The sequence below is a fragment of the Carya illinoinensis genome, chromosome 5, assembly GCF_018687715.1.
Source record: "Carya illinoinensis cultivar Pawnee chromosome 5, C.illinoinensisPawnee_v1, whole genome shotgun sequence".
NCBI classification, from domain to species: Eukaryota; Viridiplantae; Streptophyta; class Magnoliopsida; order Fagales; family Juglandaceae; genus Carya; species Carya illinoinensis.
In genome coordinates, this window is record NC_056756.1 from 7,578,782 (window position 1) to 7,650,870 (window position 72,089).

Consider the following 72,089-nt stretch of genomic DNA (forward strand, 5'->3'; position numbering starts at 1 on the left):
ACAGTATATAAAATTTTTGTTAAGTTATTAGTCACCTTTAATTTGGTCACGTAAGGATAAATTACTGTAAAAAAGAAGAAGGATGAATTACTGTAAAATAACTCAATTTGAATGAAAAAACAGTTTACATTTATTATTGTGTTAAATACGCGTCTCTTATTTAATGGGTTATAATAATCATAAATAGTTATTAAGGGTAATGTAACACTTTGATATTAATCATGAGGGTTGAGGTCGAAATCTCATTATTGCAATCCCATTATTCAAAAGTTACATTTATTTTTTTCCTTGTTCGAATATGCATGCCATTCTCTAGAGAACTTGAATAAGGCATGAAGTTAGGCGCAAATGGACCCGTGATGGCAATTGGTTGTTGGCATCATGTGTATCCTGAAGTTAACAGGAGATCAGAAAAGAATATCTACAAAATTTTATCAAATCTCTGATTTTTTTTTTTTTTTTTGAAAAAGGTCGAGAATCATACCTCAATTATTCAATCATTGGAATAATGCTTGAGCACGAAGGATTACTGTTCCTTTATTTATTTATTTATTTTTATTTTATTTTATTTTTTTAAAATTTTTTACGTCCTTCATTTAATGCCCAATTTCTAAATGCAGACTCGAAGACTTGACTGTAGCTCGTTCATCTTTCATCATGCAGACATCTTGAAGACGACAAAAATTCAAATTGCATACACAAAATTATAAATCACTACAACAAAAAATATTTTTTAGGACAAAATTTTTCGTCTCAAAATATATAAATTTCGTTCTGAAAGATTTTTTGAAACAAAAAAATTTCATCCTAAGGTCGTCCCAACATCACTGTCCCAGAAGATATATTGGGACGAAAATCACAATTTTGTCCCAAAATATATCTTTTAGAACGATTTTGAAATTGACTGTTCGATACCGTTCGAACGATGACATTTTTTGTTACGGTTAAAATTTGTTCCAGAATAGCGTTCGAATGCTTCTCAGTTACCGTTCGAACGTTAATGTATCTTTTGAACAGTTATCAAGATACGTTTAAACGATCAATAGAATTACGTTCGAATGTTAAAGGAACAGATTGGACGGTAGAAGAGATCGAACGGTGCTGATCAATGTTCAAACGCTATGGTAATGACCTGCGTTTGAACGTTTTTTTAAGCATTTGGTATCGTTCGAACGATTTGGTTATTAATGTTTGAACGGTACATTATCGTTTGAACGGTCTACCCATTAATATTCGAACGTGACACGGTCGTTCGAACGGATATTATTTTTATTAAAACCAATAATTATAAAAAAACTAAATAGACATCCATAATATTTGAAAAACATAAATTAGGAACTGTTTAATTACTCAAAAAAGTTTTATAATAAGTGCGAAGAAATAAATAACCATGATACTAGCATTGTTCATACATAATTAGATAATGTCATAAGCTAGACGTAAAAAACCATAAGTTGGTTGGAGGCCTGTACTGTTGCATAAGCTGTTGCATTTGGAGTTGCATATCTCTCCTGAACTCTGCTTGTTCTTCTTCATGTTGGCGTGCTTCTTCACTATTCTCAAACTTATTATAATGCTCATAACACCTCACCTTATACTTGCGGAATGCATTACTCATAAGTTCTTCCACAGTTTTACGCTCCTCTCTCGGATCAAAATTTAATTCGAAATCATCCTTACAGAAAAAAATTTAGACAAAGATATTATCATTTATAATATTCTAACTTTAAAGTAAAATAAAATCATTTACCAATTAAATTTCGTTTATTAAACATTACCAAACAACATCACCGAAACTGCATATCCGGAGAACAATGGATAAATCTGCCAAAATCTTAATGCTGGACGTATAACAGATATAGATCGATAGTTTGCGAGAATGATCTTACAATTCCAAACCGTCCACTCTGAACAATTCAAGAGTTATCAATCTTTCAATTAAGGCGGATTGATAACTCTTGAACGGGTCTAAGGCTAATTTTGATGAACAAGCAATATAAGACATGCCAATATTTAACATGTATCAAACAAATAATGCAAGATATATTAATTAAGTATTTATATTATTAAATAATTAGATAGTTGTTTTATATCTTTCAAAATATTTTATTAATTATAACTATTTGTATTTTAATTAACATTTTAGTTCATTTTAATTAACATTCTAGTTAATAATTATAACTATTTGTATTTTAATTAACATTCTAGTTAATAATTATAACTATTTGTATTGTAATTAACATTCATTTTATTAATTATAATTCTGAATTTATATTTTAATTCAAATTCATTTGATTACTTTTAACTTTTAAGTATTATTAAATCTAGATTATTTGTATTTTATTTAAAATTCATTTTATTAATTCAAAGATTAAGTATTTTTGTGTATTAACCTATAGTTGAATAATTCAACTATTAAATATTTAAGTATTATTAAATCTTAGATGATTTGTAATTTAATTCATTCTCATTTGATTACTTTAATCTTTTAAGTATTTAAGTATTATTAAATGTAGATTATAAATAATTAATTTTTAATTCAATTCCTGCATTTAAAGTATTAATTATTTTAACACTGACCAACATAACGTTCAAACGGTGCTAGTCACCGTTCGATTTAAGGACATACGTTCGAACGACACACGAATACCTTTCGAACGGATTAATTCTAGATTACAGTCGTCTTCAACCTCCGAAAACCTCAACATTTACAGTCCAAATTACATCAAAAGACACAAACTATATGACAAACTCATTATAGCAAACGGAAACACTTATATAAAATCTAAAATGAGAATACATTTAAGGAGAATACCTGATTTGGAGAGATAAACCGGAAAATCCACTCGTACCCAATGCCCAAAACTTAAATACTCTTCATCAAACGGTAAAAACAACCTCTTAATCTGAAAATATAAGAGATTGATAGAAATTAGTAATATTTGAGGGCTGGATTGAAGAATAATGGCATTGGTTGGAAGAAAATGAGCGTGGAAGCGACTGGAAGTCGACTGGAACGAATGCGAGATTGTGAAGTTCTGTCGTGTAAATGTAGAACATTGACGTTCGAACGGTTATTTAATGAACGTTCGAACGTCAAATAGATTAGCGGGAAAATTTTCCCCCTCTAATTAAACATTCAAACGTGAAAATGGCCGTTCGAACGTTTTCTTATACGTTTGAACGGTTATTTCAAACCGTTCAAACGTCCAATTAAAATGTTGCTTATTGTATTTTTTTTACACTATACCTTTAAATATAATAACTTGTAAATATACTATAGTTTAGAGACATAGTAATATAACTATATAATATATAATCAAACATATATTATATAGTTTAGTAACATATATAGTATAAAATATCATATTACATCTAGTATTATAGTCAAGTACATATATTAACCTATTATATATAACATATATATGGTGTTATAGCATAGGGTTATATGTATCACATGCATATATATATAGCGTTTATTATATTATATTATTATTATAATATTATTTAATAATAGGATATCTACTATTATATATAGTATCATCTATACTACTAGCAATTAGAGTGTATTATAATGATATAAAAGCTAAAATTGAGTATATATAGTATCATTTATAGTGCTAGAATAGAGAGTGTCATCTAATTAGCCTATAACTGCAATATAATATGAAAAATATACTAAACAAGTCATGTAATACATATACTATTAAATATATATATATTAGTTAATATCACATATAATATATATGTTATATAAATACATGAACATAGTTTCATGTATACAGTAGTCTATATTATATTAATTATACTATATAATATAACTTATACTATATACTATATAATATTCAATAGTATAATATATTTTAATTAAATATAATATAATATATACTATATATAAAAAATTATAAATATAATATATAGTGTTTAATAATATATAAGTGCATTAAATATATTGCATTTAATATATTTAACAGTTAAAATATATTATAATTGAATTAATTATTATATTTAATATAATTAATACCGAATATTATATTTAAATAATATTTATTATCATGAAATTTGGATTAATTAGGGAAGGGTATTAATTTTCAGTTAATACGTTCGAACGGTATTAACTTACCGTTCGAACGGTACTACGTTCGAACTCTTCAAATAACATTTGAACAGTGAATATGCATCATTTGAAAGTTTATAATTTACCGTTCGAACGGTTTGTCAATTTCTCTCCAAAATAATTTTGCCTATCGTGCCAATATTACGTTCAAACAGTAACAATTAAACGTTCAAATGGTTAATCATTAATGGTCGAACGGTTAACTTATTTAGAACAAAAAATTTCATCCCTAAGAATAGCGTTCGAACGCGTTCGAATGGTCTGACATTTCGTCGTTATTTTAGAATGAAATTCAAATTTCGTTCTAAAATCTTACTTTTTGGGACGATTTTCAATTCGTTCTAAAGTAATTTGGTCTAAAAAAATAATTTTTATTGTAGTGAATGCTAATTGTCCAATTAAACGGACATAGCTTCCCACCATTTCGATCTCTCTCAAAAAGGGTACGAAGATGTGTTTTTTTATAATGACAAAGAAGAGAGGAACATTGACCTGAATTCTAGTATTTTCGAACCAATTGAATACCTGCACATTGCACTTAGGACGTAATAATTCGTTTAAGTAGCACGGTGTGCCCATGTAAATTTATCGTAGATGGTTCAAATTAAACAAAAAGATTAATGGTTGGTTTGGTTCCATAAAATTAAATTATTTTATTTTATTATTATAATTTTTTTAAATTTTTATATAAAATATAATAAATAATTATATTTTTTTAAATTTTAAAATAAAATTAATATTAAAAAATTATATTATAATATTTTATTTAATTTTTAATAAAATATTTTATCTTTTCTCATATGAACTGTTTAATCAAACGAGATAAAAAAAAATTGATTGAAAAAAAAAAAGTGCATTTTTATTAAATATTGAACGGATGAAAATCCTCCAACCCCTTCCTTATATCCATGGTGATGGTGGTGTCAATGGTCCCTTTCAATCTTTTTTGCGTAGAGTGGGGATTCCTCTCTTATTCACAGTCGTAGATCAGCGGAGTATCCTCCAGCTCTGTCCATGTTTACATTAACCCTCTCATTTCTTGAGTTCTCTCTTTCCTTTTTAAACTATTTATCTAATTATTAGTTTCATGACTTTATTTATTTGGATTAAATTGTCTTTTACATATATTTCTCTCTTTAAAAAAAAAGAAAAAAGAAAAAAGAAAAAACAAGTTGCCAGCGTCATAAGACAAAGACACGCTAGCTTGATGCTCAAACGAAGGCATGCACTTGCCGAATAAGACAATGTTATTACTTATATGATATTGACATGACGTGAATGGTGGTGTTAATTCTTTTTAAAGATGTTTTTGCTTTTTTATTTATTTATTTATTTATAGCTTTTTAAAAAAAAAAGCAAGGAAAAAAGTTCTAAACAATGTGCTCATCGAGGTAAAGAAAGGCAGTAGATTTTGATTATAATATTAATTCCAAAAGAAATATGTTATATAAACTGCATTTATAGCACAATACCTCCATCATTTATACCAAAGAACAATGCAGATGAAACCAACAAACTTGCCTTTTTTCTTTAATGATTTGATTGCATGCTGGAAAAGGGAGTGATCATAAGAGAGAGCATGAGCTTATCCTTTGCACTTGATTGAGGAATGGGGTCTCCTAATTCATGATTTTGCTATTGATCCTTGTAGTCTTTGTTGCTTCTTGGAAACTGTATGGTTTATCTCCAATAACATAATTGAAAGTTAAATACGTACAAGCTTCCTCATTGATCAGCAAAACAGCCATCTTTTGTATGGTTTTGAACTGTTTACGTCATTCACTTCCTTTTATTCATACGCATGAGATGTGTAGTGTGTGCGCTTGATAAAAGTATAATAAAGAACAAAAACTGCAGCAGTTTTTAAAACTTTCACTACATCAATATTTTTATCCTCAAATGCGTAATGCGTAATGCGTGCTAGAAGCTTATTGGTTGAACGATGCTAATGGTGATCTTAAAGTGCAATCCATATGTATAAGTACATACCCATCAGAGAGAGTCTTTTCTACAAGGGGAAGAGATTCTCTTCTTTTGCTAAACTATAGTTCTGCACCAGACTGAGACTTTGGTTTGGAAGAATTTATGCCATGAAATCTCTCATCCAATTGGTGCTATATAAAGGATAGAAGAGAGAGAAAAGCTAGCTGAATAAATATACACCACCCAACCCCAATAATATATATTATATAGGGGAAAAGAAGTGATAATATTGTTCTTTCTGGTTCATTGGCTTAGTGCTACCTACCTATCAATTGATAAGAGCTTCACGCTTTCTTGGTACTGATCTGGGAATTTATGGCATTGGTAGAAAGGAACAAAGAATTATATTTATATGCGATTACTTTTGTGTATAATTTGATGCTGCTTCTTGTTCTTTTCCTTGATCTTCTAATCGACAAGAAGACTGAAATAATCCCTACTTTTGTTTGGTCATGATCTTTGCAGATGCATGTTTAGGATCAATTATCATAGATTGTTTTGTATATGCATTGAACCAAGACTTCAAAGGCATCATGTAAACAGAGAAATGGGGTATAGAACCTATACGGATAAAACTAAAGAATAATCCACGAATCTGGTTGTATTAAGGTAAGGATGCTGTAAAAGCAGATTTCAGCAGACTTTAGAGACTGGTTTGCGGTGCATTTGCCATTTAGTTTCTTTTAAAATGATTTCTTTATAGAATTATAGTTTTGAGTAATTTATCGATCATCCTGTTTTTGAATATTGGAAAAATCGTGCAGAAGTTCATATGCTGAATTCATGTCAGATTCCAACATGGTAACGAGATTTTTTTGTAAGCACGGATAACCCCACCTGTCGCATGATCCTTTATGGCTTGGTTTGTACATCACTGTAACAGCAACTCTTACACACAAAGCTTAGGCCCAACCTATTTAAAAATAAATAAATAAATAAAATCTTAAGCTCAGCCCACTTTCCAGAACGGAATGAGAAGGGCTACTACCCATTTCTTAGCTGCGGGTTTCGGATGGAAGCTCTTCAGAACAAGTTGACCACTGAAAAGAGTATGGGCCTAAGACTCAACTCCGAAGCCTGAAAGCGGGTGTGATATACATAGAAAAGGATAACCTTACTCATTGCCTGTTCAATGCTTTGCATTTTTAACAATTCGGTTGGTCCAAGAAGAAACCTCAAGTCATTGCCTTCTCATACGCGGTGTGCGTTACCAACGCACAACTCTGTTGGACTAGGTCCTCTAACTCTTAAGACCGGTTTATAAAGGCCGAAAATTTGTACAAGTATGATATAAGATTAGTTTAGCCGTTTTTAAACAGCCTTCAACGTGGAAGTGACAAATGGATAGATGTTGCTTATAAATTCATCGTTACAGTAAGAGAGATGATTTTTACAAGTTCTAAATAGACAAATTTCGTTAGAGCATCCTCATCCGGATCTTCATCCCCATCCCTATAATTTAACTCAAAATCACCTTTCCTCAAATTTATTCCTAAATTTTATTCATCTTCTAAAAACCTCCCACATCCCATTCCCCATCTCTATCTCTATTCTATTAAATAATATTTCTCTATTCTTTTTTTATTACTTTTTTCTCTCTCTTCTATTTACAATTTTAACTACTAACTCTTTCGTCTTATTATCTTTTTTTTCAAATATCAATTTCTATAAAATTTTTTTGGACTGCTCGTGGTTCTTCCATTGCTTCTCGCTCTTGAACTTTTTTTTTTTTTTTTAAGTTACAAAGACCTTCCATTTGATGAGATTTCCGATGATCAAGTTCGGATGTAGACCAAATCTATTACACGAATTACAAGCAACGAAGACTTCTCTCCCTTAAAAACATTGGGAAGGAAATACAAGTTTTCATCTGAATACCAGCCGTATGAGGATACAAAGAACATCGAGCTTTTATCGAACAGAAACTCCAAGTTATGAATAAAATCCATAGGGGAGAGAAGGCAAACCTAGCAAAAGTTCCAAAATATATTACCATCTTTTTCTGGTTTTCAGAGTTAGAACTTAGACACATCCAAAGAACTGTTCCAAGGATGGGGTGCTGAATACATTTGGAGCAGTCCGTTCGGGGCTGTTAGGAGATATGTGAAGATGATATTTGATGAATCTAGATAACTGAGAAATGATTTCAGGATTTGAGTCAATATGCCAGTCGGTTCCAACCAGGATTTGAATTGGTATTGGCACCCGAACTACTGGGTGTACCAGCTTGCCGTTTGGGTTGCCTTCTTTGAGGTTGACTAGGTGATCTCAAAAGCCTCCAAGTGAAGACTATTGCAACAGCAAGCCCCGCAATGGCCCCAACAGATCGTGAATCCAGGTTTTGGAGGGAGATCGGGAGGAGCTTGGAAATCTTGATGGTGAGATAAGCCCCGAAGCGCTTGATCAGCTGGACCACCTCTTGTTTGGAGGAATCTGGCTCCACGTAATCCCTAAGCTTCTCCAATCTCTCCCTCTCCAACGCTCTCTTCCTCTCCCTCTCTTCCTCCTTCTTCCTCACCGTGGAAAACCCTAGCCAATAGTTGTAGAACGCAGTCACTTGCGCGTACGGACTCTCCAGATCCCCCATGACAGGAGCTTCGCGGACCGAGTCCAGCCCCAAACCCAATTTTCTGGCGAAATCGATCTCGTTGGCATAGACTTTACCAAAAAGATCCGAGTAGACCTTGTAGAACCCACGACCGGAGTTGGAGTAGCCGGAGAAGGCAGTGCTGGAGAAGAAGGAGAATAGGTCGGGGACGGCGGAGTTGGTGGTCGAACTGGGATCGGAGAAGAGAATCTGGGAGCGGTGGGAATCGTACCAGGCACGCTCTTTGGGGTCGGAGAGGACCTCGTAGGCGTGGGCCAGCTCTTGGAACCGAGCGGTGGCTTCGGCCTGGGAGAAGCCGGACTGGACGAGCTTGTCCGGGTGGAGCTGGAGAGCCAGCTTCCTGTATGCGTTGCGAGGGAGGGGGGGAGAAGAAGACGCGGGCTGGAAGGGGCAACCGTTGGGGCGAGAGAGCGATGCGGATGTACAGTAGGTCCTCAAATATGGGGACCTCCTGTAGCACCCCTAATTTTCATCCCCATTTTGGGAAACCGGATGGAGGAGGGTTTTTGATCAAACCCTAAAAATATCCCTAAAATATGAGGATGCGGAAAAGATGGGGAGCCGGATGCGAGTGCTCTTAGGGGTGAAAACTGACTATATCGATACGGTTTCAATTTTGACATGTTTTTTAAAGGATTATATCGACCGAAACCGGCTGATGAAGGGTGGTAAAACAGGCCAATGTAGTTTTGGCCGGTTACCCTCGGTTCATCGATATCCCCATCGGTTTCATTGTCGTAAAAAAATTTCACAAATCTGAGATCTCACAACAAATAATCAAATATCACAACAACAAATAGAAAAAATGAATTGGAGAGGCAGGTAGCCCTTCATCGGCCTTCAGTGCGTGATTGTGTGTGTTGTCTGTCCTATTAGAGCTAAGAGGGAGATGAGAGAGCTGCGATGGAGATTGCATTGGAGAGATCTAGAGAGAGAGCTGATAGGGAGATGAGAGATCCGAGAGGGAGATAAGAGAGCTGAGAGCCTGAGATGGAGATGAGAGGGATTGGAGATTGCATCGGAGAGAGAGAAAGAGCTAAGACTTGTGGAAGATGAGAGATCTGAGAGAGTGAGAGTGAGATGTTGAAGCAAATAGCGTAGTGAAAATGAGGGGGGAAAGGGGGCTGGGGGCTAGGGCTGAAGCTCTAATTCAAAATGGCTCTGTTTAGTGTATTAAATCAAGCGACATCGTTTCATATATATATTATATATAATCGGTAGGTTTTAAATCGGAACCGAATCAATCGACGTTGGTTGTAGCATATTTCTAAAGCCAGCCGACCGGTTCTTTATCGATTTTGGTCTGTTTCGTACTCCAATGGCCGTTCCACGTCGGTGTCGGCCAGTTTTAACGGTTTCTGTACACCACTAGTAAATATTGTGGAGTAAGCAAGGAGATGTTTAAATATTAATATTATCTGAGAAATGGAACGTGAAATGGAATGTGGATTGCTATATTCCATTTCTATATTCTACAGATTGGATGTTTAAGTAGACTTTTCTGAAACAAAAAGGATAAGGACTGAATAGTAAGAAAGAAATGTGAAACTTGATTGGTTGCTTTAAAGAAAGTTCAAAAAAGAAAAGTCGTAGCACAGCCGGCCGTGGAACTGGAACTTTCACTTTTTGGCAATGTTTCATGCTTCCCGAATGAATATTTTAGCCTTCCTTTGGTTTATAGCTCTCACTTTTTGCCCATCCGCTTGCGTTGAACCTGGATGCAGCAAAGAACAGAACAGAGCTCTGTTGGAGATCAGAAACTCTACACATGGTCTAGCATTCGACGATTTTGACGGGAGTCATTGTTGTCATTCACGTCATAGTATCCGGTGTGACAAAGATCATGGGAAAGTTACCAGTATCGTTCTAAGCATGGACCACATGAAGGTGCCGTCAATCACATGGTATCCGAATGTGACTTTGTTCACTTTATTCAATGAACTGGAGGAACTTGATCTTGGCAGCATGAACATCGGAGGAGAGCTACAAGGTGAGAACCCTAACTCGATTATGTCCGTCCATCATTTACTTCGTCATGATTATATATATAGATCCTGTTTCGAGTCTTATCTCATGTGGCTTTAGTCAAATATGAGTTTTTATTAAAATATTAACTAAACAGTGGGGAGACTTTCTTGAAACTGGTTTATCTCCAAAAACTTCATTGAAAGTGAAATACGAGCTTTCTCATTCATCGAAACAGCCCTCTTTTGTATGGTTTTGAACTGTTTACGTCATTCACTACTTTTTATACACACCAATCGATTCAAATTGGTCGGGAAAAAATTGTTTTAAGAAAAGTTGTATCATTAGTAGCCTATGAAGTAAAGATCCAAATTTGCTGTAAACGTTGCGCAGATCTACTTCTCATCCTCTTTAGAACAATATAGATTAAAAACTATGAAAAGGTTAGAATAAATCATGAAGCATTGAAGATGGGGCGGGATGTTGTTTCTGGGTACGTAGATCGGCCTCCCATTTACCGAGGAGGGGTGGAAGAGAGGGGTTGGAGCTCTCCCTTCATTTGGAGCAGGTTGATTGAAAGAAGGGACAGGAGGATTCTGGTTAGCTTAGAGCGAAATGAAAAGTCTCGCATTCTATTAAAAAAAAAAAAAAAAAAAAAAAAAAAAAAAAAAAGGTGATGATACACTTACTACTTTTTTATCACTATTTTATCACTTGTAGTGTATTTATTTTTTTATCATTTTCTTTTAAGTATTTTTTTAACATCCTTAGCCATTAAGAAAAAATTTTAAAAATATATAATTTTAGTGATAATCACTTGCTTAATCATTAAGTAAAAAAAATGATAAAAGAGTGGTAAAATAGTGATAAACCTATCATTATTCTTAAAAAAATAGCTAAAAAATTTCGAGTAAAAAATTTCTCGATTGATAAAAGAATGACAAAAACAAAATTTTATAACATGAGTGATATGTCTAGCTTAAAAAAAAAATATTAAAACTAATGTATCACGTTAAATTATGTAAATTTTTTAGTTGTATTTTTGGGCTTAACATTCCTCGTGTGAATAAGGTGGCTGCTTGTTATAGGTCTTCGGTTTTTTTTTTTTTTTTTTTTCGACTTGATTTTCTATTTCTTAGTCAAGAATTTTTATTTGGGATACCTTGCAACATTTGTCAAAATCATTAATTATTCTAAATTGCTTGGAAAAAATATTTACTCGTTATTTAGTCCTATATGTTATTTATTTATTTATTTTTCTGTTTCGAAGCATATTGCGAAGATCACTACTAGACTCACTTGTCAAACTAACTTCGCTGCAGCTTTTTGTGAACTAAAGCAATTAAAATATCTAAGGAAGTTGTACCTTGGAATAATACATTGGAAGGCAATATTTCCTCCTGTCTTGAGAGGTTTGAAAGCCTTGAAGTGCTTGATCTATCGCTTAATTGCTTGCACGGCAATCTACCTTCATCGATTTTTTCTAATCAGAGCACAATTACAAAATTTAAGGTCTCTGATAATCGATTGGAAGGAGAGTTATCATTTTCAATATTTGCCAACACTTCTAGTCCTTATGACCTCGATCTTTCAAACAACATGTTGGAAGTTGAAACAGAGTCTCCCTCCTGGGTGCCCACCTTTCCGCTAAGATTTCTGAACTTGGCAAGCTGCAGCCTCAACAAGAAGAATGGTCACATTGTTCCAACCTTCATATCCACCCAATATTTATTGTCTTTGCTAGACTTGTCCTACAACTCAATAGAGGGAAGTGTACCTTGTCAACTACTTTTCAACATGAATATCACAAATTTGTACTTGAGTGGCAACAAAATTGATGGTTCTTTCCTTGACTGCTCTACTAATGGAACTTCACTACTTGAGTCGTTGGACATATTTGATAATCATGTCAAAGGCGCTCTACCAAAAAATATTGGATATATTCTTCCAAGATTAATACGCGTTGACATGTCCTCAAATGCATTAGAAGGCAGCATTCCTTGGTCCTTTGGTTATCCGCCTCTCCATGGTGTAGACCTTTCTCATAACATGCTTTCAGGAACAATACCACAGAGTTTGACTAGAACTGGCACACGACTCATATTGCTAGATTTATCTAACAACAAATTGCAAGGACAAATGCTCCCAAAGGATGCGAACATGACAATGTTGAGGATCTTACATCTAAGTAGCAATCACTTTGGAGGAGTAATCTCCCCCGCCATATTAAATAGTGCATATTTGCTAATCCTAGATGTTCGAGATAATAACTTATCTGGTAATATTCCAGAGTGGTTGTATGATCATTCTAGCTTGGTAGCACTTATTTTAGGATTTGAAGGTCACCTACCTCGAAGACTGTGTCAAATGAAAACATTGCAAGGTTTGGACGTCTCTCACAATCGTCTTTCAGGAGATATTCCCTCCTGCTTGGATAATATTACTTTCTGGAATAAGAGTTCTCCAAGCCTTACTTATTGGAATCACTATATCGATAAACTCGTTCTACAGTATCCCTACTTGTTTAAAGATGATTATATTCGGTCTTTCATACCATCAGAAACTCAAGTGTCTTTCTTCATGAAAAATAGGTTATATACTTTAAAAGGTCTCCCTCTCTTGATGATGACCGCAATTGACCTGTCATCTAACCAGTTGACAGGTAGGATTCCTTCTGAAATGGGAGAATTATCACAGCTTCGTTTCTTGAACTTGTCGAATAACTCTCTAACAGGTTCAATTCCAATCTCTTTTCAAAACTTGAGAAGCATGGAGTGTTTGAATCTTTCTCACAACAAGTTGAGGGGGAAAATCCCTTCTAAATTGGTTGGACTTACTTCTCTATCGATATTTAGTGTTGCCTACAACAATCTGTCAGGAAGAATCCCATTTGAGTGCCAATTCTCAACTTTCACAAGCTAATGCTATGAGGGTAATTCGGAACTTTGTGGAGACCCCCAGCCAAGAAAATGCTTAACCGCAAACCAATCAGAACCTGAAGAAAAAGATAGAATTAGAATGATTGATCACCCTTTCTTCTTCTACGCATTTGTAACTGTGTCGTATGCACTTGGGTTTTGGGCTTTTTTTGGGATCCTAATCATTAAAAAGAACTAGAGGCACAAATATTTTAGAGCTGTGGATGGATATATTGAGTCTTTGTTTGAACTGCTCTCTAAGTATAGGTGATTAGCAGATCAATTATGTATGCAGTGTGGGCAATTTTTCAAGTGGGCAAAGATTGAGTTCCAACTTTGAAAAAGAAACAATAAATTGTTTAGGAAGGAGAAAGAGCTCGAGAAGATACTAGTCGATGTGGAAAAGACGATTTCAAAGATCGGTTTGCTGTGCATTTGCCATTTGGTTCCTTTTAAAATTAATTCTTTATAGAATTACAGTTTTGAGTAATTTATCAATCATCCTGTTTTTGAATCTTGGAAAAATCATGCAGAAGTTCACATGCTGTCTTCCTTCTCTCTCTTTTTTTTTTCTTTTTTATTTATTTATTTATTTTTTTATTGAACGTCTCATCTCTGCATCTATGATATTGCTTAGTATAATCTTAAGTGAATTCATGTCAGATTCCAACATGGTACGAGATTTTTTTTGTAAGCACGATAACCCCATCTGTCGCATGATCCTTTATGGCTTGGTTTCTACATCACTGTAGCAGAAACTCTTACACACAAAGCTTAAGCCCAACCTATTTAAAAAAAAAAAAATCTTCAACCCAGCCCAGTTTCCATAGAACAGAATGAGAAGGGCTACTACCCATTTCTTAGCTGTGGGTTTCAGATGCAAGCTCTTCGGAACAAGTAGACCACTGAAAAGAGTATGGGCCTATGACTCAACTCCGAAGCCTGAAAACGGGTGTGATATAGGAAAACCCTACTCATTGCCTGTTCAATTCTTTGCGTTTCCAATAATTCGGTTGATCCGAGAAGAAACCTCGACTCCTTGGCTTCTCATGCGCGTTGGGCGTTGGTAACGCACAACTCGGTTGGTCTAGGTCCTCCACTCTAAGAGCGGTTTATAAAGGCTGAAACTTTGTACAAGTATGATATAAGATCAATTTAACTAGGTTGTAAATCGTTCCGGTCTAGTCTGGGGCGGTAATGGTCCTGTCCATTATTGTTTTGGGATCAAACTGGACTGAACATCCATAGAGACTAGACTGTAGTCCATTCGGTCCGGTTTAATTATTTTTTTAAAATTTTTTTCTTCTTTGTTTCAAAAAAATTAATAAACAAATTTATTTAAATTACTAAATTAAAATTAAGTGAATTATTAATATAGATTATGTGACTAACTCATTAAAAAAATATTTTATATGATCGATGCTAATAAATTAGATAAAAATTATATCATTAACTTATATAATTACTATATAAAAATAATATAATAAATTATTAAAAATAATTTAAAAATATTTATAAGAGTTTGGTCCGGTCCGGTCCAAAATGTGTAGACCCCGGGACCGAACCGAATAGTTTCGATTCACAATTTATAGGACCGAGATTGACCGGTCTAGAGTTCGGTCTGATTCAGTTTGGTCTAAATGGGTCAATTTGGTTAGTTTTTTCTGTTCGGACCAACCGACTTACATCCCTAAATTTAGCCCTTTTTAAATAGTCTTCGATGTGGAAGTGACGAATGGATAGATGCTGCTTATAAACACGACTCTACAATCCATTTGTAATAAAGTGGACCACACTCCAAAAAAGTATAAAAAAAAATATTATATTTTAATGGGATCTATGTTTTTACAATAAACTTGCTTGAACTTGTCTATTTTAAATTTGTATATAACATTCTTTTTTTCTTACCCATTTAGTACGTGGATGTTGAGCGATATGTCCCCCCCTTTTTTCCATGAGTAGAATGTTATGATCGTTGTTGATATCTAGCATGCTCCTTGTATTAAACTAAATCATGTTATAATCTTAACATTATTAAATAATTAATTATTAAAATGACTTAAGAAATTGTATAAGGCTTTTTCCTTTTTTTTTTTCTTTTTTTTTTAATTTTTTTATTTAAAAAAAAAAAGACCAGAAAGCTGGATGCCATTAAAAACTAGAAAAATCGTGCACTGTGTTGATTTTGATTTGACGGTTCAAAGTATCCAACAGTATTAAATCAACTTTTAAAAAAGTGATAATTGAAATTAGTTTTTGTTCGTGGCTCTTGAGTCTATATTCGAGTAAAGATTTTACGTGTTACGCACCTATCCCGGTTTAAAATGTACTAAAAGAGAATTGGTTTTTTGAGATAAAAAAATTTGTCTCAAAAAATTAGAATTTCGTCCTTAAAAGTTTTTAGAGATGAAAATTTTTTTATCTCTATTTTGTCTCAGAAGGTTTTCAAAGACAAAAATTGAATTTCATCTCCAAAAAGTACTTTTAGGGACGAAATTAGGCGGAACTAATCGAAACCGTTCGAACGGGAAATTTCGTCTCAGAATAAAGTTCAAATGAAAAAATTACTGTTCGAACAACAGGAAATGCTAATTCGAACCAAGAACCATCTCTGACCGAATCCGTTCGAACAACACATTTTGAAGTGACTTTTGTTCGAAGAAAAATTTTAACTGTTAGAACAGATAATATATTTACGGAAATCTTTTGTTCGAACGAAGTTTTGAAAAATATCGTTATTCGAATGAGTATTTAATTGTTCGAACAAAGGCACTGATTGTATTTCCTGATACGTTCGAATGGGTTTTTCATGTTCGAATGGATATGTTTTTGTTCGAATGTATGCATAAATGGTAATTTACCATTCGAATGGATTATTTAAAGTTCGAACGGTATTGATCAAACAGAATAAAATTTAATTAAAAAGAACATATTTATACAAATTGTAATCTATATACATCAATTGTTCAAATGTTTACAAACATCATAAATAAAGGTAATTAAAAAAATTAATGAACTATGATTGTGGTGGTACTGGTGGCATAGGGTTTTGAGACATCATTGACTGGAATTGTTCCAACATTTTTTGGTTATTTAATTGTAGTCTCTCTTCTAATCTTGCCTCTAAATTTGCTACTTGATCTAATCGGGTTAGCAACTTTTTTTCCTTTGACCTCAATCGTTCTATCTCAAGTGTAGCTTCTTCTAACCTCTTAGTCTGGTCGTCATTTGATCTGGCTTTAGAAGAGGATGACGATGTTGAGGATGACTTTACACAACGTCCTAAGCCCCTCAAATATCCAGAACGTGATCCAAGAACTTGAGAAAAGATTTGAGCATCGTTGACAGATGATTCATCAGATGGATCTGCAGTAGTGTCTTTAAGAGATTTCATCTTGTCCTATAAAATGAAAAACATTAAAATTAGTATAGGTAACAAAAATATATTTAGACAATGAAATTAAATAAACTTAAACTTACATAATTTACCTTTGCTTCAGGATTGCTCCAAACATCATCACGATTTTTATGTACTTTAGCATACAATTGGGTCAGATCATAATCAGCAGGATTTTCTTCTTGCTACAAAATGAAAATTAATATCAGAATTTAAACCAAAAAAGTTTATGTATTAATATTTAATGGAGACTAAAATAACTAACCATTTTTTTGACAAGCGATGAAAAGATCGAGAACTCGCATGATGGTGTATCGTTAAATTTGATCTATTTGCTTTGTTCATCGTACTTCATTGCTAAAAAAAAGTATTATAATTTTATATTTAATACATCTATAATATTAAAAAAAGACAGCAGTGAAATTACCTGATAAGCAGAATCTTCAAAAAGATCACAAACTTTCTCCCATTCGTTTGCTGGCATTACTTGGAATGGATTTTGACGCGCCTCTGTCGTAGTACTGAATTTCCAATAGTGTGCATGGCATCGACCTTTGTACCTCCAGAATGCATTCGACATCAGCTCCTCAATCGTTAGTCGATCCTCTCATCGGCCAAAATTTAATTCAAACTCATTATTCAAAAAATTAGAAGCAATTAGTATAATTTCAAAAGTTATTTAAATAAAAATGTTCTCTAGTGTAACTTATTACCAGTCAACGATTTTTGATGTGATCTTTCACATCTTGGAAAACTTTAGCCTAGGAGGATGTAGCCATCGGTGAATACATGCGAGTAAGTGTACCAACATAAGAAGCAAGCCAAGCTGCTGAATCCCCAGAGCCACTGGTGCGATTATCAGGTATATCAACTTTAATTTTACCAACTTTTCTTACTTTCTCTATGCCGATACCCCTCGTAATGCCTCTAACTCAACACTAATTTACAATAGCTATATATACAAAAATAAAATCATATATTTTAATTAAATTAATCATATACTTTAAAAGACATACAATAATAAAATACCTTATTCTGGTTCTGGTGTTGTTGGTCCACTATTGTTGACAGGTGAATCACACGGGCAGTTAGTAGGTGGTGGGGATGGCTCACGTGTTCTTTTGCATTTAGGAGGCATATCTGTTTGAAATTATAATAAATTATTATTCAAACAAATGGGAGAATCTTTTTATAAGAATTATACCTACACAAATATTTGTTTGAAAATCATTCGGTATCAGTTTTGTTGGACCAGTTGCTCTCATCATCAGTAGACACTTCAGTTGATTCATGTTCTTCCGATATGTCACCTTCAATTACTTCGAGTTGAACATCTTTTCTATGCAATGGGACCATGTCATATTGGCTTAGATCAACAAATAGATTGATGCCTAATTCATTTTCTTGATATGCTTCTTCATGGTCTGGACTATCAACTTCTTCATGTGGTTTGTCTGCTTTTGGAATATAATCATATACATTTCTTAGTGCAAACTTCTCGACTACCCGCCATGGATTTCCGAACTCCGGATCATCTAAATAAAAAACTTGATTTGCTTGGTTTGCGAGAACGAAAGGATCATCCTCATACCATTTGCGAGAGGTATTGACACTTACAAAATATTCGTCTTTACGCACTCCCAACCTAGGATTTGAGACATCCCACCAATTACATTTAAATAACCAGACCATATATTCCCCTACATACTTTAACGCTATGATATCTTCCACAATTTCGTAAAAGTCGATATTATCATCCCCATGGCTTCCTTCGACTACGACCCCACAATTTTGAGTTTTCCTATATCGTTCTCTATTTGCTGTGTGAAATCTATATCCACGCACTAAACATCCTGAATATTGGATAGCCCGCTTAGACAGACCACATGCCAAAGCATATACTTGTGGTGAGATTTCACCTGAATGTTTACTATATTTCGATGCAACCTACATAAATAAATTTTATTCTACTCATATCAATATCATATATAAATATCAATACCATATACAAAATGTATAAAATTTAAAATAATTGTGCATATTTATTTTTAGTAATACCGTATGTTCAAAACACAAGGTAAATTCTTCTCCGTGCGTCTTTTCTACGTCAGTCACATCATTCGTGCGAAGTAGTTATATATGTTCGCTGCGTATGTTAATGTGAGCTATTAATTGGTATCAATATATACTATATTATTATAAATACACTTAAAAATACTATTAAATTAGATGATCATCACTAACCTCAAATAATGTTCAATCTCTTCACAGTTATTCAAGACATACCAGCGAGCTCTTTCAAACTCTCGCACACATAGGTCATAGCCCCCTTGTGCACCAATAGGACGTACTTTCTGGGAAAACACAGTAAATGCTGACGAAACTCCCATTTGTCCACCTTCATAATTTCAATCCGGTCTTGTAAATCTAGTATCAACCCCACGACAATACATTGAACAAAATGTATGCCACTCATTATGAATATATGACTCTGCGATCGATCCTTTTGGACGAGCCTTATTCCCTACAGATCGCTTAAGTTTTCCCAAAAACCATTCAATAGGATACATCCATCTATACTGAACAAGGCCAGCAACTAAAGTCTCACGAGGTAGATGCACAGCCAAATGAACCATTATATCAAAGAATGAAGGTGAGTACAAACTCTCCAACTTGCACAATATCAATGCAATGTCAGCTTCCATTTTTAATAAGGCATCAACCTTCAACGTTCTACTGCAAATACTCCTAAAAAATCATCCTAATTCTGTCAGAGCTGCACAAACATCTCGAGTAAGCTTTCCGTGCACACCAACTGGCAACAATTGCTGTAGAAATTTGTGACTTTTGAGACCAGTTATCTTCCAATCATGAGCTCGGATACATCTTAACATGTTTGAAGCATAACCATTGAGTAATTTGATTGTCATGAACCAGTCACAGAATTTCTTTCTCTGATCACTCGAAAGTATATACCATCCAAGGGACATATAAGCTGACGACCCAGTATCTTGCAAATGCAACTCCGATCTTATTCCCAACTCTTTCAAATCTTTACGAGAGTAGACTATATCTTTTGTCTTCCCTTGTATTGACATCAGGGTACTCAAAATATTCTCGCATATATTTTTTTCAATGTGCATAATGTCTAGATTGTGACGTAGTGTCAAGGTAGACCAATATGGAAACTCAAAAAAAAAATATTTTTTTTTGTCCAATTCAATTCCACTGCTTGTCTTTTCCTTTTTCGACATCTTGCATTTTTCCCACATCTATTGTCTGGAACATCTTCCAATTGAGTGAGAATATCAATACCAGAATACTCTGGTGGTGATGACCTACGCTCAACCCTTCCATCAAATAATGCTCTATTTGAACGCCATCTATGATCATGAGGTAGATATCGACGGTGTCCCATGAAACATAATTTCCGACCATTCGTTAACCACTGAGACTGTGTATCTTTGTTACAAACAGGACAAGCCATCTTTCCTTTCGTGCTCCACCCAGACAAATTACCGTATGCCGGGAAATAATTTATTGTCCAAAGTACTGCAGCATGCATCTTGAATTCTCCCAACATGGTCATATCATATGTATTGACACCCTGCTCCCACAACTCTTTCAACTTTGCTATCATTGGCTGCAAATATACGTCTATTTCACTTCCTGGTGACCTTGGCCCTGTGATTAATAGAGTCATCATAAAATAGGGTTCTTTCATACACTTCCATGGTAGAAAATTATAATGCATTACTATGACAGACCATATGTTATGAGAAGTGCTCATGTTGCCAAATAGATTAAAGCCATCAGTTGCTAACCCAAGACGTACATTGCGAGGTTCTCTGGCAAACCATGGATACTCGTTATCAAATTTTTTCCATTGTAAGGAATCTGCAGGATGCGTGAGGAATTGATCATTTTGAACTCTCCCTGTGTGATGCCAAGTCATATCTGTCGCAGTCATCCGGGAAGTAAACAATCTCTGAAGTCGAGGAATAAGAGGAAAATGTCTTAGCACTTTATGGGGTACATTACGCTTATCTGATGTCCATCTTGACTCATGACACACCGGACATGAATCAAATTCTACATATTGCTTCCAGAAGAGAATACAATCATTTTTATATGCGTGGATGATATTATAATCAAATCCTAAACCTCGCTTCAATTTCTTTGCTTCATAAAAATTTCGAGGTATTACGTTATCCTGTGGGAGAGCCTCTTTAAATAATTCAAGCAACATATCGATGGCCTTTGCAGAAATACGACAAATAGATTTAATATGGAGTAGCCTGACAGTGAATGACAACTTGCTATGACGGGTGCACCCTGGGTACAATTCTCGTTGTGCATCCTCCCATAGTAAACCAAATTCTTCATTTCCCTCAAATGATTGTGCAGATGTTTCTTCTCCTTCCCTAGCACCAAATATGCCTGCGCCAAGATCCCCTAACATTTCAGTCATATCTTCTCCATTATCATAACTATCATCAGAAACATTATCATTTATGTCGTCCGTGCCGATCTCATTACATTCATCCATCTGATTGAGATTACTGCCAAATCGAACTCCCTTAGGAAATGGTTTGCCATGTAAAACCCAATGTGAATATTTTGGATCAAACCCATTTACGAATAAATGATCCTCCATAGCCATCATATTATATGAACTAAGGTTTTTGCACTTCTTGCATGGGCATCTTATAAATTCTCGACTACCAACACTCCCACAAGCAAATTCTAAGAAAGACTTCACTCCTTGTGCATATTGCTTATAGTCTCGATCAAGTCTATCTCCCAACAACATCTAACTCTTATCCATCTATAAAAAACCCAATTCATGGGATAAGTACTATCAATAAACTATTACAATAAACGTCTCTGGGTACCATCTATTTTTAAGGTAGTTGGTCCTATCCCATTCAAGAGACTATCATTTATATCACATATATACTCAGTCTAAAACTTGTATGTTAGTAAAAATTTCGGTAGCATTTCTGTACAATTCTTCAAGTGTGCTAGTCACGATAAGTCATCGACCCTATTCATGGGCCGAGAAACTTACGAACTACATACTTGAAGATTGTAAGAAAATGCTAAACCAAAATTTTAATTGACTAACACATGAGTTTTAACTGAATATATATGCCATATAGATGATAGAATCTCAAACTGTCCACTTTGGACAATTCAAGAGTTGTACCTAAACATTCTTTACGAGAATATTTGGCCACAACTCTTGAACGGGTCTAAGGTTTAACTGCATGTAAAATAATTAGAAAATCCAACCCCTCAATAATAAACATAACAAGTATACGCCTCAAATAGATTACAAGATTACATTACAAGTATACATGATGGGCCCTTAAATATATTTAAGTACTTATAATTCTTTACTTAAAGATTCCATCATGTTAATCATCTTAATTAGAGTACTTAAATATTTTCAAATATTTAATTATAATTTTTTATAACTTATATTTTATAATTATAATTTAAGTATTAATCTATTTAATTAGAAATTATAAATAGAATTAATTATGCATTATAATTCTTTAATTAAGTACAATAAGAATATTTAGAGTATTAATCATCTTAATTAGAGTACTTAAATAATTCTGCATATTTAATTATAATTTTTTATAACTTATATTTTATAATTATAATTTAAGTATTAATCTATTAATTAGAGTACTTAAATAGAATTAATTATACATTATAATTCTTTAATTAAGTACAATAAGAATATTTAGAGTATTAATCATCTTAATTAGAGTACTTAAATATTTTCAAATATTTAATTATAATTTTTTATAACTAATATTTTATGGTTTTTTTTTAGTATTAATCTATTAAATAATTTCACTAATACATTAAACTTCACTTCTTTTATTAAATATTTTATAATTATATTTTAAGTTTTCGAATATTACAATACAGTACTTAAATATTTACAATTATACATTATAATTACATTTTATAATTACATTATAACATCATCTAATTGATACTGTTCGAACAAACACTCAATATGTTTGAATAGAATAAAGCCATCATTTGATTCCGTTCGAACTGAGTACATTCAATTCGAACGGTATTCAGAATGTTCGAATGAGACAAAGCCAAAAACCAGTCACGAAAAAGAGCAAAAAACTGAATCGCAAAATACAATTTTCACATACATGATGACATATTTCAATACAATACATTGGAAACTATATGATTATCCCTAAATATGATTATTAAATAACTTAGAAAACTATAAAAACTTATCTCTAATTTTTGTAATCCAATAAAAATATCAATCCACAATACCTATATATGCATAAAACACATTAAACAGCTGTTCTATCCCAACAAATAAATGCAACAAATGAAATTGTACTTGTAAACGAAAATCGGAATGAAAAATAACAAAAAAACCATTTACTTCTTGTCCTTCTTTCTTCTCTCTCAAGAATCTCTTCTCTCTCACTTCTTTGAAGCTCTCTCTCTCTCTCTCTCTCTCTCTCTCTCTCTCTCTCTCTCTCTCTCTCTCTCTCTCCACAACACTATCTAACAGTCTCTGCCACGCTCGCTCTCCCTTTTTTAAATTTCAATCCGAGTAAAAATGAAGTTAAAGGATCAGGTTAATAATATGTGAATTTACGTTCGAACAAATTTTTTACAAGTTCGAACGCGAAAATCATAAAAACCGTAAATTTTTCCCACAATATTTTCCCGTTCGAATTAATAATATTTCAGTTCGAACGAAAAAAAAGAATATTCTCCAGCATATACCGATAATTTGGTGCGAATTTTCCCTCCATACAAAAAAACTTTGTTCGAACAAAATTTATATCTATTCGAACAATTTTATATGCGTTCGAATAGATAATAATAGAAATATATAAATATACACCAAATATTATTATTAGTATATAATAAAATACAAAACACTATATAATACTAAGTGTCACTAATAGCATAATACTAAGTTTCTTATCAATTTATAATATTATGTATTACTAATAGACTAATATTTTATTTAGTATCACTAATAATGTTATACTTATAATTAGTATCACTATAAGTATAATACTAAGTATCACTAATAGTATAATACTATCTATTATAGTATAGATAGCATAAATATTTGAAAACTAATAGTACTATAATACTTTCTAATATATTCTAAGTACTTGGTTTATTAATTACTAATACACAAACTAAATATATTAGATATATGTATTTTACACTTATATTTAATGCAATGTTTTACTATAGACTTAGTATATTACTATATAATGCAATGCTTTACTTGAGACTATTTTATACTCATCTAATGCATAATTTAAGTATTAGTACTAATACTAGTATATATTGTTTTACCTCTTGTACTTATATATATCAAATTATTTATGAATTATTACAATATTCATTCGAACATATATCCTTTCAGTTCGAACTGATATCCTTTCCGTTCTAACGAATTTACGTTATTTAAGCCGCGATACAGTTTCTTCTCCGGCCATTTATGCATCCTCTCATTCGAACTGTCCGATCGAATCCTCCTCTGTTCGCAGCCCCAACGCCGTCGCAAACTTCGACCAAGTCCTCAAATCCCCTACAACAAGAGGTATGGGTTAAATTCCATTTATTTTTACCAATTAAATCATTGGTTTTGGGGGGTTCGGATTTTGAATCAATCCGACCCCATTTTGTTGTTTTGGGGTTAGATGACATAAAAGTAATCGGTAGAAATGATGAGGCTTTACTTCTCAATCATTTCTACCGATTAAAATATTGGTACATTGAATATTTTGGATTTGTAGATTCGGGACTGAGTCGACTCAGCCATGTCTGTTTGGCTCAGTCCCGTTCGAATGAGTGTAAATTCTATTCGAATGAAATTTATGCTCATTCGAATGGAAAAGAAGTTCATTCGAATGGACTTCTTGCTCATTCGAATAGATGTTTTATGAGGTCATTCGAATGACATTAAATTCCATTCGAATGGACTTTTACTTCATTCGAATGAAAATTTAGGCCATTCGAATTGAATTTTAATCATTCGAACTAAACATGATATTTGACAGCCCTTATTCGAACGGATTTGAATCCATTCAGATAAATACTTGCCAAACACTGCAGCACAACATTTATGTCCTCTAATTCACTTTAATTAAATTACATAATTATTTTGTAGATCAACAGTATACTAATGGCAAGCAGCAGCGAAAGAAAACATTCCCGACCCTAGAAAGGCCAAAGTAGCGAAGCAGCTCCTTCTCAGCCTGCCGTGCGGCCTGTACTTGTTGAGCAGGAGATCATTCTGGATGACTTCCATGATCTCACTTCTGAGGGACGGAGCATACATGACATCATCACCGATCCTGGATGGACCCCGATCTGTCGGCAGAGGGGCGTAGCATATCCTGAGATGGTCGGTGAGTTTTACCATGCCATGGGAGAGCAGTCTGGTGATGCTCTGTGCTACAACTTAGTAGTCTGGGGAGTGAGTATTATCTTCTCTCCCCGCGTTATTGCTGAGTTTCTTGATCTGTGGTGGGAGCCCGGTGCATATCCTACAGTACCAGCACCCTAGAGAGCAGCGACTGCTCCATCTGGAGAGGAGACTGGTGTGTCCCCATCTGCAGTACCAGCACCAGTCGCATCCTCATCGCCAGCATCGGATGTACAGACCACAGAGCTGGATGCTGGCTCGGATGATAGTGAGAGCCGCGTTGAGGTACTTGATGATGGTCTCATAGACGATCAGGTTCGTGACATTGTGCGAGAGCCTTTGGCTCCTCCATATGATGACAGTAAAGTGATTCAACAGGCCGACTGTATAGCATTTTTCAGAATGCTTAATCTGATTGTCGGATATAATATTGATCCGAAAAAAAAACAAGACTGATTTTAGGATCGAGCGGGCCAGATTTTTGTTACAATTAGCACAGGGGGAGCCAATTGATCTGGCATTATATTTCTTCCTCCGCATTCGATCAGAGTCACACTATTCGGGTGGAGGTAGTCTACCATTTGCACTGTTGATATCTAACCTCCTACTCTAATCGGGGGTTCAAGTGACTTCGACTGAGCGGAGGACCCCACAGATGAAGCCTGTTAACAGGATCACATTCAACAAGAGTAGGGGTCACTTGCCGAAGACTCATGCAGTACAGGATCAGCCCTACCTACTGATCCAGCTTCTGCTGCTACTGCCCCTTGTTGAGAGACAGCCTGCCGGGGCTACTCCGGATGAGATACGAGCTATATTGGTGGAGCACTACCAAATTATATTCAGGGACTTCATTCAGCCCATCATGGATAAGTTTAAGGACGTGGAAGGACGCTTACATGCCTTACAGGAGGATTTTGATTTACATAATAAATAGATATTGTTAGTTATTATTTTATTTTTTTTATGTTGTATAGAACGTCTAACTCTTTTTAGGATGTAATTAATGTATGATTTTTATTTTTAGTGTTTGCTAGCCTCTTTATTGTTAATTATATTTTCTTCTCATTATACTTAATGTTCACGATAATTGAAAAAATGACACTATCTTTAAAGTAATATTTATTTAACTAAAATATTTTTAAAATAATTACATAAAATTAATTTATGAATTCATAAATATTTTAATTCATTGTAAATCATAATATATAATATATAGAAATTTTTATTTACTTTGAAAATGATAAAAAATTAATAGAAAAAATATGTATTATTACAATTTTAACAATATATCTTTTCAATTAAATAATACCGTTTGAACGAATTAATACTAATTCGAACAGATTATATTGCATTCGAATAGATTAATTATCTGTTCGAATTAAATTTTATTAGTTCGAATGGTTTCGATTATTTGAGACGATCTAATTCGTCCTAAAATCTCCGGTTCGAATTAATATTTATTAGTTCAAACGGATTTATAAGGTTCTTCCTATTTTGAGATGAAATTTAAATTTCATCTCTGAAAAGTATCTTTAGGGACGAAATAAATTTCGTCCCTAACAAATTTCATCCCTAAAAAGAAAATTTCTTGTAGTGATGGCCTAATTGCGCAGTATGTCAATTGGATTTATCTTGTCTGGTGATTTTGAGTAAGGGATATTTTTATGGGATGCTCAAAATTTTCAAACAGTATGTCCATGAATTAGATTTGCTTGATGATTTCGAATAAGGGTTATTTTTTCCCGATGCTTAGAAATTTTAAACAGTGTGTTCATTAAACTAGATTTGCTTGGTGATTTCGAGCTCATAATTTACTAAGCAATGTGTTAGTCAGAATGACCTTTCTCAGTTATCTTAAGCTTGTGATGCTTAGAATTACCAAACAACATGTTTGTCGGACTGGACTTGGTGATCCCTTGCAAGATTTATTTTCTTGCGATGCTCAAAATTTATGAGCAATGTGTTGATCCGACTAGTCTTGCTCTGTGATCCCAAGCAAGAGCTAAATTCTTACACAATGTGTTCGTTGATCTGTGCAAGGCACGTATGTCCAGGTGAAAGTATTTCTGCATTTTTTATTTTTATATGATAAAATATGATATTTAAAATGTGTATAAATTAGAACTAATTATTAAGACTGAGAATCATTAAATAAAAATAAAAGTTGTTAATATGATAACGAACTAATAAAATTTTATTATTAAAATTTATTTATGTCAAAATAAACAATAAGAAAAAGATAAAAAAAAAAAAACACGAGGCACTTATCATCTAAATGAAAACCTTGATAATTTTTCCTGCTAAATAAAAAATATTTTAGAAGGACAAAAAAAGGTAGCCCATCAAACACTCAAGGACAAAAATATAATTTTACCCATCAAACACATTAGTTACTAAAACAGAGTATGTATATATATATATATATATATATTTTTTTTTTTTTTTGAATTTGATAATAGAACCCACTACAATATATATACACATAAAGCTTTAAATATTATCCGATATATTGTGAGATGTCGGATATGACACAGTTCAAGGTTGAGCAACCGGCCCTGGGTTTCAAACTCGGGCAGGGTTGGTATACCCGGGTTATGAACCTCAATTAATTCAGATTTTTACAATATGAAAATCCTTTTTTTTTCCTAATAACAAAAACCTATATTATTATTTTTTAAGAAAAAAATAATGTTGAAAGCTTATATTCTATTACACTTTTTCAAGAAAAGATATCAAAATTACATGCAATTAGGGCTACAAATGAATAGAGCTGCTCGTGAATAGTTTGAGCTCAACTCGTATAAACTCGATTTGGACTTAGTTCATTTAATAAATGAATTATTCGTGACCACTAATATTGGTTTGAATATTAAACGAGCTAAACTTGTATAATCTTTATTCGACTCGGTTGAGACTCGTGAACAAAATTCATATAAACTCGACTCGACTCATTTTGGGCTTGTCACAATACTTGTAATATTTATATATATATATATATATATATATATATTTATATAGATACTCTTACATATATTCTTTTATTGTATATATTTTATGTGTTATATGTATTATTTTTGATACTTTATATAAGTAATTTATTTTGTTAAATCAAAATCATTAATAAAAGGAAAAAAAATATATATATAAATAACTTAAAATATAAGAAAATAAAATATTGCAAATTAGTAAAATTCATTTTGTTTCTATCATTTTATGAACATTTGGTATTTATTTGGAAACAAAAGAGAAAAAAAACTATAGTGAAATTAGTAAACTCATATATATTTTTAACTTTATTAATATCTCACCTAATGATCAAAAGACAAGTCTTTGGTAACATGAAGGGCCCAACAATGTGCTGGAGCCCAGCCCTTTAAGCCACACCCAAAACTATATCGTTTTGGGGGCTTGGAAGACAAAGATAAAATATTGAGAGCAGCCACTATCTAGGATCATCCGGATCACATCCTATGTGTCCTTGAGTAAAATGACCAAAAACACCCCACAACAAAACCCACGTTCCCCACTGTTCCCTCTCATTTCACACATTTCATATTTTTTTTCTCTCTCTCTCTACCCCCGTGTCGCCAAAGCAGCCCACCCATCCTCTCCCTCCACCCCCACCACCCACGTCGGCATCCTTTACCCACCTGGTGTCGGTATCCTCTATCCTACCCCTACCCCTCGTCACCCATTTAGGCCAAATGAGAGGCATGACTGAGCATGGAGGGTTGAGGGAGGTGCGGTGGAGCTGGTGATGGCTGGGGGAGGCTTGAGGTGGTAGCTGGAAACCATGGGTTGCGGCATACAGTGGGGTAAGGGGCAGAACCCGTGTATGGGTGAAACCCATTTTGGGAAAGAGAGGGAGAGGGCTACCGTGCTATGGAAGCTCGACAGTGGCTAGTGGGGAGGTCAAGGGCTCGATGGTGCTCGACGGTGGGGTTGGAGGCTAACAACGGCGACGGTAGCAGTGACAAACCGTGTAGGAGAACCAATTTTGGGTTGAGAGAGGGTGCTACGTGTGAGGGCTTTCGTGGAGGTTTGAAGGTGACTAGAGGTGGCCTGAGTGAGGGGGAGCTGATGGTGGCGGCCGGTGGCACACGGTGGGGCTGCGTGAGGCAGTCAACTGAGAGAGGGAATCGAGTGGGGGGAGAGGGAATCGGGTGGGGGAGGGCAAAACGGGATTTTGTTTTAAAAAAAAAAGACACGTAATGTGTGCTATGGATTAGCCGTGAACAGTGGCTGATCCGTAGCAAAACTTGAAAAAAAAAACCCTAGTTCCATCTATTTTCCACTCCCCCTCTCTGGGCTGCATGACATCTCCATCTCCCTTCATTCATTTTTTTTCTCTCTTCTCCCTGCCACTGCCTGTGAGCTTGTCCCACCGCCTCCATCGCCACCATCACTGCAACATGTGGCCTTGCCTCTCATTGTTTTATATCGCCGCCGCAACCCCCCTAATCCTTATGCTGCACTTTGTCATTTTCTCACGGATTATGCCATGCTTTTATGTGCCACCTACTACCGCTGGTCTAGCTTAGCCATACATTTGTCGAGCAACAACACCTCTTCTCGATCAGCCACCTCCTCCCCCTGTTATGAACTAACAACGTCTTGTGGTTGGAACAGAGGCGGTGCATTTAAAGATGGAAGAATAAAAGGATGTGTTTTGTTATTTTAGTTAACTCTCTGTTTTAATTGTTCTTTCAAGTGGGTTCATAACACCCGCCCCCCTTATTCCCACAAAAAGGAATTGCACTTACAAAGAAAATGTCACTTTGTATCTGTGAAGAAAACGTTAGTCATAGATTTTGAATCCTCTGAATCTTTATTGGTGTTTGTTGGTGCTATTTTTATCTACATCTTTGTCTACCATTTTTCTCTGTTGGTTTTCAAAAGGTGTAACTCAAGCCTGAGCTACTCGAGCTTGTATCAACTCGTTTATTTATTTTATTCAAGTTTGAGTCCAGTCTGATCTTATAATATGTTAGGCGAATCAAGTTCGTTCAGAAATTTTTAATTTTTATCGAGCTCGAGTCGAGTTCGAGCACATATACATATGCTACTCGAGCTTGAGACTCCTTGTTCAAACTCTACTCGACTCATTTCTTTTGCGGCCCTACTTGCAATAGCATCAAAATTACATGCAATGGCATAAATCTCATCTGTATTGACTATTGAGTGAAGGCCTGAAATCCACTATTAGATGTGGGTGTTTTTCTTGTATCCCTTAAGACCTCTCCACTGGATGTGAAGGCCTGAAATCCACTACTGGTGAAGCTCAGACATGTGCACTAACACTTGCTTTACTTTAAGATGATAGAGCCTTTTGTCTCCATTCTTGCACCTATTGAGAAGAAACTTGATACCTTAATAGCATGAAAAGTAAACTGATGAGTCTTTGCATAATGTATGCAAATACTTCACATTACAACTATAAAAGAAGACATTTGATTTTACACCTCACATCTATTTGAACCTCATGTACAAAACTAAAGTATCTATGCATGAGCATCGTCTATCGCACAACCACTTCTCTTGCTGACATTACACAACAACATAATCCACAAATACTTGCATCTTGCTAACTCTACCTCCAACATGAAATTAAAGCAAAATTGCTTAACTCGCAAGTTTTTGAGCATGCAGTGGTGTACAAAATTGAGGGCAGTAATAGTTTAATTTCTTTCAAAAATCCCAATTATAATATTTGAAAACTCTCCCTGCAACAAATTTTGTTGCTCATTTGCTTTACTTTTAGATGATAGAGCCTTTTGTCTCCATTGTTGCACCTATTGAAGAAGAAACTTGATAGTAAGCAACACTTGCTTATTTAAAATACCAAGTAACACCAAAACTAAAGTTTGATGCCTTTCCTTTAGGATGTGTCTAAATCCAAACATGAATGTAAATGTGCTTCCCATAATCTAGGTATGTGTCTATGTGAAGGTATGTGGAGACATCGAGTGCCAATCCCATGGTCCAAGTTAAATTAACAAAAGAATTGGGAGAACATGCAATATCTTTGCACTCGATGGGATTTAACGTGGACCATGGGATTGGCATTATGTTCTCCCAGCTCATCAACACCAGCAAAATTTTGAGACATTGCTTCATGTGTTTGGTGATTTCGAATAGGGGTTATTTTTTTGCAATGCTTAGAATTTTCAAACAGTGTGTCCATTAAACGAGATTTGCTCAATGATTTCAAGGGTTATTTTTTGCGATGCTTAGAATTTTCAAACAGTGTGTCCAATGAACTAGATTTGTTTGGTGATTTTGAGCATTGTGTCAGTCGGACTTGATATTATCGACTAGTATGTCCGTTGGACTGGACTTGTTTTGTGATACCCCGTTTTTATGTGTATTTTTATTGAAAAAGTATTTTAATTTAATTAAAATATTGGTTCTTGTGTTTTAAATTTATCAAATTTTAATTAGATTTATTTGGTTATGAAATTTATTTTGAAGTGCTTTCTTAATATTAATTATTGTGTTTTAGATTTTATTATTTTATTTTATTTAATCACGACGTTTGAATTATTTTATTTAACTTGTTGTTTTGAAAATAGTTTTCGTTGGATCAGTTTCTTGACCCAAGATGTGAGGATTGTACCTCATTTCTTTTCCTTCATTTTTCTTTTCCTCCTCTCTTTTCCTTTTTCTTTCTTTTTTTCTTTTCCTACTTTCTTCCCCTGCACTTCCTCTCTCCCGTGCGACCAGCCCCCCTTCCCCCTCCATGCCGTTTTCCTTCATTTGCCTAGACTGCCGCTGCTAGCTGGCGTGGCCATCACCGCCCCCATTGTTCGACTTCCCATTGGCTAGTGAATCTCCCCACCAAATCTAAGCCCCATTCGAGCCACTATTTCCTACTGTGAGCTCCTCCATTCTGCCACCGTCGTTCAACCTCCGGCCACCATCTCTTTACCACTTCATCACCGACCTGTTGCTGACCTAACCCACCCATTTCCAGCTCTGATCTGTCATCGGAGCAACCACCATGAGCTCAACTTCGTTTTGACCATTTTTCACTTCCACCGCCGCCCACGGCCAACCACCACTTTCACTAGTTTCACAAAAACCTCTAAGCCATTCCATATCAATCTCAAGTCTTGGTTCGTCCCCATTCAAAAGTAGGTATTTTATCACCCATGGCCACAGTGCTTTTACACTGTTACATTACTTTTTCGCCACCTTTTGCAGCCCCTTGATCATTTGAAAAATATTTTATAGCACTGTAAGTATTTTCCAAACCTCCTTTAAGATTTAAATATATTATTGCCTTAACAATACACTGTGTTGGTTGGTTGTGCTAGACTGAGTCCGAGGAGTTCGACAGTCAGATGGATTTGAGGATGAAGTTATTTTATGTTTGGATGATGTTGGATATTTGTGTTTTGTCATTTGCATTGCATGATGCATGCATGTATATGTGTTGGATATTGAAAACTAGGTTTTTAAGTGTAAATAGATTCTTGGGTGCGTGTGTATCACGACCTCAGGTCGAGATGAGACATTATTTTGGTAGAGCTCATCTGGTCACTTGGGACGTAATAGACTGAGTGACGTCCCCTGGATTGTCGTTGGGCGACAACGGGATCAGACGAGATGGTAATGCTCTCGTGCCGACTCTATAGCCCATCTGCTAGTGGGGGCTAGAGGATGCTTGGCTACGTACGAGTTGGGTGCTGAACTGGATATCGCTCGTGTAGATGTCACATGCGTAGTCGTTACCTGTGCTGTGGCATAAGAGCCAGGGTGTGAGGATGGTCCTTGGGGAAAATCATGGTGCATATGGATAAATTGGCTATTAATTTGAAATTTATTTTGGGTTATTTTCTGGGAAAATGGCGAGGAAAGGTTTTAAAGGAAATATTTTGGGCCAAATGTGATTTTTGGCATGAGTTGGAAAATGAATTATTTAAAAAAAAGGTTTATTTTGGATCTCATGCATATGGCATCCTGCTCATGCATATTGTTGAGGTTTTAATGTATTTTTATCTTGTGGATTGATTGGATTAGTACTTACCTGCGGTACCGTCTTTGGTACCTTAGATTTTGATGCAGAGGATGAGGAGGTTGAGCCCGAGGAGGCAGCTTCGCCGGAGGAGTCGGGGATCACTTGTGGATTGTGATATATTTCCTGCTTTTGTTTATTGTTTTGATTTGTATTATATTTATGTCGATTAATTGTAATATTTTGATACGTTTGTTTTAAGCGAGTTTGTATTTAAACCAAATTCTGGTACTTAGTTGAAAGATTTTTATTACTTGCTGCATTACTTTTGTGTACACGTGTTGCATATACACACACTTGGCACTTGGAGATGGGATGTGTGACCCGATCATCCTGACGCCTCGATCTACACGTATCCGTACATGGGAGTTGGAAGTGTCACATGCTTGATTATTTCAAGCAAAGTTTATTTGTTAATTTTTTTTTTTTTTTTTTTTTTTTTTGCGGTGCTCGAAATTATTAAGTAATGTATCAGTCGAAATAACCTTGCTCAGTTATCTTAAGTAAGGTTTATTTTCTTGCAATGCTCGAAAATTACCAAACAACATATTCGTCAGACTCAACTTGCTTGGTGATCGCACACAACATTTATTTTCTTGCGATGCTTCCAATTTTCGAGGAATCTGTTGATCTGACTAGCTTTGCTCGAAGCAAGAGCTAAATTATTGCACAATGTGTTGGTCGAACGGTGCAAGGCACGTATGTACAAGTGAAAGTATTGATGCATTTTTTATTTTGTATATGAGAAAATATAATTTTTAAAATGCATATAAATTAGAACTAATCATTAAGACTGAAAATCATTGAAGAAAAATAATAATTTCTGATATGACAATGAACTAATAAAATTTTATTAATAAAATTTATTTATGGCAAAATAGACAATAAGAATAAGATAAAAAAAAATTAAAATACGATGCACTAATCATCTAAATGAAAACCTTGGTACTTTTTCTTGATAAACATAAAATATTTTTTAGAATTTTGCTATATACAAGCATAATCGCGTACTAATCTGTGTACCAATACTGATTCATTCATACTTAAAATTTAAATTAACACTATTTTCAATAAAATTTAATTTTTAACCAATCACATCACATTGGTGCACAAATTAGTGCACAATTGTGCTTGCAACTATATTTTTCCTATTTTTTAACCTTATGGACAAATAAAATAGGTAGCCCATCAAACACTCAAGGACAAAGAGGTAACTTTACCCATCAAATACATTAGTTACTAAGGACAAAGAGGTACGTAGTTTTGTTCATCAAACACAACAAAAAATTAGCTTTCCTTTGCTAATCAAGAACAAAGTTGATTAAGAGTAAAATGGTAATTCTACTTTACTAATTAAACACAACGCAAAAGAAAATAATTTTTCCATCAAACACAAAGTACCATTCACATGGAATAATTGAAGGAGACATATGAAAGGTGATCAACGTAAAGACCACGGATTATCATGATGAATTTGACTAATTTATTGAGAGAGCTGCGAGCATTGTATTTTATACTTTATTATATTGAACCTCAAATTTGTATTTGCCAATCAAATTATTTTTCTTAAGTTATGCCGTCTTTCTTTCCGAGGCAAGCGTTCACTCCAAGTCGTCCGTCCAATTTGAAGTAGACATCACTACAGTATTGTACGTGATTCCACACAATGAAGCTTGAAAAGTTTGCCATTTTATTATTGGCAATTACCCCGCTAGTTCAATCCACTTTATAAAGATGTAATTAAAAAACCATTCATCCAGTCGTTGCATATTATAAACAAAAAACATTATTACTTGCCTTTGAAGAATCTCTTCACAAATGGACGCTTCTTTTGCCAATAAGGTCATCATCTTCCTTTGGTTTATAGCTCTTACATTTTACCTCGTCGTTGCCACTTGCATTACTAGCCAATGAACCGCCACCCCTGGCTAGCCTAACCGGCTTTTAACTTCTACTAAACCGGAAATTAAGGTATTTATATTTAAAGTAATGCTATATACCACACTTTCATATCTCACTCTTATTTCATTATGTAAAATATGATATATTTATTATTATTGAATGATGAATATGTCATATCTTACATAGTGAGATGAGAGTATGATAATAGTGTGATGTATAAATTTTTTTATATTTATCATTATTGTATGGCACGTAAATATATCTAATTGCATGTGGTAGGCTTTTTTTTTTTTTTTTTTTTCTCTGTGCACAATGATTTTTACCTTTATCAATAAGGGAAAGCATAATTTTTAGAAGCCATTAATTCAGTAATCGAAGATTCTAATTATCTTTATTACCAGCAAAGGAAATACAATATATTTACATGTGTTTTTTTACTAATAAGGGGCCAATTACTAAATTAATAAGTTTTTTCCATTACTTTTTAATGATCATATCCAGTCTTTTTAATAGTTATATAAGCTCATGAATAATTCTAGCATAATTGGGAATTTCTGTCTTAAGACTTGGCAATCTTTGTGTATGATGGACCTAGGACCATATCAATTACCAATTTCAGACACTTTTCTAATCGTGAGACTCTGGCGAAACTAAAGACGTGACCGCTTGCCACCAGCAGCTTGTGCTTCTTGATTTTTATTTCATATTTTAAAGTATGCAGCACTGTCAAATCACTTTAATCTGGAATAACCTTTTGTTTGTGGCCATGATTTTAAAGCTCTTTTGATCAATCTTAATCCAATATCGTAAAATCATTGCTTGATCCTTATCTTTGCAACATTAATTGGAGAATCGAGCTGGATATGACATAGTTGTACAATATATATATATACTGTTGAGTTTTTGCTTCTTTTAAGTCCCACATGGGTGGGAAGTGAAGGAGGAGCAAATCCTCAAGTCTATAAAAATGAAGTTTAGCCTCATGGTTAGGTGCACCAGTCAAATGCTTAGTTAGTAACTCTTGACTCTAGTTAAATTCCTCTGCTGTCCATTTTGTAAAATGGGAAGAGGTGTGAGTTAGAGTTTTTCTAGTGGTGAAAGCTTTGTGGGTGTGTTTGGGGTGAGGAGAGAAATTATGTGATTGTAATAATTTTTCACATATTTTTTTTCTCTGGGTCTGGTGATTTTTCTCCTGTTTTGGAGTTTCCACGTAAATTTCTTGTGTTGTTATTATTTCTCTATTTTTCTTGTTACTCCTGCAAATGGTAGATCCTAGGGGGGTGAATTTGGGAGGTCCAAATTCCCAACAATTGGTATCAGAGCCACTAGGTTCTTTTTGTGGGGTGGAGTTTTGATGTGGTAGTGTGGATACGTACAGTCTAAGGAGGTTCTGTCTAGGAGATTGGAAATTTTAAGTGTGTCCATTGTGACCCTCCAATCTTTCCTGGGAACTGACTTAGTGAGGTACTATTCATTTCTACAGTAAAAATTCATCAAGACGATGTTAGGAATAAGGTGGAGAAATTGGTTTACACAAGGTGTGGAAGGGCAGATCAACCCCTAAAGTCAGCAGTGATTCTAGCGACTGGTGAAACGGCTAGTACAAGGAGCGGATTTGGCAAGTGGCTCCAAGTCAGTAAATGGAGATACTGGTATTGATGCTAATGTTGTGTCTCTCTCCATGAAAAAGGAGACATGTACATCCTTATGGCATGTTGCTAATTCCCAAAGTTGTCATGATAGAAGATGTGTTAATATTAGCGGGTCCACAAGTTTACACACAGGCATTGGTTTGGCATTGATGCAGGGTGTGTAGTGGAAATTCATGTCGATGGTTGATGAACTTCCAGAAAAGCCAAACGTGGAAGTTACACCATAATTTTCAGCAAGGTTGTTTTCGACATGGGCCGAAGTGAAATGCTTGGAATTGGTTTATTCTAAGTGGGTATGCTTTTATGGTGAAGCATGATAGCGGAAGCTATGAAGATCTTCATTGAGGTGGAGCTTGGCTGTGGGACCAGTCAAAGTCGCAAGGTGGAGATTGTTGAGTTTTTGCTTCTTTTAAGTCCCACATGGGTGGGAAGTGAAGGAGGAGCAAATCCTCAAGTCTATAAAAATGAGGTTTAGCCTCATGGTTAGGTGCACTAGTCAAATGCTTAGCTAGTAACTTTTGACTCTAGTTAAATTCCTCTGTTGTCCATTTTGTAAAATGGGAAGAGGTGTGAGTTAGAGTTTTTCTAGTGGTGAAAGCTTTGTGGGTGTGTTTGGGGTGAGGAGAGAAATTATGTGATTGTAATAATTTTTAACATATTTTTCTTCTCTGGGTCTGGTGGTTTTTCTCCTGTTTTGGAGTTTCCACGTAAATTTCTTGTGTTGTTATTATTTCTCTATTTTTCTTGTTACTCCTGCAAATGGTAGATTCTAGGAGGGTGAATTTGGGAGGTCCAAATTCCCAACATATACCCATAAAGCTTTAAATATTATCCCATAAATAGTGGGATGCCAGATCATATGACATAGTTGTACAAGTGCAAGAAAGGGAAGTACCAACGTACGACAGGATATATTGATTCATGGTGGTAACTTGATCTTCGGATGTTGACGTTCTGTCTTGATGTCATTGGAGTGATGTATGCTTGATCAATGGGTATGCTGACAGTTACTAATTAGGACAAGAGTTGGGCTACTGTGCAGCAAATTTTGTTTTTTTTTTTCTTTTTATCTTTTCATATTTTTTTAATATATTTATATATTTTTTAAAAAAAAAAAAATATACCAATACATTTAAAATCATTTCTTTAATCACAAAATAAAAAAAAAAATATGTTTTTGACTAGCGGTCAAGTGGAGCGATATGCTTAAGTGGCATGCCAGTGTTTTTGTTAGGATAAAGAGGTAGTTTTGTTCATCAAACACAAACCTTAAAGACAAAAAAAATTAGCTTTCCTTTGCTCATCAAGCACAGCTGATCAAGAGCAAAATGGTAATTTTATTTCACTAATAAAACACAACCCCGACGACAAGAAAGGTAATTTTTCCATCAAACACAAATTACTTTTCGCATGGATAATTGAAGGAGATATATATGAAGGGTGAACGTAAAGACCACGGATTATCACCTTTAATTAACTAATTTATTGAGTGAGCGAGCATCATATTTTATAGTTTATTATATAGAAACCTCAAATTTCTATTTGGCAATTAAATCATTTTTGTTAAGTTATGCGTCTTTCTTTCCGGGGCAAGTTGTTCACTCCAACAACGAAAACATAGTAAAAAAGGTAAACGTAAGGATGTTGAGGAATAAATTCCACATTGCCTGTGAATAAGGTCTTGGATATGTTTATAAGGTTAGAGCAAACATCTCTCTTTGAACTGGTTTTAAGAGATGAGTTAGGCCCATGAATTTTTTCATGGTATCAGAGCCTGCCACAGGACGAATGGGGCCTACACTACTTACCCCGTGATAAGGATCAGAAAAAATACTAGCCTGCACGTGAGGGAGGGTGTTGAGGAATAAATCCTACATTGCCTGTGGATAAGGTCTTAGACATGTTTATAAGGTTAGAGTAAATATCTTTCTTTGAACTGGTTTTAAGAGATGAATTAGGCCCATGATTCCACCCAATGAAGCTTGAAAAGTTTGCCACTTTACAGTTGGCAATTACCCCGTTAACTCAATCCTCTTTATAAAGATGCATGCAAAAACCCATTCATCCAGTCGTTGCATATAAACAAAAACATTATTACTTGCCTTTGAAGAATCTCTTCACAAATGGACGCTTCTTTCGCCAATAAGGTCATCATCTTCCTTTGGTTTATAGCTCTCACTTTTTGCCCATCCGCTTGGGTTGAAGCTGGATGCAGCAAAGAACAGAACAGAGCTCTGTTGGAGATCAGAAACTCTACAGATGGTACGTCTAGCATTCGACGATTTTGACGGGAGTCATTGTTCACGTCATAGTATCGAGTGTGACAAAGATCATGGAAAGTTACCAGAATCGTTCTAAACAAGGACCACACAAAGGTGCCGTCAATCACATGGTCTCCGAATGTGACCTTGTTGATCACCTTATTCAATGAACTGGAGGTTCTTGATCTTAGCAGCATGAACATCGGAGGAAAGCTTCAAGGTGAGAACCTTAACCCGATTTTGTCCATCCTGAACAAATTTGAGTAAAAAGGTTTTGGCTAGCTCACCAGAACCATATATATGCTACGTATTCATTATATAATGAGTGAAATACATCTTGCAGAATATACAATATTGACTGCTATACAAGGTAACAATTAAGACACTCGACATAAATATCATGTGTGCTAAATTAATGGGATTGTAGAGCAGGAGAAACTGATCTGTTTACTTTGTAAAGATGGTTGACTTTCCATTTTTGTAGAGCTTGATATCTTGAAACTGAAGTCAATAATGTGGTCATTCAGTGTTAAAACGACTCTCTTAGATGCGTAGATGCAAAGTAATTTTTAAGTAAATTAGTCTCTAAGTTATCATTTTGTTTCCAGTCTTACCATCCAATGAATTAAGGACAAAATCTAAAGAGATCAGGAGTGGGGAAAAGAGGCAACCTACGTGATCTGCGCCTTTGAATTGCAGTATCAGGGGTCAATTTCATAAACAGAAACAGTAACGACAATCCAGGCTATGTTTGATGTGTTGAACTCCACCTGCAGTGTGAAAACAAGAGAAGCACAGTTCTCTTCCTTGTTAGGCACCCACCCACTGTTTTGTTTTTCGTTGTATTAGGCACCTACAATTTCTCTACAGCAAAGTCACTAATTTCTGCACCGAAAATTGAAATTGTGGGCTGCTCTCTCTCTCCTATAAATAGGAGAGAGCTCAGTTGTGAAGTGTGTGGGAGAAGAAAAGAAGAGAGAAGGAGGGTACGTGAGGGAGAGAAAGAGAATTTGTAGAGTTTTTGTAAATCTCATATAAATTCTATAAAAGAGGCTCCAGTGGACGTAGGCAATTTGCTGAACCACTTAAATATCGTCTTGTGTGATTTTTGGACGGCCGGAATACACAACAATTGGTATCAGAGCTTTGGTTCATAGTAACCTTTAATAAAAACTCTTATATTTCACTTATAATTAGTACACTGTACTGCTGATAATGACTATCTCATTAGCCATCAATTTCATTTACAAACTGATCTTCACTCATTTTCAAAGAATGTCCTACAATGGCCTAGTGAAAGTAATCTGGATAATTTCATGCAGTTGGGAATTCTTTATAAATGTTTATACCCGTAATACATATCTCAAACAGAACATTAGAATTGTTTATAAATGTCTATAAATGCATATTGTTTTTTAGTTTGGGAGGTGTACTTTATCTTGTTAATTAAATGTTCGTACTATGTGTAGGGAGAAGTTGCACAAGCGAGATGTGAATTTTTCATATGGGCAGATATATTTCATTTGATAAAGGAGAACATTCATAGAAGAGACAATGCAATTCGGAAGACATGGGATGATATATTTTTGTCAAGGCTTTTGCTTCTCTAGGAGGATTTGGGCATTTTAAAACTGTAAAGCAATTAGAATTTTTTTATTTTTATTTTTATTGGCACCTGTTGTTAAAAAAAAAGAAGAAGAAGATTTTGGCAATTATGCAATATATGATTTATGAGTTTTGTAGGTATGCTAATAGAAAAGAACTACTACTCTTGTTCTTAGGTTAAAGGAGGACAAGAAGTTGTAAACCAAGCAGGGATGGATGCCATATTCTCATAGTAAATAATTGGCTCTAATTCTCAGTGCACAAACATTAGAAGATGCAAGCTTGCTCAGTTGATTATTTGGAGTCTTGTTGTTTATAGTTTTGGATTTCGAGTTTGCTCCAATTGATGTATTTGATCTTGCTCAGTTGATGATTTAAATCTTTTATGATGTATTCTCAAATCAGTTCATCCATTGTATAGTTTTGGATTTCGAGCTTTTAATGAAGAATTGAACTGCAATTTTTACTATTGGCATTTTTTGAATTTGCTTCTAAAGTTATATTCTTTAGTGATGTCTATTTTTATCATTTACAATTTTTACTTTGCTGCTGCTGGAAAGTACACTGTTGTTTTTATTTCACAGATGCAATGCTATATAAATAAAAAAAACACAAAAGCAGGGAATTTGTGAAAAACTCTAGTCATTTATTATAACATCATCAGTTTGGTATAGTGTAGCACATAAAGTAACGTCACCACAACTTTACAAGTGACCCATCTAACTATAATGCTTACAAACTTAACCAATCAACTAAGTCCCCAACACAACATTAACAAAACTAATTTTCCTCTCTTTTGGTGTTTTTCCTCTCTTTGATGGAATTCACCCTCTCTCCACTGAAGATCTCTTTTCTTGACAACTGAACTATCATTGTATTGTTCATGAAGGTTCTGGGATGTGCTTGTGGTTCAGAGAATTAAGATATGTTGCATTTCTGCCATAAAAAATGGGCAAAATAAGGAAAGAAAAGTTAATGATTAATGAAACTTTAAGTTCTTAAGCTACAATAATATGAGGGGAACTTACAAGATTAGATTGCTATATATGTCTTGCAATCCACTGATAGGGGAATGGACTATACTTTGTATATTATTTCTCTCACATAACCAAAGATATTCGTTCATTCCACCACTGCAAAAGGACAATAACAGGTACAAGTAGTTAAGCTGCAGAGTATATAAAATGGCAAACAATCACAATTATTCAATCTCCCAAAGAAATTTCTCATGCAGGGGTAGATGGAACATATTCTATAATACTAGATATTTTGTAAAGCCATAGGATGAACATGATGTACATAAAGTAAATCAAACATCATGCTATTCCTAACCTTCTCTTACTCCTGCATAAACCAGATTAAAGAGGAGCACACTTGAACATTCAAAGCATAAAAAATAAAGTTTCAACTTTATCAGGCTTTTTATTGATGGTAATGGCCCTAATAACCCAATAAATTATATCCATCCACAGTACTTGAAACTATAGGAGATGAACCTAATTAAAAGATAAGTGCTGCCCAATTTAGCAAAATGAATTGATTGGTTTATGCATTTGGAGGAAATTAAAGATGCTCATTGACAAGAGTCAATAAACTAGTTTACCATGAAACAAGACATAAAAACCCCTATTGCAGACCGCTAAAGTTCCTTCAAGCTTCTTTGTTGTAGCAAGCAACTTCTTCTCATCAATGAACGACAACTTGACAACACCCTGTTTTTATGGTCATCAATTTTCTGTATTTGTCTGGCAGAGCACTTGAAATGTAACATGAAAGTAACAGGCTTACCCACCACCATAGGCAATAAAAAGAAAAATAATTCAATAAATTAATCCCCATAAAAAGAAGGAAAAAGAAAACCTTGCTACTGGAAGTGTTCCCATGAGCTTATCAAAGGGTTTAAAAGGCTTCCACAAGAAAAAAGTAATTTCTAAATCAATAAGATCTTTGAGATCAGAAGCAAAAGGAGAATAGTGGTAGGGATAAAACCTGAGAGAGGCAGTAGATAGATGCAAATTTGAAACTCATTGGTCGTTAATCAAAGTTACACGAAGTGGAACCTTAATTGGTCATTAATCAGATAAATTTATTGAGCAGTTAGTGCAAAGATTGTTACAAACTTATAGAGAAAATATGACTTCTCATCATTAATTGACAAAGCTATAGAGAGTAGCTTTAGAAGGGAATCAAAGAAATTAATGGCAGATAAGCACATGCAAGCAACTGTCCATCCCAACAAATAAAAAAAAAAAAAAAAAACTAAATAACAAGTATTTGGGAGTTGGCACTTGAAACAGGCAAAAAAAGAGAGTCTCAAATAGCACCAGAGTTCAAAATATTCTGATCTACAAAGTAATGAAATAATTACACGCTTGTTATGAAATCAAGTCAAAGAAGAATTCTAAACATCAAGCCCAAAAGGGTTAAGGAAGCGTCTGAACTCTACATACTGGAAAAGAAAAAAGAGGAACTCACAAGTAAATGATGAAAACAGAGAACTTCAAATGACATTTTTTTATGAGTAGCAAAAAAAAAAAACATTTTTCTCAAAGAGAGAGAAGGGCAACACCTACATTTCCCCCAACACAAAAAATTAGCGCCTGAAACTGGAGGACAACACGATTAGGACTAAAAAATAATGCATCATAAATGATACAATGATTCTGAGAATCCGTATTTCATATCCTAGCATCTGGCTTCCTCTCATTTTTTCTACATTTAGCGACACATGAAAAGAGTTCACCAAGATAAACTTAAGAGCCATACGGAAAATATGTACCCACACGATTGAGAATAAAAAAGAAACTGAAGTCATATCTGATGAAAAGAAAATAAACTGCTAAACACCAGGGATGGTCATCTACATTTCCTTTCTCTCAGTGTCTATATAATCTGGGAAGAAGAAACAAATACTCCAGTTCTCACTTTTCTATTCCTCGGTGTATGAGCAACAAACACAGAAGAGCAAACTACCACTCAAAATGTAAGATACCAATGGCAAAAAGATCAAAACGTGTATCCAGGATCTAAAAGTACCTCAGCAGGGAGATATTCAAGAACCGCGGCGAGGTAGATCGAAGCACCAGAGCTTGTCCTCTGAGATAAGCGACCCTTCTTCAAATACCGAGCAATCCGACCCACGGGGAATTGAAGCCCAACCCTGATAGACTTCGGATCGATTTCTTCCTGTCTCCACCTCTTCTACCTCCTGCTCCCCTCGTCGTCTTCGCGGCCTCCATCGTTAAGGGAATCAAATGTTCTTTGAAAATAATTGAAACGAAATGCCTTGGAGAGTGAAACTTTCGGAGCGCTAGTTTTGAATTTGGTAGTGGTGTGGAATGGAGAGGGCGGCATTCAAACCGATGAAACGCACGTTTTGATTTAAAAAAAAAAAAGAAAAAAAAAAAGTGACACGCAAGGTGTGTTGCAAATCAGCCGTAAACAGTAATTGCTCCGTAGCTTTACTCTTAAGAAAATAGCTAAAAAATTTCGAGTAAAAAATTTCTCGATTTATAAAAAAATGACAAAAATAAAGTTTCATAACTTGATTGACATGTCTAACTTAAAAATAAATAAATAAAACTAATGTATCATATTAAATTATGTAAATTTTTTTAGTATAATTTTTTAATTTTATTTGTGGGCTTAACATTCCTCGTGTGAATAAGGTGGCTGCTTGATATAGGTCTTCTGTTTTTTCTTTTTCCGACTTGATTTTCTATTTCTTATTGAAGAATTTTTATTTGGGATACCTTGCAACATTTGTCAAGATCAATTATTCTAAATTGCTTGGAAAAAATATTTACTCGTTATTTACTCCTATCTGTTATTTATTTATTTGTTTTTCTGCTTCAAAGCATATTGCGAAGATCACTACTTGACTCACTTGTCAAACTAATTTCACTGCAGCTTTTTGTGAACTAAAGCGATTAAAATATCTAAGGAAGTTGTACCTTGGGAATAATACATTGGAAGGCAATATTCTCTCTTGTCTTGAGAGGTTTGAAAGCCCTGAAGTGCACAGCAATCTACCTTCATTGATTTTCTCTAATCCGAGCACGATTACGGAATTTAAGGTCTCTGGTAATCGATTAGAAGGGGAGTTGTCATTTTCAATATTTGCCAATGCTTCTAGTCTTTATGACCTCAATCTTTCAAACAACATGTTGGAAGTTGAAATAGAGTCTCCCTCTTGGGTGCCCACCTTTCAGCTAAGATTTCTGAACTTGACAAGTTGCAGCCTCAACAAGAAGAATGGTCACGTTGTCCCAACCTTCATATCCATCCAATATTTATTGCATTTGCTAGACTTGTCTTACAACTCAATAAAATGAAGCGTACCTTGTCAACTACTTTTCAACATGAATATCACAGGTTTGTACTTGAGTGGCAACAAAATTGATGGTTCTTTCCTTGATTGCTCTGCTAATGGAACTTCACCACTTGAGTCATTGGACATATCTGATAATCATGTCAAAGGCTCTCTTCCAGAAAATATTGGATATCTTCTTCCAAGCTTAATTCGTGTTGACGTTTCCTCAAATGCATCAGAAGGCAACATTCCTTGGTCCTTTGGTTATCTGCCTCTCCATGGTCTAGACCTTTCTCATAAAATTCTCAGGAACACTACAGCAAAGTTTGACTAGAACTGGCACGCGACTTATGTTGTTAGATTTATCAAACAACAAATTGCAAGGACAAGTGCTCCCAAAGGACGTGAACATGACAATGTTGAGGATCTTACGTCTTAGTAGCAATCACTTCGAAGGAGTAATCTCCCCCACCATATTAAACAGTCCATATTTACTAGTCCTAGATTTTCGAGATAATGACTTGTCCAATAATATTCCAGAGTGGTTGTATGATCATTCTTGCTTGGTAGCACTTATTTTAAGTGGAAATCGCTTTGAAGGTCACTTAACTCGAAGACTGTGTCGGATGAAAACACTACAAGCTTTTGTTGTCTCTCACAATCGTCTTTCAGGAGGTATTCCCTCTTGCCTTGATAATATTACTTTCTGGAACAAGAGTTCTCCAAGCCTTACTTATTGGAATTACCATATCAATAAACTAGTTCTACAGTATCCCTACCTATTTAGAGATGATTATATTCCGTTTTTCATACCATTGGAAACTCAAATGTCTTTGTTCATAAAAAATAGGTTATATACTTTCAAAGGTTTCCCTCTCTTGATAATGATCACAATTGACCTGTCATCTAACCAGTTGATAGGTAGCATTCCTTCTGAATTGAGAGAATTGTCACAGCTTCGGTTCTTGAACTTGTTGAATAACTCTCTAAGAGGTTCCATTCCAATCTCTTTTCAAAACTTGAGAAGCATGGAGAGTTTGGATCTCTCTCATAACAAGTTGAGTGGGACAATTCCTTCTGAATTGGTTGGACTCACTTCTGTATCTGCATTTAGTGTTGCCTACAACAATTTGTCAGGAAGAATCCCATTTGAGCGTCAATTCTCTACTTTCACAAACCAATGCTATGAGGGTAATCCAGAACTCTATGGAGACCCTTTGCCAAGAAAATGCTCAACCACAAACCAATCAGAACCTGAAGAAAAACAAGGAATTAGAATAATTGATCACCCTAATTTCTTCTTCTATGCATTTGTAACTGTGTCGTATGCACTTGTGTTTTGGGCATTCTTTGGGATCCTAATCATTAAAAAGAATTGGAGGCACAAGTATTTTAAAGCCGTGGATGGATATATTGAGTCTTTATTTGAGTTGCTCTCTTAGTATAGGTGATTACCAAATCAATTACGTATGCAGTGTGGGCAATTTTATGAAATATATGTATTTTAAAGTATGCTTTATCTTCAATAAAGATGGAGTACTTCTCTCTTATATTGAGTCTTTGTTGGAGATGTCAGGATTTTAAGCTGTTGTATATGATTTGGTTTATTTATTTTTTGGCTTCTTGTGACCATGCAGTGGGAATGGTGACTTTGATTCAGTTAGCAAGAAGTCAATTTACCTTGGCAGTAACAAATATTCAAGGAATTAATCTGAAAATAAGGGGGGGATTGATGTTTTCACCCTTTTCTCTCTACGATCTGTTTTCTTCTAGGACGATTTGCGTGTGCCTCATGGCTGCCGCCGGGGGTCCCCCTGGGCCTTCAGTGCCTTCAGGACGGTTGAGGACGTTCGCCGACATGGTGGCACAACCGCCACAGCCCTTGCCGGAGGTGGAGATTCCGTTCCGTCCGGCTAAAGTGATAGATGGTGAGTTTTGGGTGATTTTTTCCAAAGATGAAATTGAGAGATCGGTTTCTCCTTTCCGATTTGCCATGGTTCTTAAATTCCTCAAGCAATGTCCTTCTCTTGATGTGATTCAGGCATTCATACGAAGTAGATGGGGTTTGGACTTGCAGCCAGTGGTTTCAGCGATGCGCAGGGCTCGTAATGTTTTTGTGCATTTTTCAAATGAAGGGATTTTGTGAAGGCGCTGTCAAGGGAAGTTATAGACATTGAGGGAGTGCCTTACCGTGGGTTTCATTGGAACCCAGATTTTGATAAGGAAGCAGAGCCATCGATGGTGCCGGTACGGGTTTTTCTCCCTTCCCTGCCTCCAAACTTTTATCATGAGGCTTATTTGAAACATATCACTGCCCCGATTGGTAGATATTTACATAGGGATAATGCTACCAAGTGAGGTACCAAAACCGATGGGGCTAGAGTTTGTTTGGAAGTGGATGTTGTGAAAACACCAGTCGGTGGGATCTGGATGGGGACTCCTCATCAGGAGCTGAGTTGGTATATTGAAGTGGTTTATGAAAGCTTGCCTGCCTTTTGTACTAGATGTAAAATGCAGGGTCATAACTTAAAATTATGCAAAGGGAAGGAGGGTGCTAAGCGAGTGATGGATCGGACGTTGAAACGAGGGGATAAGCAGATGCAAGTATGGAAACCGATAATATCAGACCATGAAAAGGAACGATTAACGAAGGCAAGGCAGACTAAGTCGTTGGTGAGTTTGGAGCTCGACGATGAGGCTGGTCCTAGTTGTTCCAAAGCAGCTCAGGAAGTTGTTAATGTGGAGGAGCCTGGACAAGAAAAGATGCAAGCGAGTTCTGAACTGAATATGGCTATGGGCGTAAATGAGTTTCACGAAATAGAGAAGATCTCAACGGAAAATAATTTAGAATTGAATGGTATTCAGATGGTGGTTTGTGATAATGGGGACGTTGCCGGCATGCTGAATCAGAATTTGAGAGTAAATTCGAATCTTACTTTGCCTAGTAATCAGATGTCGTGTGAGGTTGAAGTGGCAAGCTTTGCTGTGGATGAAGCTCCTTCCCTTGTTTTGGATATATACAACTCTGATGGCAACACATCACGGGATCATATGAGGCCAAACGGCCTTGGTAATGTCGTGATTGAGGAATTGAATGACGAGGTGGTGGTGGATCATGTTTTAGTAGGGTCTTCAAAAGACGTTCAGGTTGATGGTCATCCGGTCCAAGAGGGCTTGAACTCTCTGGGAATGGATGATAAGGAACATTGTGGGTCTGACCCAAAAAAAGAGTGTGGGGAAGATTTATGCAAAAATAAATAATATCTTTCGGATAGTGATATCCGAAATGGAAAAAACCTGGCCAAAGGGGGAAGATTGCTTCGAAGTTCGACTCGGGTTCCTAGCAAGCCTGTTTGCATGAATCTATGATTTGCACTCCTCTGTTTTGGAATATCCGGGGCCTCAGATCATCTCGAAGAAGGTTGTGTAAGTTGGTTAGGAAATTACATTTGAATTTTATCATGTTGGCTGAACCTTTTTGCAGATGGTCATAATCTGGTTAGTTTGAAGCATTTGCTGGCTTTTGAAAATTGTTTTTCTAATTTTTGTGTTGGTGGTAAAATTTGGTTGTTATGGAAAGAAGGTTTGCATATATCGGTCATTACTTACAGTCCTCAACATGTGACTATTTCTTTATGTATGGATTCTCGGCAAGTGTTTTTTTCTGTGGTTCATGCTAAATGCAATCATTTGGAAAGTAGAGAACTTTGGAGGTTGTTACAGTTGGACGTAGTCCAAGATGCACCTTGGCTATGCCTGGGTGATTTTAATGTTATTCGTGGGGAGGAAGAACATTGGGGTGGTAGACCGAGGTTGAGGATTGCCATGGATAAGTTTAATGAGTTTATCGATGCTTGTGGTTTTATTGACATGAAATTGGTTGGGGGCAAATTCTCGTGGTGTAATGGTCAGAGGGGTTTAGCTTGAAACTGGTCAAAATTAGACAGATGTTTGATGAATGTCGTGACTACAGATTTATTGCCAGATGCTTTTTATAAGTATATGACAAGCTCGACCTCGGATCATGCACCTTTGTCTTTTGTGTTAAAGGCTTTGGCCACTCGTTATGGTCCCTCTTCCTTTAAGTTCCAACAAATGTGGGTGTCCCATCCAAATTTTCGGGAAGTGGTGGAAAATCCTTGGAACGAACAGACTGGTACTATGGGGCTTTTTGGCCTTGCTACTAAGTTGAAAAAATTGAAAGTGATATTAAAAGATTGGAATTGCCAAGTTTTTGGGCGCATTGACAAAAATATCCAATCTTTGGAAAATCAAATTGAACAACTGGAAAGTCAACTCCAGGATGGTTTTTTGGAAGATACAGAGATGGCTCTATGGGTGGCTAAGGAAGAGCTTGCAATCTGGATGCAAAGAGAAGAAACTCAGCTTTCACAATATGTGAAGCTTAATTGGATGGAAAAAGGAGAGGCCTCGGCTTAGTTTTTTACAACTTTTGCTTCTTTAGCAAAGCCTTTTGTGCAGGAAATGAGGCTTAGAGATGGGTCTTGCATGGACACTCCGGAAGCTATTCATTCAGGTGCTGTGGATTATTTTAGCTCATTTCTGCGGGCCAGAGATTGTAGAGTTCCTCCAGATTTGTCCAGGTTGGTGACTAGTTCCATTCTTGAGGAGGAAAATGTTAAACTCCTTCAGCTCCCTTCAAATCCAAGAGGTTAGAGAGGCTATGTTTTCCATTCCTGTTGATAGTAGCCTGGGCCCAGATGGCTTTGGGTCTGGTTTCTATAGATCGTGCTTGGATATTGTTGAAGCTGATGTGGTAGTAGCTGTGCGGGAGTTTTTTATTGGAACTCCCATGCCTAGATTCTACTCAACTTCTTATATCATTCTCATTCCGAAAATGCAAAGGCCTACTGGTTTTGATAAATTTCACCCTATTAGCCTATGCTCAGTGGTGTACAAGGTTTTTTCTAAAATCTTGGTTCGTAGATTGGCACCCATCTTAAACAGAATTATTTCTCCGGAGCAAGGTGCATTTCTTTTTGGGCGTAGTATTTTTGAAAACATTTATTTGGCCCAAGAAATGATACATTTGCTCAATAAGAAGGTTGGGGGGAGGGGTAACATAGACATTAAAATTGATATGGCTAAGGCTTATGACAGTATAGACAGGGATTTCTTAATTCATGTGATGGCCTATTTTGGGTTCTCGTAGCGTCTTTGTAATTTGATAAGGAATTGTATTTCCACTCCTTGGTTCTCCGTGGTTATGAATGGTTCGGCAAATGTTTTTTTCCTAGCGGACGTGGTCTACGTCAGGGAGATCCTCTATTACCTTACTTGTTTATTATTGTTGAAGAGGTGCTATCAAGATTATTAAAGCATAATTTTGCCCTTGGCAACATTGTCCCATTCTCCCATCCACGAGGTACTCCTCTTGTTTCCCACCTATTATATACTGATGATATTGTGCTTTTTGCTAATGGAGGAAGATCTTCTTTCCAAACTATCAGAGATATTTTTGCTTTGTATGAAAATTGGTCTGATCAAGTGGTGAGTAAAGAAAAATCCTGCATTTTTTTCTCTAAGCATGCTACTGTTGCTCGAAAAAGAAGTTCCTTATTGTTGACAGCTTTCTCTGAAGGTTTTTTTCCATTTAAATATTTGGGTGTGTCTCTTATGGTTGGCTGGCTTAAATTGATATATTTTGATGACTTACTGAATGGCATTCGACGGAAGTTGGATGGATGCAGAACCGGTTTTTATCTTCTGGTGCTTGCCTCCTTTTATTGAGACATGTTATTGCTAGTATATCTATTCATTTGTTCTCTGTGATGCATGCTCCCAAGGCTGTTATTGCAGCCGTAAACCAGATTATGAGTAATTTTTTTTGGGGTTCCTCGAATGGAAAGCAAAAGCAGAAGTGAATTGCTTGGTACAAAGTTTGCTCTCCGATTCATGAAGGGGGTTTAGGTCTCCGAAAACTAGAGGAAGTTGAAGCTTCTTTATTCATGAAGCTCGCTTGGAATTTACTGACAGGTGAGTCTTTATGGGCTAATTTTTTCAAGACAAAGTATATAAAGGATAAGGATGTGACTCAGGTGGATAATCAGAAAGGAACTTTATTTTGGAGACATATTGTGGGTAGGGTTCCGAAAATTTTAGGTAATTCCTTGTGGCGGGTTCGGGATGGGAATGTTTCATTCTAGCGTGATCCTTGGTTGAAATCAGGTCCCCTTTTAAATTTTTGTGAGATATCTGATCGTCCGTTACTTAAAGTAAAGGAATGCAGGCTGCATAATGGGTGGGATGTGGACCTGTTGCAGAGATTGGTGGGGGAATCCAAGATGGAAGAAATTTTGACCTGCTTAGGGGAACAAAAAGATGGAGAAGATTTATTGATCTGGAAGCCCAATCTGAATGGGGAATTTTCTTTGAAGTCAGCTTGGGATTGTGTTCATGTTCGTGCCCCTAAATCTGAGTGGGCTTCGTGGATTTGGCACTCAGCGCTTCCTAAGAAGTATTCGGTTACCATTTGGAAGTCTTTTAATTTTAGCCTTACTGTTGATTCTCGTATTGGCTCTCTAGGCATTCCTTTGGCTTCAAAGTGTGAATGTTGTACTCTGAGATGTGTGGAGGACCAAGATCATGTCCTAGCGAAAGGGATGGTTACAGTATATATTTGGAGACGTGTTTCTCTTTAGCTGGGGATGCCGTATGACTCTAGTAGATCATGGAAAGCAACTATGGAATTATGGTTTCGGCGAGCTGCTCACTCGACTCAAAAAGTATTTTATTGGCTTTTGTTCCTATTATTGTGACTTGGTCCATTTGGGTTTGGAGATGTAAAGTTTGTATGGAAGGGAGAAGGAGTTCTGCGGGCTCTCTGTGGGGTTCGATTAAGGCTGCTATTGCTTGGGTGGGACTTCGCTTGCATGCTTCAAAGAAAATAAATGATGGCGATGAAAAAATCCTAAACCTTTTTTCTATCCCTATTAAACCAATTAAGAGACAGAGATATAGTCTTGTGAAATGGATGAAACCGGTCTCAGGATGGTTTAAATTAAATGTGGATGAGAGTTCTTTGGGGAATCCAGGTCATATGGGTGCAGGTGGTCTAATTATAGATGAGAAGGGGGACCTTACTTGGGCTTTTGCCTAAGAATTGGGGCATGGATCCAATAATGAAGCTGAGCTCATTTCTCTGTTATATGGTCGTCAACATTGTAAGGATTTAGCTATTTGGAGAGTAGAGGTTGAATTAGATTCTTTGTTAGTGGTTCATTGGATAGAAAAAGGGAGATGTGATATATGGTATCTTGAAGGTAGTCCTCATCGTTGCCACTTGCATTACTGCCCAATGAACCCCCACCTAGCTAGCCTGACCGACTTTTAACTTCCACCAAATCGAAAATTAAGGTGCTTAATTATAGTTAGAGTAATGCTATATACCACACTTTCACATTTCACTCTCAATCCATTATGTAAGATGTGACACATTTATCACTATTGAATATATAAGAATTATCTAATAAAAGATTATTCAATAATGATAAATGTGTCATATTTTATATAGTGAGATGAGAGTGCGATGATAGTGTGATGTATACAATTTTTCTTATATTTGACGCTATTGTATGGCGTGTAAATATATATAATTGCATGTGGTAGGCCTTTTTTTTTTTTTTTTTTTCTGTGCACAATGAGGGAACACATAATTTTTAGAACCTATTAATTCAGTGATCGAAGATTCTAATTATTTTTATTACCAGCAAGGGAAACACAATATATTTACATATTTTTTTACTAATAAGCTTTAATGTCGGACAAAATAACGATTATCCTGCAAACTAGTTTCAATAGATAATTTATAGGGAGAAGACAAAGAGACTTGCCCAAAACAAAGAGAAAACTCTAAATAATATACATTAATAATATAATTCAAAAATTATTTTATGAAGCCCACAAATCAGACTTAAATAGTTTCAAAATTCGAAATTATGAGTTTAAATTATTGTATGAGAAATTAATACATAAATAAAAAAGAATCATATTAAAAATTTGATCAAAATCAAATTCAGAATCACTTCCAAACCTAAAATCAAATATTTACTAAAAAGGGAAGAATGAGCATATATATATATATATATATATGATTCGAAAGAAAATAATTGATATTATTCTGAATAATTTGGGAGAAAGTAAATGCTATTCCTTATTGATAAAGGGTTAGAATTGCATAATTAAGTTGTTTAAATGAGTGATTTATCTTATCAAATAAGGATTCAACACTTAATTATGCATCAAATTCTAATATTGACTGTAGCATTACTTTTAGACCCATAAAATCAACTTATTACAAAATGATATAACTTGCCACATGACAGCCATGTAACCTCCAATTGCAGGCTCTCTGTCCCTAAAAGAGTTGCTTCACAATTGCATACACTTTGCAGGTTTCTTTAATCACGGACAGAATTTGACTACTGGTACTATCAAAACTTTTGGCACAGGTACTTGTAAAACTCAACCTGATTCAGTACTGCACGAGCTGGAAGAAAAACAATATCACATGGACCAAAGAAGCTCACACATACACACATGCAGTGGACTCACACAGCACACATGTAGAAAATGCAACCATGCAGTGGACTCACACATGCACACATGCAGAAAAGTGCAAGCACCATTCGGATCACACCAAGCAGCATAAAGCATTCGGACACATGCAGGAACACATGCACACATGCAACGCACACATGCAGACGCAGAGCAGCAGGAGAAGAAATGGACGATGCACATGCAGAACAGAAAGCACTCGGACAACAGCCACTCACACATGCAACACACATGCAACAAGGAAACGTAACTCATACATCATGCTGGATGTCGTTGGAAAGCAGCAGCAGATTTAATTCTTTCTTTCTTTTTCGGATGGGAGGCAGAAGAGAATTATTTGGTTTCAGCTTTTGGCATGTGAATTGCGTTACAGACCTAGCACTAGGCACGTTGCAGGAGATCATATGGAAGTTGAACATGCAGCAACAGTTTTTTTTATTTCTTTTTCATGTGGACAGGAAACAGCTTTTGGAAGACAACAGCAGATAGGTTTTACACTGTTTTCACGTAGAAACATTCGGCTACAGCAGAACGTGGCAGTTTATTTATCTTTCTTGCTGCTTCATTTCAGAGGGAGTTCAGTAGCTGGGGGAGTTATTTTTTTTACTTTCTTTCCTTTGTTTCAGACGCTGGGCAGCCAGTTTTATTTAGTTTTCTTCTCTGTTTCTTTCATTTTTCATTCGGCTACAGTAGTAGCTTAAGCTTGTTTTTATTGTTTCTTTCATTTTCATTCGGCTACAGCAGTAGCTAAGCTTTGTTTTCATTGTTTCTTTCATTTTTCATTTGGCTACAGCAGTAGCTTAGTTTTGAAGTTTCTTTTTTTCTTGCTTTTTGTTCAGACCTGGAGGAGGGTAGTTCCTAGTTTTGTTCTTAGGAATTTTATTTCTTTTCTTTTAGTTTAGATGCAAGGCGGCTGTTTTTGGAATTATTATTCTTCCTCTTTTCATTTTCGGTTCTAGGAACAGCAGTAGAGTAGTTGAATTTTATTACTTTTTGTTTAGAACTTTGGGGCGGCTGGTGTTGATTTTATTCCATTCTTGCTTTGCTTTTAGATAGTAGGCGGCTGGAATTTATTTTCTGGTTCTTACTTTCAGTTTTACTTCCTATTCTATTTTATGTTTTAGTCCAGGGGCGAGTAGACGGAAGCTCGTTAGCACTCTCGTTTTTCATTTATTTTTTTCTGTTCTTAGTTTGGACGTTTACGGACGGACGAAGTGCAGGCTCTACGTTTTCAGTTTTCATTTTACTTTAGTTGTCCTGCATGCAGCTTCTCTAGGATTTATTTCGTTTGGAAATTTTCTCTTAGATTTTATCATGGTTCAACTTAGATTAATCTTTGTTGTTAGAATTATCATGCGTAGCTAATTTTTGAAGCTTGGGTTGTGGAATGAAGCTTGATTTGTTTTGGATTCTAGTATAGTGCAATATTTTGTCGATAAATGATGATCACTCTATATTACTAGTCGGATTTGAATTAAAAATAGATTGTGGCTCTTGCTCTTGTTTTGTTGTTGACGTAAGGCACAACAAAAGCTTGAAAACTATCAAGGCCTCTCTCAGTTGTTTGTTAATGTGTGTTTGACTAGTAAAGTAGAGAATCCCTTAGGAAAATATTGCAAAACTTGAGCTTAGCTTTTTATCTTCCGTTTATCAATGCCTTGACTGGATTGTTAATCGCGAAAATTATCTAGAATTCGAAATAAAGAAAGTCTCAAACCCAACCCAAGTGTTTGTTAATTTGCCTTTTTTTATTAGAAACTCTAATTTCAACTTCGATTATCTTTTTTGCATTGCATTTCAATTTTATTTTCATCACTCATACTTGATTCATTTGTTACTCACAAATCTCCTATACACTTTGATAACCCATTGTCCATGTGGAATATGATTCTGGACTTATCCTTAATACAACTTGACACTTCTACACTTGGAAGCACATTCGACCACGAGTCACTTATCAATTTGGATATGCACCAAGGTCCCAATTATTAATGTTGCCCAGATGACTAACACAAGAGGGGGGTGAATTGAGTTGTATTAAAAAAATAACAATTATAAATCAAATATATAATATAAAATATAAACAAAATATTAAATAGCAATAAATATAAAGAGTAAGGGTAAGAGAGAAGCAAACTCAGTATGTTAACGAGGTTTGGCCCCACTGCCTACGTCCTCGCCTCAAGCTATCCCTTGAGGATTCCCGAATTCACTATTCAATCTCCTTCAGCTGGAGATAGAAACTTATTACACCTTTGAACAACACCGCTACAAAGGATCCGTGTAGAACACCCTCTACACTTGCAATCACCTTACAAGTGGTGATTCAACTATTTCTCGTATAGAATACTTTCTACACGCACAAGGGTTATACACACCCTTTTTCTGATACAAAAGCTGATAGTGGGTAGGTTATCAGAAAACACTCCTCAATGAGTGAAATAAGAACAATACAACACAAACTATATCTCTCAAAATGAACAAGGATTAAGGCTCAATGCTTAGAGAAGAGAGAATGAAAGCTTTGAATGAATGTTGTATGCTCTGGATGTTGTGAATGTGAAGCTCTCAAATGATCTATTTATAGGCATATGAGACTTCATATTCAAATTTAAAAAGATTCACATGTCAAAGACAACATCATTCACTTTTTCAAAAAATTTAAATAAAAGGTTCTTCTTTTTCAATTGTCAAAGACAACATCATTCACTTTTTCAAAAAAATCAAACTTAATTTTTTACTTTTGGCATATGACAAAATGAGCACACTTTCCTTTTCAAAAAATTCAAACCTAATCTTTTACTTTTTGCATATGACAAAAGGAGCACACTTTCATTTTCAAAAAATTCAAACCTAATCTTTTACTTTTTGTATATGACAAAATGAGCACACTTTACTTTTCAAAATTTTCAAACAAAATCATTTACCTTTTGTATAAGTCTAAAAAAGCATCAATCACTTTTGAAAATATTCAAATAAAATATGCACATGTGAAAGATGATAATCAATCATCTTTAATATTTTCAAAGTTCAACCCTTTAATCAAGGCATGCACATGCAAAAGATGACAATCAATCATCTTTCAAAATTTTCAAAAATATTCATGCACATGTGGAAAATGTATTTTAATGCTTTATGATAAAATATTAATTTTGAGCATTAATCCTAATTTCGAATTTTAAGAGATTTACAACATTACTCTATGAGTTTAATATGAACTTGTTTCCTTTTTGCTCATGCTTTGTTCTTTGATGTGCTTGATTCCATTGTGTGAACAACTTGAGCTTGAAACTTCTTTATTCTTTGAATTCATTTGTTATCATCAAAATCCATGTGTAGATTTATAATCACATGAAACTTGAAACCTTGGGTTCAACAATCTCCCCCTTTTTGATGATGACAAATACTTGATAGAACTTGAAACCTGTATTAATACTTAAGCTCCCCCTGAAAATATGCGTTAGTTTTTCAAGCAAAAGTATAAATATAATTCCAAGCATATATAACAAGTTTAACAATTTAAACAATGTTAATGTTCTAGTCTAAAACTTCTCCCCCTTTTGGCATCATTAAAAAGGATCAGCAGCAAGTAAATGGACTGAAGAAAACGATGCGTTTAATAGTCACTGTAGATAGTTGAAAAAGGAGTCGTCCGTGACCTGACAAATGCTGCAAAGTCTCGAGGCCTAACTCTATGAATTTAGTGCGGCTGGAGATTTAAACAATTGCCTGATGTTGTTGACAAACATGATTGAAGGCTCTGAGTTGCTATAAAAAAATGATCATTTTCATCAATCGGATGCCAAAAAAAATTGCTTCTTGACCTGAGTTCTGTTTTTTCACAACGATAGAATGGCTGAGCAATTCTCTTCCACTAATATTCCATACTTGAATCAGGAACCCTTAACGCATCAATCATCAATCTTCTCTCTTGAGGCCGTCAATACCATGATAGGAGCAGAGAACCGTTTTTCTAGTAAGACTGATTCTGAGATTATTGCATAATCAAGAATGCTTAGTAGTCAATATGTTGCCTCTGTTACGATCATGTCTCGGAGGTTAATGGCGAGGGTGAGTAAGATTGATCATCTTAACATGCAAATATTTGAGTTACGACAGAAGCCTGCTAATAAGGATAGTGAGAATAAAAGGCTAAAGCAAGAAAACCAAGAGTTGAAAAAATTTACAGATTGGTATGCTCATGATCTGCAACCACGAATAGAGGAGCTGGAACGAGAAAGGGTTCAGATACAAGGTCAACATCGGTAGATAACAGCAGAGGTTCATCGTTTACTAGAAAAATAGGGACAATCTATTGTTAATCTCGCTGGTTTAGTAAGAAAACTTTTGACAATGTGTGTCCAGCATATCTTGTATTTCTTTTGACTAAATAAGATTTGAAGAGACAATAGTTTGTCTTATTCTTTATGCTATCTCTATAAAATCAATCCTGAAGTTCATCCAATCCGCATCAAGTTTTCATCTCATCTCTATAACTCATCTGCATTCCTTCAACATTCTCGTTTTAAGCCTTTTATTCTTTTCTCAATGGCTCATTCTTCTAACATTTCTCTAGATCCATCTATAAGGCATTCTGCATCTCAACCTCTTGTCCTTTCTGCAGTTGCCATTGGTGCCATGTTGCAGCAAGAAAATAATAATCTGACTAATAAGTCAGATTCTGATGCTATTTATGACTTGGTGAGTCTTGGGACTCGCTACTCTTCCTCTATTGTTGCTTTTTCTCAGCGGCTACAAGCCAAAAATCACGAAGTTAAAAAGCTCAAAAAACAAATTGTTGTACTTCAACGAATTGTTCAAGAGTCTCACACAAGGGAAGGAATCATTCGGCAGAAGAATAAACAGTTGAATCTTTATTAGATTCTTCATTCCGCTTGCCGGTTCCCATGGATAAGAATGACATGATATTGTATGAAGAGAATGAGCGTCTCAAACATGAGGCTAAGAATCTCAAGTTTATGTAAAAGTATTTAAAAAATCTATCTCTATTTTTATTGACTCTGGTCTATCTTTTAAGACATAAAAAAAAAAAATCCAAAAATCAGAGGTACAGGACACACACACCGGCAACACCAGCCAACAGCGGTAGAAGCCGTGCAGGAACACAAAAGCTGGACAACTAATAAACAGAAAGATAGAAAAAAAAACTGCTGGCAAACTACTCTGGGAGGAAGAACACCACTTGAAAACTGAAGTACGAAGTCTGAGGATCCAAAAAAACTAAGAACATCGTCTGCAGGTGGCCCCTTGGTGGCGTGTGACAGCCACACGCCGCAGAAAGCCGAGACTTTGTCCCATGCGTGGGGGCAATGCCCCACTCCATCTTGCACCACGTTCAGTGGGCTTGTAGATCGGTAGCTGACCAACATCCTGGAGGGGTGCGTGTTGACGTTCGGCAGCTAGATAGTCCGTTGCGGCATTCCTCCCTTATTGGCCTAAAAAAAACAAAAAAGAAAAAAAAAACTACTAACAGAGAAAGAAAGGGGATCGGGAGCCGAAGCTCCCCCCCCCGGCCGTCGCACGACTCTGGGTTGGGGACGATTAGAGAGAAAGAAAAGGGTTTACAGAGAGACCGATCCAGAAACCGCCAAGCTTCACTTGATTTCGGATGTTGACATTCTGTATTGATGTCAGAGTGATTTATGGCTTGATCAATGGGTATGCTGACAGTTACTAATTAGGACAAAGATGTAGTTTTGTTCATCAAACACTAACCTCTAGGACAAAAAATTAGATTTCCTTTGCTCATCAAGCACAAAGTTGATCAAGGGCAAAATGGTAATTTTATTTTACTTTTCAGATGGGATAATTGAAGGAGATATATATATGAAAGGTGAACGTAAAGACCATGGATTATCATGTTTAATTTAACTAATTTATTGAGAGAGCGAGCATTGTATTTTATACTTCATTATATAGAAACCTCAAATTTGTATTTGTCAATCAAATCATTTTTGTTAAGTTATGTCTTCTTTCTTTCCGGGGCAAGTCGTTCACTCCAACACGGAAAACATGGTAGAAAAGGTGAACGTAAAGATCCCATGATATTATCATGTCCGACCAATTTGAAGTAGACATTACTACAGCATTGTATGTACGTGATTCCACCCAATGAAGCTTGAAAATTTTGCCATTTTATCATTTGCAATTACCCCGCTAATTCAATCCAGTTTATAAAGATGCAAAAAAAAACCATTCATCCAATCATTGCATATTATAAACAAAAAATTATTACTTGCCTTTGAAGAATCTCTTCACAAATGGACGCTTCTTTTCCTAATAAGGTCATCATCTTCCCCAAGTCCAACACTTAATTTGTACACTTAATTTGTTAAAGGGAATGATAAGCTGGGTTTTTAAGTATACCAAAAATACCCTTTATTTTCTCTCGAGCTCTGTTTCTGCTAGGGCCCCTTGTGCGTGCCGTATGGCTGCCGTTGGAGGTCTCCCTGGGCCTTCAGCGCTATCTGGGTGGACGAGGACCTTCGCCGACATGGTGGTGCAACCACCGCAACCCTTACCGGAGGTGGAGATCCCGTTTCGTCCGGCTAAAGTGATAGATGGTGAATTTTGTGTGATTTTTTTCCTAAGAGGAGGTTAAGAAATCGGCTGCTCCTTTCATATTTTCTATGGTTCTTAAATTCCTCAAGCAAAGGCCTTCTTTGGATGTGATTAGGGGATTTATACGAAGTAGATGGGGGCTGGAATTTCAACCTGTGGTCTCGGCAATGAGAAGAGCGCGTAATGTGTTTTTACGGTTTTCAACTGAAGGTGATTTCGTTAAGGCACTATCTAGGGAAGCAACGGACATCGATGGTTTGCCATATCGTGGGTTTCATTGGAACCCAGATTTTGATGAAGAAGCGCAGCCATCGACGGTGCCAGTATGGGTTTTTCTTTCTGCTTTGCCCCCTAATTTTTATCATGAGTCTTACTTGGAAAACATTACGGCTCTGATTGGTCGCTATCTACGTCAGGATAATGCAACAAAATGTGCTACCAAAATCGATGGGGCTAGAATCTGTTTGGAAGTTGATGCTGTAAAAATCCCTGTCCATGGCATCTGGATTGGTACTCCTCATCACAAGCAGAGTTGGTATATTGAAGTTGTATACAAGACTTTACCTGCCTTTTGTTCTAGATGTAAGATGCAGGGTCATAACTTTAAATTATGTAAATGGAAGGAGGGTTCTAAGAAAGTACCAGACCAGAAGTTGAAAGGTGGGGAGAAACAGATGCAAGTTTGGAAGCAGATAGTAAAAGACCATAAAGAGGATCAACCAGTTGCGGAAGGAATTGGACATAATGGGTCATTGGTGAGTTCGCAGCCTGAAGTTGAAGCTAGACGTAGCGGTTTGAAAGTGCATGAAGTCGCTACTGGGGAGGGAATTGGATAGGAAAAGGTGACAAGCCCTGTGCTGGAGGTTGTACTGGGGGAACACGAGAGGCACGAAAAAGAGGCCTTATTAATTGAAAATAGTTCGGATGTGCATAGTAATCAGAAATTGATTTGTTGTGAGAATGAAGATGCTGCCAGTAGGTTGAGCCTGAGTGTGTTAAAAAATCAGAGTCCAAAATTATATGATAAGCCAACGTTGAATGATGTTGATTTGGTAAGTATTGTTGGTGCTGAGGATGTTTCCCCTGTTTTGGAACCACATAGCTCAGAGGCTGGTAATTTAGTAGGGGATCACGCGAGGATAGGTACCATTGGTACTGTCGAGCTTAAGGATTTGATTGATGCAGTGGTGGTGGATGAAGTTTTAGTAGGGCTCCCACAGAAAATTCAGGATGATGGGCATCCGACCCAATAGTGTTTAACTCCTTTGAGACTAGAAGGTAGGGAAGATTGTGGGTTTGAACCTGAAAAGGAGTGTGGGGCGCTTTTGTGCAAAAATAAAGAATACCTCTCGATAGTGATACACAAAATCAGAAAAATTTGGCCAAAGGGGGAAGATTGCCTAGAAGTTCGAGTCGGGTTCCTAGCAAACCCGTTCACATGAATTTATGAATTGTTCACCTATGTTTTGGAATATCCGGGGCCTTAAATCGTCTTGAAGAAGGTTGTGCAAGTTGGTTAGAAAGTTATGTTTGAATTTTATTATGTTGGTTGAACCATTTGCAGATGATCATCAACTGGCTAGTTTGAAAAATTTGTTGGCTTTTGAGAATTGTTTTTCTAATCTTTGTGTTGGTGGTAAAATTTGGCTATTATTGCAGGTGTCGGTTGTTAATTACAGTGCCCAACATGTGACTGTTTCTTTGGGTATGGATTCGCAGCAAATATTTGTGTCTATGGTGTATGCTAATGCAATCATTTAGAAAGCAGAGAACTTTGGAGATTGCTACAACTAGATGTAGTTCAAGATGCACCATCGTTATGCATAGGTGATTTTAACGTTATTCATGGAGAGGAGGAGCATCGTGGTGGTAGACCGAGGTTAAGGATTTCCATGGATGAATTTAATGAGTTTATTGATAGTTGTGGACTCATTGACATGAAATCTGTTGGGAGTAAATTCTCTTGGTGTAATGGTTAGAGGGGTTTAGCTAGAAGCTGGTCAAAACTCGACCGTTGCTTGATGAATGTCGTGGCTGTAGGTAACATGGGGCTTTTTGGCCTGGCTTCTAAGTTGAAAAAGATTGAAAGTGGCATTGAAAGATTGGAACCGTTGTATTTTTGGGACCACGAAAAGAATATTCAAGATTTGGAGAATCAAATTGAACAACTAGAATGCAATCTCCAGGATGGTTTTTCTGAACGTACGGAGAGGGATTTATTGGTGGCCAAGGAAGATCTGGCTATCTGGATGCAAAGAGAAGAAACTAGACTGTCACAATGTGTGAAGCTTAGTTGGATGGAAAAAGGAGCAGATTTCTTGGCACGCTAGGCCTCGAATCAGAATAATGGTACGTAGAATACTTACAATGAAGTGCCGCACTTGCTCAAAGGGATTCTCAAAGTTGATAAAATTGGTCTACCTGCTATTCGTCTCTAAGCGGTATAGGTGCTTTTGGACTGAGTAAGAGCGTCATATGTTCTTTTCAGGTTGGTTGTTTGTGGTTTTTGTTTTGGTTTTTTTTAGGCTTGTTAGGTGTTGGTTGTTTTATTTGGTTTGTTTACACTTGGTTTTGGGCTAGGTTTAGCGCTCTTACTTGTAAATCCCCAAGTGCAGGTTGTTACCACGGTATTCCTCCGCCATAAGTAAGGGTCCTTTAATAAACTTGGGATGGAGCCGCTATGTGTGTGGCTATCGGCTCTTCATAAAAAAAAAAAAAGGTCATCATCTTCCTTTGGTTTATAGCTCTCACTTTTTGCCCATCCCCTTGGGTTGAAGCTGGATGCAGCAAAGAACAGAACAAAGCTCTGTTGGAGATCATAAACTCTACACATGGTCTAGCATTCGACTATTTTGACGGGAGTCATTGTTGTCATTCACATCATAGTATCAGGTGTGACAAAGATCATGGGAAAGTTACCAGTATCGTTCAAAGCATGGACCAAAATATAACACATGAAAAATAAAAAAACAAATCGAACAATTGTACCAATACATTCGCCCAAACGTATGTTTTGATTGCTATAAGTCTTCCACCATAATATATCGAAACAGAAGATTGCAGTAGGGAAGAGCATGTTGTGAAGATTGGAGCATTGCTAGAAATGAAGCCTGGCTTGTTGCGGGCAAAATCTTGAGCCAACAATGTACGTAACTTGCCCTAAGCACGCTGGATAAGTCTTGGGCAAGCAATGAAGCTATCCTCCATCGTGCAGGCCTAGGTAGTTTTTGGGTAGTGAGATGATATCAGATACTTTGTTAATAGTAATGAAAAATAATGATAAAATATTAAATAGTAGTGAATAGTAATAAAAAGTAGGTGAAAGATAATGATAAAATAATAAATAATAATAAAATATTCTTAGAATACTCTAGTACCCAAATTAAACCTTAGTCTTGAGCGAGTAATGGAACTCGCCCCCTAACAAGAAGTGTGGCAAGCATTTAGCTTGCACATGTACAAAAGCTTGGGCCAACAGTAAATCACGTTCCTAGCTTGCCTTGGGCAATAAGGAACATGTGATATATGTGTCAATTATTTTATAATCACTATGTTACTACCTGATGTTCATGCAAATATTAAAAGGTGATAAACAACAGCTCTTATGTTTAAATGAAGTGATGAGGACGTGCAGGGCATGTGTTATTAGATGATGTCGTCTCAATTAAGGATCGAAATGAAGGAGAACCGTCCAATTGTGTCATGTGGTGTAATCTATGCTTCATGTATATATATGAGTGTTTTCGTGTTAGGGAGAAGAGAGGATGGTCAGTTTGTTCATTTCTGCAGTCAGAGAGTGTTTGAGTGAATCAGAGAGAAGAGAGGGCTTGGGTTTGTCGAGGGAAAAAGAAAGCCAATGCTTGTGGCTCTTCTTGGCTCGATATTGGTTCAATCTTGTACATTGGCACATTGGCTTTGCACATTCATCAATAAAATGATCTCTGACGCTGTTTCTACCGTGGATGTAGGCCATTAGGGCCAAAGCATGTAATCTCTGTTTGTATTTTCTGTTTCTCTAATCTTTTTCATATTTCTTGTTGTTTTACATTTAATCTTGCTAATCTTGTTATCTTTACCTTATCGTATTGTATTTCTTTGATTGAGTTTAGATTTTGAGTCCTTAAGTTCAATAAGGATTCGGGTTGTATTCATAACAAGTGATATCACGTGCTTAGGTTCTATGGGGACCATGAAATTTGATGTTGAGAAATTTATTGGAGAAAACGACTTTGGGTTGTGGAGAATTAAGATGAGGGCTCTGCTAGTCCAATTGGGCTTGCAGGATGCCCTCACATGTGATAAAAGGGGCTCTTCCTTGAAAGAGGAAGGGAAGGTGGAGGTTCAGAGGGACATTCTGCAAAAGGCCCACAGTGTTTTGATACTCTCCCTAGGAGATAAGGTTTTGAGTGAAGTAGCTAGTGAAGAAACTGCTGCTGGTATCTGGTTAAAGCTTGAACACCTCTATATGACAAAATCCTTGGCTAATAGACTCTATAAGAAAACTAGGCTATATACTCTTAAGATGAGTTCTGGAACTTCGATAGGAGAATATCTGGACACTTCAATAAGATTATATTAGACCTAACTAATATAGATATTAAAGTGGAGGATGAGGATCAAGCAATCTTCTTACTGAGTTCTTTGGACTCCTCATACCAGAACCTTAAGGAGACCATGATGTATGGTAGAGATACAATATCTCTGGATGAAGTGCAATCTGTACTTCATGCTAGGAAATTACAAAATCAAGAGAATACCAAAGAAGAACATGGCGAGGGCCTATTTATTAGGGGAAGACTAGAAAAGAAAGGAAAGAAAGGCAAAACTAATAACAAGAAAGGTAGGTCTAAGTCTAAAGGAAAACAGTTAAAGTGTTTCCTATGTCACAAAGAAGGACATTTCAAGAGAGATTGTCCTGATAGGAAAACTCAGGTAGGAAACAAGAACAAAGAGGATGGGGATGTAGTAGTTGTGTTAAATGGGTATGATAGTGCTGAGGTACTAAATATATCTAAAATAGGCCATGAAAAAGAGTGGATTTTAGATTCAGGTTGTTCTTTTCACATGTGTCCCAATAGGGACTGGTTTGAAAGCTTTTCTAAATTGGATGGTGGGCATGTAATTCTAGGGAATAATAAATCCTGCAAGATCATGGGTATTGGGTGTATAAGACTAAAATTACATGATGGGATGGAGAGACTTTTGAGGGAGGTCAGATTTATACCTAACCTAAAGGGAAATTTAATTTCTCTTGGTATGCTTGATAATTTAGGTTATTCCTTTAAGTCTAAATCAGGGGTCCTTAGAGTCACTAAAGGTTCACTCACTATTATGAAATGGGTAATAAAGAATGGCCTTTATACCTTAGTTGGCAAAACCACTGTAGGGGAAGCATCTCCTGTACAGAATGAAGTTGAGAAAAAATCTATGCTTTGGCATAGGAGGTTAGGGCATGTTAGTCAAAGAGGACTTTTAGAACTTCAGAAACAGGGCTTGCTGAAAGATGCTGATGCAGGGGGATCCGAGACAGATGATGCTGAGCTGTCAAATTGCACCTTGATGGCGGTGAGATAGCATGAGTTGGCAGATCAGCGCAAAAGCGGGAATTGATTGTGATATGTTCCTCATTGGGGCCGTTTTGAGTGCGTTTCAGTCTTTTGGCCATAACTTTGGCTACGGGTGTCGGAATCGCAGATAAGACCCCAATTCGGAAAGCTCTTTTTGGCACGCACGCTGTCCACATCTAGCATGGCTCCATGTATCTTTTTTTCAAACTCAAATTCTGCTGTTTTCCCCTTCGAATCACTAGTTTTAGTTATTTTTTATTATTTATGGTAATATTTCGCTTGTCAGTTAGGAAGTCATTTTAAATCCAATTTGGGCCAGATTTTTTGCAGATTGCTTATTTTATTTCGAATTTCAATTTAGAGTGATTTTTGAAATTTTGCTATTTTTGGCAAAATTCGGATAAACCCGATTTTTGGCTATAACAGTCCGGCTTGTGGACTGATTTTCATTATTGCTTGATTTTATAATATTCCGTTAAACCCTAGAGACTTTTCTCTCTGGTTTTGGGCGATTTTTCTCTTGTGAATCATCTGTTGGAACTAGCCTGCAGGATAATTGCTATTCTGTCCGGCGTCAATTGGCACCAGAGCTTCAACATCTTCCTGGGAAATTTCACTAATTTCAATGGCTGGTGGTCGTGGTCGTCATGGGCAGGTTCCGAATGAGGAAGCCCAACGCCGTGATCGCAGCGTTCAGGATGCGATGATTGAGGATTTGCAGAGGCAAGTCACAGAATTAACCCAGCGCCTGGCGGCGTAGGATTTCGAGGATCGTGAGGCCTCTGATCACGATTCTAATTCCACTTTTGAAAACCCACATCACAATCGTGCTCTATTTCGGGAGCACCGTGGCCGGGAGGAGCGTCATGGAGACCTCAATTTTCTGGTCGATTTGCCCGAGTTTTCTGGCACGTTACAGACTGAGGGATTCGTGGATTGGATTAATGAAGTGGAGCGTAATTTTGATTATAAGGAAGTCCCCGATCGTGTGAAAGTGAAACTGATCGCCATCAAACTCAAGGGCAGAGCATCTGCGTGGTGGGAGCAATTGCGACGTTCATGAGACAGGTAGGGCAAGGCCAAGATCACTAATTGGGAGAAGATGAAGAAGAAGATGAAGGGTCACTTCTTTCCCTTCGGCTACAACCAAACCTTGTTTCAGCGACTTCATGCGTTGAGGCAGGGCGCATGATCAGTTGATGATTACACGGAGGAGTTTTACCAATTGGTTGCCTGGAACGATTTATCTGAGACGGAGGAGCAGATGGTGGCTCGGTATTTGGGCGGTTTGCGACAGCCCTTGCAAGATGTCCTCAGCCTTCATTCACTGTGGAATGTTTCGGAAGCCTACCAGCGTGCACTTGCTGTTGAAAAACAGCAAAACAGGAGACCAGTGATCAGGAGCGATCAAAACAGTCAGCCAGTTCGACCTTAGGATTCCCGTCCTGTCCAGCAGCCGCCGCAGGGTAATTCTAACCCTACTATTAGATGTTTTCGTTGTGGTGAACAAGGGCATAGGGCGACTGATTGCAGGAAGCCTACTAATCAAAAGGGCAAAAATTTGTTGATTGAGGAAAACGTGGTAGACCAGACTGAGGAGATTGGCGAGCCCGTGTATGACGATGATGAGACTGATGATGTGCTGTATGGAGATGGTCATGAGACTCTGGTCGTTTGCAAGAGTCTATTGACTCCTAAGGGCAATTCAGGGGACGATTGGTTGAGAGCCAATATTTTTCACACGACCTGCACAGTTGCAGATAAAGTCTGCAAAATGATCATTGACAGCGGCAATTGTGAGAATGTACTGTCCGAGGAGGTTGTCCAAAAATTGCAGTTGAAGACGGACCGTCATCCTAATCCATACAAGTTGTCATGGCTAAATAAAGGCAGTGAGGTAACAGTTGATAGGCGATGCCTCGTGTCTTTTTCAATTAGTAGAAAATATTTCGATAATGCCTGGTGTGATGTTGTGTCTATGGATGCGTGTCATGTATTGTTGGGTCGACCTTGGCAGTATGATCGCAGTGTCATTCATGATGGACGGAAGAATACGTATTCCCTTAACATCAAGGGAAAAAATATTGTGTTGGCGCCCCGGCGAGAAGGACTCACTCCTACCCCGGTAGCCAATAATACTAACCTGCTTTCCATGTCCAGGTTTTTAGATGAGATTGAGCATGGAGGCGTGGTCTATGCTTTACTACCTTGCGAGAATAGTGCAGTAGACGTGGATACAGATTTACCAGTAGAGGTGCAGCGGCTGCTAGCAGAATTCTCTGACTTGATGCCAGAGGATCTTCCTCCTGGGCTACCGCCTATGAGGGATATTCAGCATCAAATTGACCTTGTTCCTGGGTCAAGTTTGCCAAATCGACCAGCATATTGCCTCAGTCCCAAGGAGGCTGAAGAGTTGCAGCGACAGGTGGTAGAGTTGTTGGAGAGGGTCTATATTCGAGAGAGTATGAGCCCATGTGCAGTCCCTGCCCTGCTAGTGCCAAAGAAAGATGGTTCTTGGCGTATGTGTGTTGATAGTCGAGCGATCAACAGAATTACAGTGAAGTACCGGTTTCCAATTCCCCGTTTGGATGATATGTTGGATCAGCTATCCGGTTCTAAGGTCTTCTAAAAAATTGACCTTAAAAGCGGATACCACCAGATCAGAATAAGGCCTGGAGATGAGTGGAAGACGGCGTTTAAGATGCCACAAGGGTTGTATGAGTGGATGGTCATGCCTTTTGGGCTATCCAATGCGCCCAGCACGTTCATGAGATTTATGCATCTGGTCTTGTGGCCTTTTATGGGGAAATTCATTGTAGTTTACTTTGATGATATCCTCATTTATAGTCTGACATGGACTTCACACTTTGATCACCTCTGTGCTGTTTTTGAGATGCTAAAAACGGAGTGCCTGTTTGTCAATCAGAAGAAGTGTTCTTTCTTCACTACTTCTGTGACTTTTCTTGGTTTTGTTGTGTCTACTGATGGTGTTCATGCAGATCAGTCAAAGATAGATGCAGTCTTGGAGTGGCCCAGACCAAGGACCTTACATGACATCCAAAGTTTCCATGGATTGGCATCTTTCTACCGTCGGTTCATTAGAAATTTCAGTACTCTGATTGCCCCTATCACAGAGTGCCTCAAGGGGCGTGATTTCCAGTGGTCTGAGGAGGCAGAGGCTAGTTTTCAACTGGTCAAGCAGAAGATGACTGAGGCACCAATTTTGGCACTCCCTAATTTTGAAAAAGTATTCGAGGTAAATTGTGATGCATCTGGCGTTGGCATTGGTGGTGTTCTGAGTCAGGCAGGTCATCCGGTTGCTTTTTTCAGTGAGAAGCTATCGGGATCAAAGAAAAATTATTCCACTTATGATCTGGAGTTCTATGCCATAGTTCAGTCCCTGAAGCATTGGCGTCACTACCCAGTACAGAAGGAGTTTATTCTGTTTACCAATCATGAGGCCCTGAAGTACATCAATGGCCAACACAAGCTGAGTAGACGTCATGCCAAGTAGGTGGCATACTTGCAAGAATTCACCTTTACGCTGAGGCACCAAGCAGGGAGTCTGAACCGCATTGCAGATGCCCTCAGCTGTCGTACCTTACTCCTCACCACCATGAGTACCAAAATTGCAGGCTTTGAGACGTTCATAGATATGTATGCAGCTGATCCTTCCTTTGGAAGGATATTTCAGGAGGTAACTGATGGTCACCGTCATGATTTTGTTTTGCATAATGGGTATCTGTTTCGTGGAATACAGTTGTGCATTCCAGATTGTTCATTGAAGTAGCAAATTATAAGTGAGCTTCATAATGAGGGACACTTTGGCCGAGATAAGACCTTGGCCCTTATCTCTTCTGACTTTTATTGGCCTAAGTTGACTAGTGATGTGGCCCATTATGTGGACCATTGTTATGTGTGCTAGCGGTCTAAGGGAGTTCTCACCAATGCTGGCTTGTACACTCCCTTACCTGTTCCTGAAGCTCCTTGGTTCGATGTCAGCATGGATTTTGTATTGGGCTTACCCCGCACCCAAAGGGCCTCGGATTCTATCTTTGTTGTGGTTGACAGGTTTTCCAAGATGGCCCATTTTGTAGCTTACAGGAAGACTATGGATGCTATCCAGATTGCCCATCTTTATTTCAGGGAGATTGTGCGTTTACATGGTGTTCCTTGATCCATCACTTCAGATTGTGATACCAAGTTCATCAGTCATTTCTGGAAGAGCCTGTGGGGGAAACTGGGAACACAGTTGAATTTTAGTAGCGCTTTCCACCCCGAGACGGATGGCTAGACCAAGGTGGTGAACCGGAGTTTGGGCAACCTTTTGAGATGTTTGGCAGGAACTAAGCCGAAGTAGTGGGATTTGGCATTGCCTCAAGCAGAATTTGCCTACAACAGATAGAAAAACAGAACCACAGGCTTAAGCCCATTTAAGATTGTCTATGGTCAGAACCCATCCGGGGTGCTGGACTTAGCCCCCATTACATGTATAGGACATTTCAGTCCTAAAGCAGATGAGATGGCAGAGCATCTTTGGGGTATCCATGAGCATGTGAAATAGACCATTCATGAGAGCAATACCAAGTACAAGACTCGGGTTGACAGTCATCGTCGTCAGGTACTTTTTGATGTTGGTGATTTTGTTTGGGCTGTATTAACTCATGATCGTTTTCCTGTTGGCGAGTATAATAAGCTTAAGGATCGGAAGATTGGACCTTGTGAGGTCGTGCAGAAGATCAATGATAACGCTTACAGGTTGCGCCTTCCCAGTCACTTGAAGACTTCTGATGTCTTTAATGTGAAGCACCTAAGTCCTTGTTTTGTGGATTCTGATGACACTACTCTGAACTCAAGGACGAGTTCTTTCCCACCCGGAGCGACTGATGCAGGAGGATCCGAGATAGATGATGCTGAGCTGTCAGATTGCACCTTGATGGCGCTGAGATACCATGAGTTGGCAGATCAGCGCAAAGGCGGGAATTGATTGTGATATGTTCCTCATTGGGGCCGTTTTGAGTGCTTTTCAGTCTTTTGGCCATAACTTTGGCTATGGGTGTCGGAATCGCAGATAAGACCCCAATTCGGAAAGCTCTTTTCGACACGCACGCTGTCCACATTGAGCATGGCTCCATGTGCCTTTTTTTCAACCTCAAATTCAGCTGTTTTTCCCTCCGAATCACTAGTTTTAGTTATTTTTTACTATTTATTGTAATATTTCACTTGTCAGTTAGGAAGTTATTTAAATCCTATTTGGGCCGAATTTTTTGCAGATTGCTTATTTTATTTCGATTTTCAATTTAGAGTGATTTCCAAGATTTTGCTATTTTTGGCAAAATTCGGATAAACCCGATTTTTGGCTATAACAGTCCGGCTTGTGGACTGATTTTCATTATTGCTTGATTTTATAATATTCCGTTAAACCCTAGATATTTTGCTCTTTGGTTTTGGGCGATTTTTCTCCTGTGAATCATCAGTTGGAACTAGCCTGCAGGATAATCGCTATTCTGTCTAGCATCAGATACAGACCTGGATAATTTACCTTTATGTGAAGACTGTGTCTATGGAAAGGCTAAAAGTGTTAGTTTTACAAGGGCAACTCCTATGACTACTCAGACCCTAGATTATGTACATGTTGACCTTTGGGGATCTTCTAGCGTAACCTCTCATGGTGGAGGGAACTATTTTCTCTCCATCATTGATGATTACACTAGGAAGGTGTGGATTTACATTATTAAACATAAGAGTGACACTTTTGGAAAGTTTAAAGAATGGAAATCCTTAGTTGAAAAACAGGTAGACAGTAAATTGAAAACCTTAAGAACTGATAATGGGTTAGAATTTCTATTAACAAAATTTAATAATTTCTGTCAAAGGGAGGGGATTCTAAGACACAAAACTATTAGAGAAACTCCTCAACAGAATGGTCTAGCTGAAAGGATGAATAGGACCATTCTAGACAGGGTAAGATGCATGTTGTCAAATGTTGGGTTATTTAAGACCTTGTGGGCTGAAGCTGCTGCCACAGCTGTCCATTTAATTAATAGGTGTCAATATTCTACCATAGATTTTAAAACACCACAAGAAAGGTGGACTGGGAAACCTCCCAGTTATGATTACCTTAGAATTTTTGGGTGCATAGCTTATGCAACTCAAAAACTGATAAGTTAG

General features: G+C 36.5%; 4 protein-coding genes and 1 long non-coding RNA gene across 7 annotated transcripts; 3 read left to right on the top strand and 2 right to left on the bottom strand.

Moving 5' to 3' along the window:
- Positions 1-7,839: 7,839 nt before the first annotated feature.
- On the bottom strand, positions 7,840-10,171 carry LOC122310038. The gene is made up of 3 exons (XM_043123921.1): positions 10,023-10,171; positions 9,410-9,464; positions 7,840-9,170 (listed from the first exon to the last, which is right to left on the bottom strand). Exons 1-3 carry the CDS (start codon positions 10,169-10,171, stop codon positions 8,259-8,261), a joined length of 1,116 nt encoding a protein of 371 aa, XP_042979855.1. The 3' UTR covers positions 7,840-8,258.
- LOC122309604 (receptor like protein 21-like) lies at positions 9,951-14,129 on the top strand. 2 transcript variants are annotated; one of them, XM_043123131.1, is made up of 2 exons: positions 9,951-10,698; positions 11,996-13,873. In XM_043123131.1, the coding sequence occupies exon 2, from the start codon at positions 12,273-12,275 to the stop codon at positions 13,593-13,595; it is 1,323 nt and encodes a 440-aa protein (XP_042979065.1). In that variant the 5' UTR covers positions 9,951-10,698; positions 11,996-12,272; the 3' UTR covers positions 13,596-13,873. The 2 variants fall into 2 exon arrangements, with proteins under 2 accessions (XP_042979065.1, XP_042979066.1); XM_043123132.1 differs by lacking the exon at positions 11,996-13,873 and adding an exon at positions 13,887-14,129 and having other exon boundaries at positions 9,981-10,698.
- A 27,398-nt stretch (positions 14,130-41,527) lies between these two features.
- Positions 41,528-44,220, bottom strand: LOC122311407. Its single transcript, XR_006242777.1, has 3 exons — positions 43,917-44,220; positions 41,909-42,013; positions 41,528-41,816 (listed from the first exon to the last, which is right to left on the bottom strand). It is a non-coding gene; the product is annotated as an uncharacterized LOC122311407 (long non-coding RNA).
- Positions 44,221-45,241: 1,021 nt separating this feature from the next.
- Positions 45,242-47,338, top strand: LOC122310039 (receptor-like protein 15). The gene is made up of 3 exons (XM_043123922.1): positions 45,242-45,434; positions 45,502-46,516; positions 46,966-47,338. The coding sequence occupies exons 1-3, from the start codon at positions 45,242-45,244 to the stop codon at positions 47,336-47,338; spliced, it is 1,581 nt and encodes a 526-aa protein (XP_042979856.1).
- LOC122309541 lies at positions 46,749-53,851 on the top strand. 2 transcript variants are annotated; one of them, XR_006242451.1, is made up of 3 exons: positions 46,749-47,120; positions 47,234-48,613; positions 53,664-53,851. XR_006242451.1 is itself a non-coding variant. In XM_043123054.1 (2 exons), exon 2 carries the CDS (start codon positions 47,623-47,625, stop codon positions 48,451-48,453), a length of 831 nt encoding a protein of 276 aa, XP_042978988.1. In that variant the 5' UTR covers positions 46,749-47,120; positions 47,234-47,622; the 3' UTR covers positions 48,454-50,738. The 2 variants fall into 2 exon arrangements, 1 of the variants encoding a protein (XP_042978988.1); XM_043123054.1 differs by lacking the exon at positions 53,664-53,851 and having other exon boundaries at positions 47,234-50,738.
- The last annotated feature ends 18,238 nt before the right edge of the window (positions 53,852-72,089 follow it).

Excerpts from the sequence above, each read along its gene's own strand:
- LOC122310039 (XM_043123922.1), top strand. The coding sequence starts at position 45,242 with ATGAATATCACAGGTTTGTACTTGAGTGGCAACAAAATTGATGGTTCT. Across the intron at positions 45,435-45,501 it reads TTCCTCAAATGCATCAGAAG|GAACACTACAGCAAAGTTTG; the intron begins GCAACATTCCTT and ends TAAAATTCTCAG. Across the intron at positions 46,517-46,965 it reads TATGCATTTGTAACTGTGTC|GACGATTTGCGTGTGCCTCA; the intron begins GTATGCACTTGT and ends GTTTTCTTCTAG.
- LOC122310038 (XM_043123921.1), bottom strand. The coding sequence starts at position 10,171 with ATGGAATATAGCAATCCACATTCCATTTCACGTTCCATTTCTCAGATA. Across the intron at positions 9,465-10,022 it reads GACGTGGAACGGCCATTGGA|ATTTGTGAAATTTTTTTACG; the intron begins GTACGAAACAGA and ends GTGAGATCTCAG. Across the intron at positions 9,171-9,409 it reads GGGATATCGATGAACCGAGG|GGGTGCTACAGGAGGTCCCC; the intron begins GTAACCGGCCAA and ends GATGAAAATTAG.
- LOC122309541 (XM_043123054.1), top strand. The coding sequence starts at position 47,623 with ATGGGGACTCCTCATCAGGAGCTGAGTTGGTATATTGAAGTGGTTTAT.
- LOC122309604 (XM_043123131.1), top strand. The coding sequence starts at position 12,273 with ATGTTGGAAGTTGAAACAGAGTCTCCCTCCTGGGTGCCCACCTTTCCG.